Genomic DNA, 71,663 nt, shown 5'->3' with positions numbered 1-71,663 from the left:
AAGAATTATCAATGCAAAAGCTGTCCATTGGATTCGAAAACACAAACAAAGGATTAGTGGAATTTTGCAACGGTCATTTCAAAGGTGTTTGAAGGCTTGTGCTTGCATTTTGGACGAAAGCGTTGACATTGTACTTTGTACGAATTGTACAACCACGTTCTCCACTACTCTGTTTTGTGTCCACGCTTCAAGACAAGAAAACAGCTCCAGAATACGGTCTCGCCTGCATATATGTTCCTTTGGATAAGGAATGGATTTCAAATTGGTTCTTCATAGGACAACAACCAAATCAGGCAATAGATCATTGGTGAAAGATCAAGCTTCAACTAACGACTCTTTGGTGTGCTGGCAATTTCACAACGTCTCTTTCACACCTCTATATAAAGGAGTGAAGACCTAGAGTTTTGGTAATGCAAGAACGCTAAACGAAAGACTCACAAGATTTTCACAAGTACCAAACCTCTACTGAAATTGTTCTGCATTCACTTAGAATTTCTGTGTCTCAAAGTCATATCTTAGAAATTCTTAAGTCCATTGAGTCTGTATCTGATTTGTATTGTGAGCACCTCTGATTGTATATCAAGTGTTCAACCTTAAACAATTTTCTGTGTAATTTTGTTTAGTTAGGAAGTCTCTTGCAGTTGTGCTTGAGCAGGAAGTCTCTTGATTATGTTCTTGAGCAAAGGAAGTCTCTTGCTTGTGTGCTTGAGCATTGGAAGTCTCTTGCTTGTGTGCTTGAGCATTTGTAATCAGATATTACTCATAGTGAAATCTCCTTGGAAGTGCAAGGGGGACTGGACTACTTCCGGATTGTGCAAGGAACCAGTATAATTGCTTTGTGTCGTTCTTCTTCTCTCTCTCTGTTTTATTCCGCTGCATTTAGATTCTGATTATCACTTCAGAAGCTGTCTCACCTAGCTTCTGATCAGTGTGTTCAGTTTTTAAGAGAAACGAAGAATTTTTCAAAACACAATTCAACCCCCCCCCCTTCTTGTGTTTTTCTCACCTTCATTTGGTATCTAGAGCCTTGGTCTGTTGTGTAACACTTAACCGTGCAACAGTCAAAGATCTGAGAAAAACATGTCTACTCCTCCTCCTACTGGTTCTAGTGATACTAGCTATAAACATGTCTCACATGATTATAGTGATAGTAAGAAAACCAGTGTTGGAAAAGTTCCAAAGTTCAATGGAGATGCTGAAGAGTTCTCTTGGTGGAAGACCAACTTTTACAGTTACATCATGAGCCTGGATGAAGAATTATGGGATATTCTGGAAGATGGTGTTGGTGATTTAGTCCTTGATGAAGAAGGAGCTGCTGTGGATAGAAAGAAACATACTCCAGAACTGAGGAAACTTTACAAGAAGCATCATATTATCAGAGGAGCTCTTGTCACTGCCATACCCAAAGCAGAATACATGAAGATGAGTGACAAATCCACTGCTAAAGCTATGTTTGCTTCTCTCTGTTCAAATTATGAAGGAAGCAAGAAGGTCAAAGAAGCAAAGGCTCTCCTGCTTGTACATCAGTATGAGTTATTCAAGATGAAGGATGATGAAACTATTGAGGAGATGTACTCAAGGTTTCAAACCTTAGTTTCTGGGCTACAGATTCTAAAGAAGAGCTATGTTGCTTCTGATCATGTAAGCAAGATACTCAGAAGCTTACCTGCCAGATGGAGACCAAAAGTGACTGCCATTGAGGAAGCTAAAGATTTAAACACTTTAAGTGTCGAAGATCTTGTTAGTTCTCTCAAAGTTCATGAGTTAAGTCTTAATGAACATGAGTCTACTAAGAAGAGTAAATCAATAGCTCTTCCATCCAAAGGCAAGTCATCAAAAGCTCTCAAAGTGGTTGAATCTGAAGAGGAAGAACAGTCAAGTTCAGATTCTGAACCAGATGCTGCTGAAATGGCCATGCTCTCAAACAGACTTCAATATCTGGCCAAGAAGAACAGAAAGTTTCTCTCCAGAAGGGGTAACTCCAGAAGCTCAAAGAAAGAAGATCAGAAGGGATGCTTCAACTGTAAGAAGCCTGGACACTTCATTGCTGAATGCCCTGATCTTCAAAGAGAAAAGTCAAAGGACAAGTCAAAGAGGTCTACATACAAACCAAGCAAACTCAAGAAGCAGATTAAGCAGAGTTTAATGGCAACCTGGGATGATTTGGGTAGTGAATCTGGATCTGATAAAGAGGAAGCTGATGAAGATGCAAAGGTAGCTGTTGGGTTGGTAGCAACAGCAACTTCAGAAGCTGGATCAGATTCAGACTCAGAAGATGAAAACGAGGTATATTCCAAAATTCCCAGAGATGAACTTGTTGAGTCACTTAAAGAACTTCTTACACATTTTGAAGTAAGAACCAATGAGTTGAAGGATTTAAAAGAAAAATATGCTGATTTGGTACAACAGCAAAAATCAACTCTATTGGATCTGAAAGCTTCTGAACAAGGACTTAGGGGCTTTGACTTCATGTGTAAAACATATGAAGATCAGCTCAGGTTCTTATGTCAGAAGCTACAAGAAAAGTGTAATGAAAAACCTTTAAGTAACCATGAAATTGCTCTTGAAGATTTTATTATATCTGGCATTGACAGAAGCAGAGTAGCTTCTATGATTTATAGCATTTACAAGAACAATGGCAGAGGAATTGGTTTTCCAGAAGTGAAACTTGAGAAAACCAATCTAAAATCTTGTTGTGAATGCATCAAGGAAGGTCTGAAAACATTCTTTGTACCAGAAGGGGCTGAGTTGGAAACTGTTGTTCAATCAGAACCTGAAGCTTCTAGTCCTAAGGCTAAGATTACTTCAACGCCAAAGAACTCTAAGTCAAAGGCTATGATCAAATCTGATTCCAAGACTTCAAAGGTCAGGATCCTGAAAAGATCAGAACCTATTCCTCAGAGTCTGGTGAAACCAAAATCTGGGGTTCTGAAGTCTAAGTTTCAGAAGAAGATAGTTACTGCTTCTGAAGTACCAAAACCTAAGGTGATGGTTAATCAGAAGCAACCCAACTCACAGCACAAGGTACAAGAAGTGAAGAGTAAAGCCTTAAGTACTAACCTTCCAGGACCCATAGAACAATGGGTACCTAAATCAAAAAATGTCAATGATGCAGGTATGTCTAAGAGCAGTGCCAAAGCAAAGATCATGGTACCTAGACAGCGGTTGCTCAAGACACATGACAGGAGACAAGTCCATGTTCCTCAGCCTAACAATGAAAGAGGGAGGAAATGTGAAATTTGGAGGCAACCAGTCAGGCAAGATCATAGGTACAGGAACTATTGGTAACTCCTCTACCTCAATTAATAATGTATGGTTGGTAGATGGTCTTGAACATAACCTTTTGAGCATCAGTCAATTTTGTGATAATGGTTATGATGTGCTTTTTGAAAAACCCAACTGTACAGTAATCAACAAGAAAGACAAATCCATTGTGTTCAAGGGAAAGAGAGTTGACAATGTCTATAAAATCAATTTTTCTGAACTGGCTGATCAGAAGGTGGTTTGCCTACTATCAGTGAATGATAAGAAATGGATGTGGCACAGAAGGTTGGGACATGCTAACTGGAGGTTAATCTCTAAGCTTAGTAAGTTACAACTTGTGAAAGGGCTACCAGACATTGACTATCATTCAGATGCACTCTGTGGTGCATGTCAGCAGGGAAAATTGTGAAATCATCTTTTAAAACCAAAGACATTGTTTCAACCTCAAGACCTTTAGAATTACTCCATATTGATTTATTTGGACCAGTGAGTACTGCATCCCTATATGGAAGTAGATATGGATTAGTCATTGTTGATGATTACAGCAGATGGACTTGGGTGAAATTCATAAAGAGTAAAGATGTTGCGTGTGATGTATTCAGTAGCTTCTGCACTCAAATTCAATCTGAAAAAGAATCAAAAATTTTGAAAGTCAGAAGTGATCATGGTGGAGAATTTGAAAATGAGCCATTTGAAGCTTTTTGTGAAAAACATGGAATTTTCCATGAGTTCTCTTCTCCTAGAACACCACAACAAAATGGGGTTGTAGAGAGAAAGAATAGAACTTTACAAGAAATGGCCAGAACCATGATTCATGAAAACAATTTACCAAAACATTTTTGGGCAGAAGCAGTGAATACAGCATGCTATGTTCAAAACAGGATCTATATTAGACCTATTTTGGAGAAAACAGCATATGAACTCTTTAAAGGAAGAAAACCCAATATCTCTTACTTTCATCAATTTGGATGTACATGTTACATTCTGAACAACAAGCTCTACCTAAAGAAATTTGATGCCAAGGCCCAAAGAGGAATCTTTTTAGGTTACTCTGAAAGGTCAAAGGCATACAGAGTGTATAATTCAGAAACACTCTGTGTTGAAGAATCTATGCACGTTAAATTTGATGACAAGGAGCTTGAAGATAAAACTTCAAAGCAAGGTGAAAGTTTTGCAGAGATACAGGTTCCTGAAGCTACTCCAGAACCTGATCAGATAGCTGAGTCTGAAGATAGTCCAGAAGCTGATCCCACATCAGAAGCACAAGATGAAGCTGCTTCTGATGAAGCACAAGATGGCTCACATCAAGCAGATCCTCCCAGAAACACATTCAAACACAAGTCTTCACATCCTGAGGAGCTAATCATTGGAAACAAAGATAGTCCAAGAAGAACAAGATCACATTTCAGACAAGAGGAGTCAATGATTGGACTAATCTCAATGATTGAACCTACAACAGTTGATGAAGCACTTTCAGATGATGGATGGATCCTAGCTATGCAAGAAGAGTTGAATCAATTTCAAAGAAATGATGTGTGGGATCTGGTACCCAAACCTCAGCACAAGAACATTATTGGAACAAAATGGGTATTCAGAAACAAGCTGAATGAGCAAGGTGAAGTAACAAGAAACAAAGCCAGGCTTGTTGCACAAGGGTATAGTCAACAAGAAGGCATTGATTACACTGAAACGTTTGCTCCAGTTGCAAGATTGGAAGCAATCAGGTTACTTCTTTCCTATGCAGTTAATCATGGCATAATATTATATCAAATGGATGTCAAGAGTGCTTTTCTAAATGGTGTCATAGAAGAAGAAGTGTATGTCAAGCAACCTCCTGGATTTGAGGATATTAAATATCCTGACCATGTTTTTAAACTGAAGAAATCACTATATGGCTTGAAACAAGCTCCCAGAGCTTGGTATGATAGACTAAGTAATTTCTTAATCAAAAATGACTTTAAAAGAGGACAGGTTGATACTACACTCTTCAGAAGGACCCTTGGGAAAGATATTCTTGTTGTGCAAATATATGTTGATGATATAATATTTGGTTCTACTAATGCATCTCTTTGCAAGGAATTTTCTGAGTTGATGCAGGATGAATTTGAAATGAGCATGATGAGAGAGCTGAAGTTCTTCCTTGGCATTCAAATCAATCAATGCAAAGATGGAGTCTATGTTCATCAATCAAAGTACACAAAGGAGCTTCTGAAGAAGTTCAAACTTGAAGATTGTAAAGTGATGAACACTCCAATGCACCCCACGTGCAACTTAAGCAAAGAAGATGAAGGAGCTAAAGTAGATCAGAAGCTGTATAGAGGTATGATTGGTTCTTTGTTATACCTCACTGCATCTAGGCCAGATATTTTATTCAGTGTATGCTTGTGTGCAAGATTCCAATCAGATCCTAAAGAATCTCAGATGACTGCTGTCAAGAGAATCTTCAGGTATTTGAAAGGAACAACTAATCTTGGACTCCTGTATAGGAAATCCTTAGATTATAAGCTAATTGGATTCTGTGATGCTGATTATGCTGGTGATAGGATTGAAAGAAAGTCAACCAGTGGCAACTGTCAATTTCTGGGTGATAATCTTATATCCTGGGCTAGCAAAAGACAAACAACTATTGCTATGTCTACAGCAGAAGCAGAATACATTTCAGCTGCAAGTTGTTGTACACAACTACTCTGGATGAAACATCAGTTGGAAGATTATCAGATAACTGCTAACAGTATTCCCATTTATTGTGATAATACTGCTGCTATTTGTTTGTCTAAAAATCCAATTTTGCATTCAAGAGCGAAGCACATTGAAATCAAACACCATTTTATCAGAGATTATGTTCAAAAAGGAATTTTAGATATACAATTCATTGATACTGAAAATCAATGGGCTGATATATTTACTAAGCCTTTAACTGTTGAAAGATTTGATTTTATAAAGAAAAATTTGAACATGCACTTTGTATCTGATTAAATGCTTGCTTGCTCCTGAATAGGAATTTAGGTTCTGAAGTTAGTTCAGAAGCGGTAGTCCATCAGAAGCTCTTTATTGAGGTTCTGAGGAAAACTCGCTTCTGATGATGACGTCAGCATCTGAAGTCCAGAAGCTGAATTTGTTGCTTCTGAATAGTTGAATTAGTGGAAACGTTGGAAGTTACCTTTTAAAAAGTAACTTCTGGCCCACTAACTTGGTAGTCACTCTGTGAACTTCTTACGTGGCCTGTATGTGTTGGTGTATAACTAAAAGGGCAATGATGATTTAATAGCTTTGAAAGTACTTTTCACGCGCCCCCAATTTTGTCATTAATGTTATGTTTGTTTGTCTCTTTTGAATTGCAATCGTTTTACTTTTAACACTTTGACAATTCACACACTACTCACTCACAACAAACACATTTGCTCTCAAACCTCTTGCGAAGTAAGCGCATTCTCTCAAACTTAGAACCCTAAAATCTTCATCTTCTTCAAATCTTCGTCAATCATCAAATGGCATCATCAAGCTCAAAAGTTTCAGAATCTACATCAAACAAGCAAAGCGTATCAGAATCTGGGTCCATCTACAAAGAGAAGACTATGGATATTCCATGGAAATCCTTAATCGTCCAAATAGAATCACCAGTGGACTTCACTTCACTCAAGAAGTACGAAGTGGACATGGAAGGCTACGTAGAAACTCAGAAACTGTCTGGCTACTTCAACATGCTAAATGGGCCAACATTTGTGAACTTGGTCAAAGATTTCTGGTTAAGGGCTGAAATTGTCAATAGAAAGCCTGTGAAGGCAGCAGATAAACCAGCTGGGTCGAAGAAAGGAAAGAAGGAGATTGAGTTGAATCCCACTTCCTTCAGTAGCCTTGAGATAAGGTCTGAAGTGATGGGTATTCCCATAATCATCACAGAGGAGATAGTTGCTAAAGCTTGTAGAATGGATGCAGAAGGAAGGTTTCAAGAAATTGTTAAGAAGGATGATGTCCTTCTGCAAAACTACTACAACACTCTTCTGGGTGGAAACAAAGATGCTAAGCCTTCTGAAATGGAGATTCACAATAGAATGTTGGTGAAATTCAGCAATGATTGCTTCTTTCAAAGAGCAGGTGGGTCTGATCAACCCAACAACCAACAGAAGCTAGCAATCTATTTCATGACCAATCTGGAAAAGATAAACTTTCCAAGATATGTATTGGATCATCTCTGCTGGGCTATTAATGAAAGCACAGTCAAAGGAAGGAAACAAGTGCCCTATGGAAGATTGCTCTCTGAGATCTTTTATCAAGGGAAAGTGCTGGATTTGTTGAGAAGAACAAGGGATGCTTCTGATAAATGCTTCGAAGTTTCTACTGCAGAGAAGACTATCAGTAGCAAGACTTTGCATTCAATGCACTTTTTCAAGACAGCTCCTAAAGATGAGAAATGGTTGGAGTTGACCACAGAAGAATCTGAGATTATCAGGGACTTTCCTTCCATAGTTAAGGAAAGTAATCCTGAACACTTAGCTAGATTAGTAGCTGAGTACGTCTTGGAGGAAGATGCGAGGTCTCAGGAGGAAGCTGCTCTTGCTAAAGGGAAAGGCAAGAAGGCCAAAGCAGTTGCTGTGTCAGAAGCTGCTGTTTCTGATGCACCTAAAGGGAAAAGGGCCAGAACTAGTTCTGAATCTGATGCTGCTCCTTCTAAAGGAAAGAAAGCCAGAACCAGTACTGAGTCAGAAGCTGCTATTGCTAAAGTTGCTAAGTCTGAAGCTAAACCTGTTTCTATCAAGGATAAAGGAAAGATGCAGAAGATTGGTGCTGCTTCTATTCCTCAGAAGAGAAGAAAAGGTAAGGCAGACTTGGTAATCACTCAAGAGCAGCTGGAGGAAGCTCTTGAAGAAATGGAGAAAGAAGAGGCTGATCCCAAGCTGAAGAAGAAGAAGGCTCCCCTTCAACTTGTGAGTCCTATGGTTGAGATGACTCCAATAAGGAAAAGGATGGCAGATGAACGTGCTTCTGAACTTATTTCAGACAAAAAGGATCTAAAAGCACAATACACTCATCAAAGAGATGAAAAGCTCAAGGCTTTGGGATTGGAAGACTGTGATAGGTTCTACAAAGATAAATTGGCTGAAGTAAGAGCCATTGCTGGTAAGCCCACTGAAGACAATGAGGAAGACGATATGATGCTCATTTTTGAAAATGCTCCAGAAGAGGGAACTTCAGAAGTAGTTCCTCAAGCTGCTGATCCACAGAAGATCACTTCTGAAGCTGGCCCTGCAGATCAGGTAATTCAGATTCCAGTCACCTCTATCCCCATTTCACCTTCTTCACCATATGTACCTGAACCAATAGAAGACACTTCTGTCTTAGACAATCTTGCTCTCCACTACTCAGGTGAGTTACCCATAGCAAATCTACTTCAGAAAAGGCCTCTGAAGCAACTCCAGAAGCAGCTGCTTCTGAAAATGTTGTTTCAGAAAACCCCCATCAACAAACACCTGAACCACATAAACCCACAACACCCCCACAATCACCAACAGCTACCATTGACCCCCAACTCAACACTCAAACATCAACTTCACCACAACAACCACCAACTGAAATTGAACACTCCCCACAACCAACTCCCATGGATGTTGACATCTCTCTAGTCAATGTTCAAGCCTCAACCTCTACCACTCACATTGCCTCTGACCAGCCTTCATCTTCAAACACACAAACACACTTTACCATTCCAATTCCTAACCCTTTTCAAGATTTGGAAATCAGTGATTCTGATCTTGAAATCCTTGAACAACCACCCACAAACATCTTGGAATCTGGATATATTAATTCTGAGCTTCTGACAATCCTTAGTAAATTGCATAATCTGGTGGATCAAAGAAGGACAATTGATCTCACAAGTGCATATGAAGACTCCTGGGCATCTCTTCAGAACCGGGCAGCTGAGCTTATTGAAGAGATCAAGGCTAAATGCATCAGAGTCAAGCAAGCATCAGTCAGAAGGCTAATGGAAAATCTGAATCAGCGTCTTAGAGTAAGAAGTTCTACACTGCTCCTGGCAAACCAGCCTTTCTTCTCAGAAACGGACTACTTGACCAGAGAAGCCAGGTTGTGTAAGCTTCTGAAGAAACAGATGGCACAGCAGCAGCAAGAAGCTAAGGAAAGGGAACAGGCTCTTCTCCAGAGGCAACAACAGCTTGAAGAACTGTTGCAGAAGAAGATTGAAGAAATGGAGGAGATGAAGAAACAACATCAAACCAACACTTAGTTGCACACCCTTGTGTTTTTCTTTTTGTTTGTTGTTTGTTTTGAATTCCTAGTCCTTGCTTCTGAAACCATTCTGTTTTAATTCTCTTTGCTTCTGAATGCTTACTGATTCTGACTGTTTAGCTGCTTCTGATATTTTAGATATTCATGTTCATATATTTTTGATCTGATTAATTTCTTGTATACTCTCTTTTGTTTGAGTTTTTCTCAAATCTTTTTGTCTTTTATGTTTTTTTATCTTTTTTTGATAATGACAAAAGGGGGAGTATATGTGACAAGTATTTAAAGGCTCTGAGCCCCATTAATGGCATTTGAAATTTTTTGAAAAACTTCTATCATTTTTTTTACCTTATTGGTATAAGCTATGAACGAACGAAGGAGTATCAAAATTCAAGTAAAATTAATTGAACCATTCTTCTTATCTATAAGTTAATTCTTTCAATGATTCAATTTTGTTTTTAAGCTCTGATATTTTTTATTGTGCGAAAAATGAATTTAATTAACCTGGATAGAACTTAGGGGGAGCTTACAAACCTCACCTTAAATACTATCAGACTCAGGGGGAGTTTGAGCTTACAAACCTCAGAACCCCAAAGTCAACTTGTTAATTAGATTAACAACAATTGATCAATTTTAAATACTTTTGTTTGTCATCATCAAAAAGGGGGAGATTGTTGGAACAAAATGTGTTTAACAATGAACCTTAAAGAGTTTTGATGATAACAAGGTATTAAAAATTGTAAATTGGACTAGCTAATATTTGTTCAAGTGTACAGGACCATAATTATAAAGTTACATCATCATTGGTTCTGAATGAGCAAATAAAGAGCAAAAGAAAATGAAGCTTAGATGATTCTGAAGGCAAAGCGCTCCTGAAGTCAAGCTGCTCCTGAAGAAATAGCGCTCCTGAAGTAAAGCTGCTCCTGAAGAATAGTGCTTCTGAAGACAAGAGGTCCAGAAGCCACATCATCAGAAGCTGCGTCATCAGAAGCTGCAGAAGTTATATCATCAGAAGCTGCATCATCAGAAGCTGCCTCATCAGAAGCTATTTCACCAGAAGCTGAATCTCAACTGGATTTGCAAAAGATTCAAGAATTGAAGAATTATCAATGCAAAAGCTGTCCATTGGATTCGAAAACACAAACAAAGGATTAGTGGAATTTTGCAACGGTCATTTCAAAGGTGTTTGAAGGCTTGTGCTTGCATTTTGGACGAAAGCGTTGACATTGTACTTTGTACGAATTGTACAACCACGTTCTCCACTACTCTGTTTTGTGTCCACGCTTCAAGACAAGAAAACAGCTCCAGAATACGGTCTCGCCTGCATATATGTTCCTTTGGATAAGGAATGGATTTCAAATTGGTTCTTCATAGGACAACAACCAAATCAGGCAATAGATCATTGGTGAAAGATCAAGCTTCAACTAACGACTCTTTGGTGTGCTGGCAATTTCACAACGTCTCTTTCACACCTCTATATAAAGGAGTGAAGACTTAGAGTTTTGGTAATGCAAGAACGCTAAACGAAAGACTCACAAGATTTTCACAAGTACCAAACCTCTACTGAAATTGTTCTGCATTCACTTAGAATTTCTGTGTCTCAAAGTCATATCTTAGAAATTCTTAAGTCCATTGAGTCTGTATCTGATTTGTATTGTGAGCACCTCTGATTGTATATCAAGTGTTCAACCTTAAACAATTTTCTGTGTAATTTTGTTTAGTTAGGAAGTCTCTTGCAGTTGTGCTTGAGCAGGAAGTCTCTTGATTGTGTTATTGAGCAAAGGAAGTCTCTTGCTTGTGTGCTTGAGCATTGGAAGTCTCTTGCTTGTGTGCTTGAGCATTTGTAATCAGATATTACTCATAGTGAAATCTCCTTGGAAGTGCAAGGGGGACTGGACTACTTCCGGATTGTGGAAGGAACCAGTATAATTGCTTTGTGTCGTTCTTCTTCTCTCTCTCTGTTTTATTCCGCTGCATTTAGATTCTGATTATCACTTCAGAAGCTGTCTCACCTAGCTTCTGATCAGTGTGTTCAGTTTTTAAGAGAAACGAAGAATTTTTCAAAACACAATTCAACCCCCCCTTCTTGTGTTTTTCTCACCTTCAAAAACAACTTATTACAATCTCTTTGAAAACAACTTATACAAAACAACTTAATTTATGCAAAACAACTTATTACGAACTTATACAAAACAACTTATTGCATTCAAAACAACTTATTACGATCTCTTTTTAAAAAAAAGTTATACAAAACAACTTATTTTATACAAAACAGCTTATTTAAGTAAAACAACTTATTTAACAACTCTTCAAAAGAATGCATGCATTTAAGATAACTTTGTCATGATAGGCCAACATAATTACTTATCATAGAGTGTACTGCAAGAAGAGTATGGATTTCAGACTCTCAATTAACATAAAGACTTCATGTCAAAATCTACTTAATCCTACATAAAATCTTGATCACACGACATTCAATTCAAAACAATAATACAAGGACAAAACAACATAAGCCCCAACATAAGTTAATATTTAATCTTCAAATACTAAATACTAATAAAATTCAAACATTTCAAACATCAAAATGGATGACATCTTCAATCTGAACATCTTCAAAGTTATGGTAATGTCATCTTCAAACTGAACATTTTAAAGTTATGGTGATGACATCTTCATACTGAACATCTTCAATCTATAGAAGAGAAGGTTGAAAGGTCCTCAACAAATTCACGACCATCAAGATTTATTCCAGCTGCAAAAGAGAACCAGAAGTAGAAAACAATTAAACATACGCTTAATTAAAAAAAAAACCATGTTAAATGAAAAGAGATAACCACATTATGTGGAGAATATTTAGATAAAGTGAACACACTGCTACAACTATCTCAAATACAATTAAAGCAATATCTGTCATGATTTAGAAAAAAGAAGGGGTATTCCAGATAACTTATTCATGGACTATGACCAAGTAGACATCCTTGCATTAACCTATGCAAACCCACACACACAAAAGCTACCCTGTTTCTAGGTTCAAATATTCTAGATCCATTCACACTCCAAAAGCCAAGCAACACTCCAAAGGAAAACAAAAACAAACACACACCAGACCACAACAATCAGACCCATCAAAATAAGAAAACTAGCACCCCTGACAAATAACAACCACTTCAAAACCAAAACCAAAATCATGTTGTCACTGATGATTAATAGAAGACAACATATATATGGAAGTAGACAGAAAAATCTAACAATAACTAAAATTGCACAATTTGGTCCATAATAATAAAAAAGGATACAATGGATACATGTAAAATATAATCAAACAGTGGATATTTGTAACACAGGCTGCATCTCTTCTCAAATTACTTTAACAGACATATTTCGGGTGAAAATAATCATATGTCCATTTTAAGCCTTAAAACTTTAGAGAATATATAAGATAAACAAAAAACAAAGATTGAGTTCATAAGTCACATTCATCAAGAGTCACATAATCTGAGCAGGGATAATGAAATTATAGAAAACATGACAAGCTTTTCCAGGATAATCAGAGTATAAGAAAATTAAAGGGAAACAGAAGGAACTTTATCAGGCAAAAGAGAAACTAACCTAGGGTTCCACAAAGCCAATCGTGAGTGCACAATAATGCTTCAACATTATCATGCAAAAGAGTACTTCTATACTTGTCGAGTATACGTCCACCTATACTGAACGATGACTCTGATGCAACAGTGGTAATTGGAATGCTCAAAACATCACGTGCCATCATAGCTACTTCAGGATATTTCCCTTCATTTGCTTTCCAATATTCAAGGATATCTAAGTCTTCATATTTCTTATGGTCAAGTTTTGGTTCATCCAAATAACTTTGCAAATCAGACTGGTGTCAGCCTTAACAGACTCCTTATCTTGTAAGACATCCTTCTTTTCTTTTTACATTGGCAATATGTGTATGCACATCTCTCTGTCTACGAGTTCGAGTACTTTTTTCTTGTTTTATGTCTTGATAAGGGCTTGTTCAACAACATGTTGGAGATCTATTAAAAGCATATTGACAAGAGCAGTTTTTTTAACACACTTCTCTACAATACTGCCTCTGACATCATTTGATAATACCTAAGCACTTGGCGACTCTCCCTTGAAGACTAGTTGTTAAGAGAGAAAAACGAAACCACCTAAGGACTCACCAAACATGATACTTATGATATATCTATAAGCTATTTTCCATAAGCTTTCGAGAAGAGCTTATGAAAACAACTTATAGCTAACATAAAAAATTCTCAAGTTAACTATGAGATTGTTAAACAATAGCTTTTTAATTTGTTTATCCAAACAGATCCATTTTCTATGCTTTCTAAGCCCAAATTTCACTTCAAAATCAACATCAGAATGATTAAACATTATATCCCAGCTGAATAAATCAAGTGTAAATCATAGAACAAAACAAGAATCAAACAACCATCACAAACAACAACAATCTCAAAAAACCCAATCTCAGAAAACCCAATTCAGAAAATCACATTACAATATAATAGACTTACAAAAGCACGGAAGAATCAATTTCGGATTTGAAGAGGAAGAATCGAATCGTTGGAATCTCAGAAAACCCAATAGGAAGTAGGAAAACGAACGCTACGTCGGAAGAGCATAAACTAGGAAGAATCGAAATTTGAATCAATAGGAAGTAGGAAAACGAACGCTGACGATTGCTACATAGGTGCACGAATTTCAGATTTGGGGAAGAAATTAATTTGGGGAAAAAAAATTAGGGTTGGGTTTTTAATTGGGGAAGAAATAAGCTATTCACTATTTAGCTTTTAATTTTTTTAATTGTTTTTTTTGTTTTAATTTGTTATTTTTTTTCTATTCAAAGTGATCCATCAGATAAAATATAAACAATAAAAAGTGATCCATTGGATCTTTAAACTCAATTGGATGGACTGGATCCATCCATATTTTTAAATGGATGGATTGGATACAATCCATTAAAAAAGAAATTTGTTATGGATGGATTGGATGGATTTTGTTGTGGATGGATCAGATGGATATGGATTTCATGGATCCAATTGCCACCCCTAAGTAAAACTATATCAAGTAAAGAGAAGAAAGAGGTGATAGCTAGTACAATTTACTACTAAAAAGATACGGTGAAAAATACACAAGCAATGGATAGAATAAAATAATAGATAGCAAAGCAAAAAGAAAAAGAAAAAGAAAGCAAGAGCAAGTGAAGATCAAACTGCAAATATAAAACTCACAGTTTCATTATCCTATTTTCCAATTCCAACCATGCCCAAGGCAACTCCACAATAGTGTCACCGAGCCTCCCTCGACGATCATAGCACACCTTGAACGGCGTTGTGTTCTCTGCCCAATCACGAGGCTCCTCGATTCTTGATTGCTTCCTTCTGTCTCCTCCGCCTTCTCCTACTGCACGGATAAAAAAAGCATGTTTAATAATATGGCAAATCGCAACTTTGTGGGAGTGTTTAGGTAGATTAAAATAAAAAGTTGTCTTATTGGAACACACTATTGGGAGTTGGGACACAAAAACAAACAGTGTGGAGAAATAGATACAAGAAATTGAAACTAGTTTCACTCTACAGTAATAATGAGTCATAATAGCTATCGTCACTAAAATTAGTAATGTAAACACATCTCAACTGCCTCCAAGAAATGTTCTAACATGATTGCATAACTAATCATGTTTTTATAGGTCCCATGCCCGTGGGGGGCCCAATTTTTTTTAATAAGGGGGTGTATCTATCAATACGTTTTCTAAAGGGGGTTTATAGAGCAAAATTTCCAATGAGGGTCCAACCCTTTATCAGACTTCAACCAAGTATCCATTCATCCTTGTTATTTTATAATCCGACAGTATTTCATTTTCACACCCCCAGCCTAGTGCTTTCATTTTCACACTCCCCCTCATTTCGTTGGCCAAAACGCAAAACTTAAAAGTAAAACGTAAAATGCAGAAGCAACACGTAAAACGCCAAATCTATGCTCCTCCCTAGAGACTAAATTTGTTGTTTATTTTGAGGATGTTTTTTGTGTTTCAAATTGAAGCAAACTCGAATTTGTATTTAGATGTTATAATATAATAATATGACTTTCATCATTAAAGTTTCATGTTAAAGACATCAAATTTAGTCTTTTGTGGTTTTTTATAAGTAACATCAAATGATAAAAGGTTTTCATGTTAATGGGTGTGAGGGAAGTGTAGTTTACTTAGCTTTCTTGGATTTGGTTCGGCCCCCAAACTTTTTTTTGTTATTTTTTATTAATAATATATAAGACGATGTGTATTTGATACATAATATTTTGGGGTGTCAACATAGTTGAGATTTCAAAACGTTGTATTATGGTATTTTGGTGAATTAGAGTAACAAAAGATGTCAATTGCCATGATTATTGCATGTCTTATTCATCTTTTATTAAAATAAAAAATTGATATATTATATAAGGGGTCCTTTTCTCAAACTTGGCTTAAGACCCATAAAGTGCTAAGGCTCTGGACTAAGTCTTACGCTTTGCCGAATCATTATATATGACATTTGCTAATGAGTCTTTAATTTATTACGGACCCTTAGGGTATGAGGGCTAGACATCTTCATGGAGTGTAAATCCTTTAGATGACAATTTAGGATAGGCACACGAGATGTTGAAGTCAACTGATATGTCCATGGCTTTCATAATTTAGCTATGGAGGTTACAGAGCAATCTAACATTTATAGGGACAAGAGTATTCTTCCTACGAATGAACTGTTGTTTATATAATCCTAAGGTCTTAATCAATGTGCACTTTGAATTGATCCAAAAAAGAAGGTAGAGGGGATTCGAAGAATCTTAATCACTGTTAAACATCTGAATAAAACAAACCTAATCTCGCATTGTGTAGGACAATTCATAAGGATTATCTTTTTAGATTAGGATTAGTTTTTTTTTATTAGAAGGAAAACAAAACAAAACAAAAAATACTAAGCAACTTGGTACCTAAATAATCCAGAGGAGTCGACAAACAAGATAGAGTCTAGCTGCGGAGGATGAGCAGTCCATATCTTCAGAGTGTCAATGTTTCCAGCCTGATATTTAACTAGCCAATCAGCACGTCCATTATCTTCCCTCAAGGTGTGGGAAAAAGAGACCAACCAAGGAATAGTGGAGAGCTTTCTAATGAGAACAAGATAAATCAAACCTAAAACATTAGATACATCAGACCTAAAATTAACTGCAGGCAATTGGTCTCTTGAGATTAAGTGTAATTAGTTAGTTAGGTATCTATTGTAGATAATTGGCCTGATTTATCTATATTAGATACTTAACTAATTACACTTAATCCCAACACTTACAAATTTCAGCTACACATAATATATAACTTACAAGACATAGGAGATGATGGTGAGATGTTGCATATGTCAGCTTGATCTACAAGCCTTTGACGTTGCTACCTTGTATCTTCCCGTTTTCTATCTCTTAAGCTCTCTCTTTCTCTAAACTTTTTCTAATGAATGAATGAATTTGAGTGAGGCTGCAAGCCTCTATTTATATGTTCTAGACTTGGTCCTTCGTCGGTCAAGAGTCATCTTGTTTGCTAGATGAACAATAGTTTTTGCTCCAATGGGATTCTACCACTTCAGCCAAGTAGGGCTTTTCAGACCGCCTTTTCTCATTGGGCGAGTCCTCTCATTTGTTAGGGGAAATTCCAGTTCATCTCACTAATAAATACACTTTGTGGCTGGTGTTTCACTCAAAGCAGGAAATGCATATACATCAATTATATTTTGAAATACATTTTAAGTACAATAATCAAATATACACGCAGTCATAGATCACTAAGGTCATTCTTAGGGTTGTAACGTGGTTAGGCTAAAAGAAATGATTGATTTTCTGGAATTCTAAGCCATATTCTCTTGTAACGTGGCTAGTATACTCTTATCATTCTTTACCACCATCCTTTTTATTCTCTTGGTGATAATGTTAGCTAGACAACTTTTCTCTTTGGAGAGTTCTTTTCCGTTTGAATTTCTTTCGTATTTGTGTTGACAAACAAATATTCAACTATTTTGTTGATATTGTTGATATTTACGGTCACCAAGTTTCATGTTACTTTTCTTAGTGGATCTTTTTATCAAATCTTCTCCAATATATTATATTCTCTGTGATCTTTCTAATTCGAATTCAAATTCAAACTCATTATGAATGGAACACTTCTTGGCATGACTTTACTTTTCTCTCTTAGAAAAATTCTCATTATGGATTGAAATTTTTTTTGGCCTAACTTCGGATTATTAGGGGCCATTCTCCCAAAAAAACTGGAGAATAACACCAAAAAAATCAAACTCATTAATATATAAAATTTAAAAATTTATAATATAGAAGATACTAATATATAAAATATATATAATTTGATACACTCCAAGCAATAAAACTATGCATAGGTGTAGGATGCTAATCCAAATATTCTCAATTTCTAAACATTAGAGATCAATAGATGCGACGGCATAGGGTAATTCCATCACCTATCGAGAGCTGACAAATTTCAATCCTTAAATCCTGAGCTAAATACTTGTTGAACTCAATCACATAACCACGCAAATTCATAATAAAACTATGCATAGGTGCATCAGGTGGAGCTGCCACTGATCCAACCCATAAGGTATTATCATATCCAATCAATCCCCCAACTTTAACAAGATCAAGCACCCTCTTGTGATAGTTTATGTAGTTATTCTTGTCGGCATCCACAAAAATAAAGTCAAATGCCCCCTTGTTATTTTCCTGCAAAATTAATAGAGTATTTTTTATTCTAAGTTTGTAAAACGTGCATGGATAAAATCAAATTAATCATGTTGGTGAGAAATTATGTACGCACATCTTGAAGAAGTTGGTCAAGAAGAGGGAGAGCAGGTCCTTGTCTGAAGTCAATCTTGTGAGCCACTCCAGCCTTTTCAATCATGGGCAATCCCAGCTCATAATATTCACGACTCATGTCAACAGCCAACACCTAATAAATAAATCAACCATGAGTTACACATGAAACAAAAAGATAAGTTTGAAATGAACTCCACTAAAAAACATAGAGGAGTGATTACAATTTACAACACCATTTTTTAAATATTTTCTCCTGTCATTTTTATAACAGGCAAATGGATCAACAAAAGTTGATGTATTGTATCTATATTATGAACCAAATACATTAAATTTTGTTGATCGGTTTGTCTCTTATAAAAAGAACTGGATGAAGTAATTATTCGAAATCACAACTACGTACAATAACACTCAACAAAATACAATTAAAAACTTTATCCATAAAATAATATAAGTTGGAGCCTCACCTTTCCATCCTTGGGAAGAGCAAGAGCAGTGGTGAGTAGAGAGTAACCGGTGTACACACCAATTTCCATAGTATTTTTAGCATTGATGAGCTTGATTAACATGCTTATAAGTTGTCCTTCATCAGCGGGTATAGCCATAATTTTTCTGTTTTACAACATTGATAGTTTATATTATATATAAATAAAACAATTTTTTCTTTTCAAAGAATATTTATAAATGTATTTACATTTACTTCCCTCTAATAAAATGATTAAGAATAGTATGAAAATAAAATCATATCAAAACTAATAACAAAATATAAAAAACTAAAACTATAATTTTTTTTTTTGTCTTGGAGGTAGTATAATCTTACTGTGAGTGGTTTTCTGTTAACTCACGAAGCTCCTTCAAGCAAGGGTGCTCTCTTGGAAACACACTGGTCTCGAGTATATACTGCACAATATATGAAATTTGATGTGTCAAATTTTTTTATTAAATCAAAAATTCAAAATTGTAGTGAGTGAATATATACTTGATATAGTGCATCACTCTGAAGGAGAGACTTGTGAACTAAATATGTATGTGGAATGAGTTGCGGTATCTCTTCATTATTGACAGCCATCTCTTGTGTACTAATCTTAATTAATGTTTTTTTGGACTATGATCAAATGATATCTCAATGATGAAGAATTAAAGCTCCAAAAGCTGTCCAATTTATAGAGGTGAGTGTTGTGCCATAGACAATCCTTTCATTTTCATTAGATTAATCAAATTAATATATAATACTAGTATTTTAAGAAATTCGTTACAGTTTTCTTTGACTAAGAAAGTTCTTACATTATAGGAGGACAATTAAACTCCCAGATAATAGGATAGTCCTTCTTGTCAAAAAAATAATAATATTATTTTCTCTATAGTCCTATTGGCATCGTTATAAAGGGAGTTGTTTGACATTAATTTTGTAGGCTTGTGCTGTTCTCGACCAAATAGTCAGGTGACATGATTCAAAATAATGTTTTTTGACTACTATAAAGTAGTAAATAAGAAAAAAAAGATCACAATGACATCCATTAAAATATTGTAAATTATATCAATAGTCCAGCTTATATGTTATGTATGTCTCTATCGGGAAACTTTGCACATATTGAAATTCATTCACAATCGTCGTTACAAACAACTCACATTTATTTTGTCATTGATCTTTATGTTCATACCAGAGTGAACAACATTAGTGTTTAGTGCCTTCTTGAAATTCTCTCAATTCTTGCAAAATGTGTGCTCATTTCCTATTTTAATAAAGCATATTTTGATTTTGAGGAAGCTTAAACATTGAATGCTTTAACTTTTGATATATAATGTTGTGTTTCAGTTGTGGTTTTAGTTTTTGCTCTTGTTTTTGAGGAAGGGTTGAATTTTATTATCACTTTATTTAAGTACTTCTTGTACTCAAATTTTTATATATGTTTGAAATCTTGTAGGAGATTTCTCCTTTTTGTTTTTAATATATATAGTATATATTTTCCATTAAAAAAACATTTAAGAAAGATAAAAAAACTAAAACGAAGAAAATGAAATAAAAAATTCAAATAAATATATTTGATAAAAGATAAATGACGAAATATATATTTAAGTAAAAAATAAAATAAATAAAGCATGATTCATATTTCATAAAAACCTTCAAAAAGATAGAGCATGATTTTAGCCCATACGTGAAAGAAGGAATGAATACGTAACTAGTCTTGATGAAATTAGGTGGTAAAGAACGAGACTAGATGTGGTAAGTAGGTTAGTCCGTTTACTTTTTTTTAAATATTTTCAGTATCATTTTTTTAAAATTTAAAGTAGATGAAATGAAAGATTATTAAGTGAACAGTTATAACTGATAGTTATAATAATTAAGTTTGTGACCAAACATGTGTGTCTCATGGTAGATCTAAACAATTGTAAAAGAAAATGTGAAGAAAATATTAGATCCTAATCTATAAGCATACAATCTTTTATGATGTTTCACCCCTTTTCTCGCTTTCTCATATACTTATATTCTTTCAAGATGTTGTATTGGGAGACAGGTTATAAAAAACTTATGTGTTACTCTGACTCTCTTCATATGATGCAGTTAGTGATAAATAACATATCACGGTTTTATCATTATGCAAATATCTTGGAACTCATTGAAATTATATTGGTAATTTTTATTCATCATATCCTTCTACAGGGTAATTTGTATGCAGACATCCTCGCTAAACGGGTTTCTAGTTCGGATCATCTTGTCATCTTTTAAGAACCCCATCATGTTTATAATCTGCTCTATTGGATGATGTTTTAGATGTATCTTTTCCAATGACTTAATTTTCCTTGTTTTCTCATGTAACAAGAAAAAAGAAATCTCTCCAGATATTCTAACCAAGATCGATCCATAGCAAGGGCATCCAATCCCGCAACACAAGGCCTCAAAATTTGGAAGGTTTTTATTTTTTATTTTTTATGTTACTCTCTTTCGTCTATTCATACCTCCCCTCAATTGTTTTTTGTACCATCTGATTTGAATGTACAATGCAATTTACTATGCACAATTGAAGAAAAAACGCAAACCACACACCACTCCCACCGGTAAGGCCACCACACACCACCGCAGCCTCCGACCACAGTGCTCGCTTCCACCACCACTGCTAGCCTTCCTGCTTCTCCATTTGCTAATTCCTAATCTTCAAAAACTAAAATTTATTCTTTTCCCGCCTTGCAATCCTATTTATTCACTTGTTGTTGAAGAAACTATTATTGTGGTTGCTGAAATTTTCAATTTCTTTTGAATTTAATAATTTGTGAATTTTTCAATTTACCGTGGTTGTTGAATTAACATATTCACAATGTTTCATGAACCTAATTTTTAGTTCTAATTTGTGAATTTGATTTACTAATTTAATTGGTTAAAAAAATAGGGATAATTACGGCTGAATCTTCTTGAATTTAATTGGTTTTACTAATTTATGATTAGGTTTATTTACTTGAACAGAGTACAAATACATCCATATTCAACTCAAATTTACATTAGAATTACGTACAACTTAAAGAATAAGCTTCTTATTTGTAAAAAATTATTTATTTTCTATCAAAAAAAATAAAATGCAGTCAGATTATAAGTTTGAATAAATCTATGACAGGTTAAGATATTTCAGAAACAAGACAAATATTGATTTTGAGTGCAAGTGTTGAACGGAACGGTTGATGGTTATACATGTCTCGTATGAATGAGAATTAAATAACTTGATGTGTTAGCACTGACTTATATGTGTTTGACAAATTTTGTTTTGAATACCTCTAAATGCAGAGAATGGATTTCTTGTAAGAAGGAAAATGAAGATGATATTTCTAGGTAAGCTAAGCTGAGATGGAATTCATGGATTTTGAATAGGGTAAGAGATACAAAAAAGTATGATGATGTATTGGACTTGTATGGAGGACTATGCCACGTGGACACTACTATACTTTGACTATTCAACATGTTTAGGTCAACTTAATCGTTCAGGTCATATGAGTTCGACCTTCAACATGTTCAGCTCAACTTGATCGGACAGGTCACACGAGCTTCACCTACAACATATGTAGCTCAGCTTGATCGTTTAGGTCACACGAGCTCAACCTTCAATATGTGTATTTCAGCTTGATCATTTATCGCATGAGCTCAACCTTCATAATGCTTAGCTCAGCGAGATCGTTCAGCTCACATGAGCTCCACCTTCAACATGTGTAGCTCAGCTTGATCGTTCAGGTCACATGAGTTCCACCTTCAACAATGTCAATATCTCTTTTTCTAGTTATTGTCCAAGTAACATTGTGGTCCTCCTTGTAAAGGTATCAAATAACGTGTCACGCGTCCTGCATGAACAAGTGACGTGAGCTGCATGCCCTTGACTCCACGCGCCTTGTACAAACGAGCTGTGCAAAGGAAAAATGATCAGCTTCACGCGCTACAATACATGTACGAACGAGCTATGTGGATCTCAGAGGGTTATTGGGTCTGAACATCCAAAGAGAGGTCCGTTATGTCAAAGAATTGAGACCTATAAAATGAGACACTTAGAAAGCATAAAGGGGATTGATTCATCTTGAATTGTGTATTTTCTTCTAAGTTTATTTAAGAGTGTTCTTGGAATTCCTCATAGGGCATTTCTTAATCAAACATATTGTAACTATATTCTGATTTACATTCGTGAACATATACACATGTTCAAATATCTAAAGACACAATCGAGTATATGTTGTTTTAGACATTGTTGTCAAAATCCCGACTTAAATCTTAAAATCTAGGATTTCACAACTTTATTCACCTTCAATGACTCAAATCCATAGCAGAATTTCAACATAGGAAAAATCTAGTAAAATCGTACAAAATCGTGAAATCCATACAAAATCGCAGGATTTTAAAGGGTTTTGAAGGATTTTGTCCATTTTTTAGTCATTTATCTATACGTATTTTGTGGACTTTAAACTGAGTCATTTATGATTATATACAATTTATAATATATATCTAACATTATTTTTCTTTTGGTAAAATCAATCGATTTTGATTGCGATTTTACAATTTCTTATATGGATTCTACAAAAATAGTTGAGTAAATTCCTTCGATTTTGATTGGGATTTTACAATTTTGATCTTCCCTTTTGACCTGAAGCAAAATCTTATTTTTGACAACCTTGGTTTCAGATGCATAAACCATCATGGATGAAAGGTGGTTTTTCACTTTATCATTAATACCTTTTCTTTGGTCCCTTGCTTTCATTTTCTGATATCTCTCTTTCTTCTACTAAGCGGAAAATCGGAGAGAAAATTTATATACTACATCAAGGACTAAAATATCTAAACATCATATTTATTGTTTTTAAAGTAAAAAGTTAACAGATTTTGAAGGTAACTATGAGCTGATAATTTCCTTTTATTAGGAATTCGAACGTATTAGTTAGCATGTATTTTACAAATCAGTTTGACTCCGCTATTTTTCAGATCTTCTTAATCTTGGTTTTTGTTCTTTACTTGCAATCTTTGGAATTCATATGTGCTACAGATGAGATGAAGGATTATGTTATTGATATTGATTCTTTTGTTGTCAATTTTGGTAGGTTTAGTCTATAGAGAACTTTGTTCTTGTTTAAATGGAGCCGTCGCATGTAGACAGTAGAATTTGACCCCTCATAGTAGTGGGTTTTTAGACCGAATACCAATTTTATTTTATTTTTAAAAAAAGAAAAAGGAAAAATGATGTGAGTGTTTGATGAATCTAACACCTCTGGTATGATAAATTTATTGAGAATAAGGATGTCGGGAAAATGTAGATATAATAAATTTATGCCAAATCTAATATCCAATTTATTCCAAACACAGTCACTAAATCACCTAGACATTTTATTTCTTAATTAAATAAACATTAAATTTTTGTTTTTATAGTAAAAAAGTTAATAGTTTGAGAGTAAAACTATATCAAGTAAAGAGAAGAAAGAGGTGATAGCTAGTACAATTTACTACTAAAAAGATACGGTGAAAAATACACAAGCAATGGATAGAATAAAATAATAGATAGCAAAGCAAAAAGAAAAAGAAAAAGAAAGCAAGAGCAAGTGAAGATCAAACTGCAAATATAAAACTCACAGTTTCATTATCCTATTTTCCAATTCCACCCATGCCCAAGGCAACTCCACAATCGTGTCACCGAGCCTCCCTCGACGATCATAGCACACCTTGAACGGCGTTGTGTTCTCTGCCCAATCACGAGGCTCCTCGATTCTTGATTGCTTCCGTCTGTTTCCTCCGCCGTCTCCTACTGCACGGATAAAAAAAGCATGTTTAAGAATATGGCAAATCGCAACTTTGTGGGAGTGTTTAGGTAGATTAAAATAAAAGGCTTAATTACTCTTTTGGTCCCTTAAGTTATTTGTTGGTTACATTTTGGTCCCATAAGTTATTAACGTTACAATTTGGTCCCTTAAGTTACTTTTTGGTTTCGTTTTGGTCCCTTAACTATTAAAAGTTTCGTTTTGGTCCCTTAACTTATTTTTTTGTTTCGTTTTGGTCTCTTAACTTATTTTTTGGTTTCGTTTTGGTCCCTTAACTAATTTTTTGGTTTCGTTTTGGTCCCTTAACTCTAATACATTCATTCTAACGTAAAGGACCAAAGTGGTTGACGGAGGAAGAGTTAAGGGACCAAAACGAAACCAAAAAATAAGTTAAGGGACCAAAACGAAACCAAAAATAGTTAAGGGACCAAAACGAAACCAAAAAGTAACTTAAGGGACCAAATTCTAATGTTAATAACTTATGGGACCAAAATGTAACCAACAAATAACTTGAAGGACCAAATCATTAATTAAGCCAAAATAAAAAGTTGTCTTATTGGAACACACTATTGGGAGTTGGGACACAAAAACAAACAGTGTGGAGAAATAGATACAAGAAATTGAAACTAGTTTCACTCTACAGTAATAATGAGTCATAATAGCTATCGTCACTAAAATTAGTAATGTAAACACATCTCAACTGCCTCCAAGAAATGTTCTAACATGATTACATAACTAATCATGTTTTTATAGTCCCTTAAGATATCACTCAGTTGGAGTACTATTTTGCTAAAAATCTCGTATATAAATTTTTAGGTCTTGTTAACCAGTGCCTGGGGCACTGGTTAAAGAATTCAAAAGTAGAAAAATTGTATTGGAAATATAAACTGTTACTTTTGATTAACTAATTATTACACAACTTTTTAATAAAATCTTACCTCTTTTAGCTCCTTAACCAATGCCCTAGGGACACTGGTTAACATTCTCCATAAATTAAAAAGATAAATGCATTCTCAACCATATTGTTTGTGTTGTGTTATAAATTAGGATATTATGTGGATTGAGGATGAGTCACTGATGGCATAGTATTCATGGAATTGTGTACACATAAAGGAGGTCTTAAAGAAAGTATGGAAATAATTTTCCTCAGTTTCATCATTGATGTTTATTGAACCGCAAGAAAATTGTTTCAAAAATGGAACTTCGAAAAAGATTGTGATATGAGCTTGCGAGACAAATCAAGTTGCCGATTTTGACTGCTCTTCTATCTTTATTGCTATTGCAAATTTATACTAGAAAGTTACAATTAAAACCAACTATTGAAAAATGTTATACTTGAAAATCATGATTGATAAATATGTGTTCAGCTCAAAAAATTAGTGGTCGAATAAGTTGATGAGTATGAAAGGACATTAACAAATATTTTAGTCAATATTTTTTTTCTTAATTTAAATAAAAAATGCTAAAGCTATAGAACACTTAAAGTAGATAGACGAAATGATAGTTATCAGTTTACAAAAGAATCCACACTTATCAGTGGAAGAGTCGAGGTTCAAACCTTGATTACGGCTCCGGCCTAACAATTTTGATATTTTTTTCATCGGTTGAGCTATAAATAATAGCCAATATACATTAATATTTTGCCCTAACATTAAATTGTAACATTAATATTACAATCTAATGTCGGACGGATTATGATTGATGCGTAAAGTCTTGGTGAAAACTTAAAAGTACGTTTTAATCTTACAAATTCATTTGAATCCAATTGTGAAAATAACTCTTCTTACTCTCTCGAGACTCTTCTCTCAATAGATATAGATATGCATAAATGCAAAGACTAATCTTTCTCTCAATAGATATAGATATGCATAAATGCAAAGACTAATCTCTCGACTGAACTGAGATTCATTTAATGAGTTGACATCTTATAACATGCATTCCTTAAAAAAAAAAATTCTAACGTACATTTTAATCTCACGAGGTAATTGAGATTCATTTAAAGCACAAATTGTTCACAAATGATGAGAGAATGCATAAAAATATGTGTGTCGATGTTACTTGCCCGCATTGTAACACATATATGCAAGGGTTTGGGATTTATGTGCAACCGAAAATGTAATAATGAAGATATAAATGGATGAATACTATAAGATTTTTCAATGACATTTGGAATTACAATCAATAATGTTGAATCAATTTGTAAAGTGAATAGAAATACTAGAGATAGAAGAACCTAATTAAACACAAATGTTTAAGGTCATTACTCTACAAGAGAGAGAAGGGAGACTTCATCAATTTTCTTCATACCATTATTTATGCACAACCTAACTTCCCTTTTTTTTTTTAAATCACTAACAACATGTCAATTTATTTCAACCAATTAATTATCTTAAATGTATTTTCTCGTATGCTATTTTGAATCATAACAATGTATTAAAAGTGTAGGGCATGTCCTTTGTAATTGTGGAGATGTGCATAACTATTGGGACGCTTTCATTATTGAGGACCACTAGAGCAGATTCTTTAGCTTTGGTCTCAATTATTGGCTTTATTGGAATCTCACCACCTACTGACATTCATTGGCAAGGTTCTTTAGGGCCAATATTTGGTGTCTTTAAAAAGATATTAACTCTCTCATTTTCGATGATAAAACAATTTTGGAAGTTGGTCTAAGTCACCTTGTTCGTCTCAGCCACTTAAATACCATTGTTTGTGATACTTTTAATTACCCTATTCCCTTCTAATTCGGAAATATGGAAAAATCCATTGGAAGGATGAATATCATAGCTCATATGATCTATCCTCCTTCTATGGTAGCCTTATTAGAATCTCTCATGGCTACTTTATTAAAGAATTTTGTTGCACATTAAAACATCTACAACCTTATCCACTTAATTTGAGGGTATATGTGCTACCCGACCTATAGTCTCGCTAAAAGTCTTCAAATCATATAGGCTTAATTACTCTTTTGGTACCTTAACTTATTTTTTGGTTTCGTTTTGGTCTCTTAAGTTATTAACGTTACAATTTGGTCCCTTAACTTACTTTTTGGTTTCGTTTTGGTCCCTTAACTATTAAAAGTTTCGTTTTGGTCCCTTAACTTATTTTTTTGTTTCGATTTGGTCCCTTAACTTATTTTTTGGTTTCGTTTTGGTCCCTTAACTTATTTTTTGGTTTCGTTTTGGTCCCTTAACTCTAATACATTCATCCTAATGTAAAGGACCAAAGTGGTTGACGGAGGAAGAGTTAAGGGACCAAAACGAAACCAAAAAATAAGTTAAGGGACCAAAACGAAACTTTTAATAGTTAAGGGACCAAAACGAAACCAAAAAGTAACTTAAGGGACCAAATTGTAACGTTAATTACTTATGGGACCAAAATGTAACCAACAAATAACTTAAGGGACCAAATCATTAATTAAGCCAATCATATATCTCCTAGTGGAAACAAATTTGCTCATACCATCCACCATCATTAAGAAAAGTTTCACTCCCACGATCCCTCTTCACACCATCCTATCATAAAATATTTCCCTAATTCATAACAACTGACATGTTATCAAAAAAACGACTAACATGTCATTGTTAACCACATTTATCGTGAATCAATAATTGCATTGATGTCTTAACTAGATTGGAACACCTTGATTGTTTTTCTTGTATTGTTCTTGATTCCCCTCCCATCCATCTAAAATATTTGGTTCTTGCTATTTCCTTCTTCATCAAAGATATAAAATAAAATAAATATATATTATTAGGTAAAAAGAAAACCACTTTCTCTCCATGAGTTTAGCTTAGGTGGTTAGGGACAATCAGGGGCGAACCTGGCCTTAAAAAATATCAGTGAGGCACAATTTTTTGCAGGTCGGGAATGTTCTGTTTTCAATATTTCAAAGTCAATAAATGTGTTACTCTCACTACTACTAACTTTGTCTCCAGCAATGGCGGAGCCCAGAGTAATTTTTCGAGGGGGCAATTTCTTTTGTGTATATATCATTTATCAAAATAATTATTCATAAAATTTTGTGGGTATAGTGATACATACTATTGGATTTTACGTCAGTAACTCTAGTTCAACACTTGCAGCGAACCAAAGTTCATTACCTAAATGACATGTGTCTTTACCACTAAACTACATCATACACAAGTGATTTATTTACAAAGATTGATTTATATAATATAACATTTAGCTATAAAAAAAATGGGCCAAGGCTGGTGTGGCGCTTGCCACACCAGACCTAGTTCAGGTCCGTCCTTATGGACAATGCATAATATATGCATGAGCCATAGTTCGAACCCCAAATATCAACTTCTCACTTATCCACGTTTAAAATGTGTGACCTCCAAACACTAGACAACTTGACAAAAAAAAATCACTTTATTCAACAAATTCTAACTCAATCGAAAAAAATATAAAAATTGTTTTTTTAAGGGAAAATATAAAAATTGTTAAGTCAAACATTGTGTCTGACATTCAAACACGAACCCTTCCATTTATGTGAATTTCAATAATTATTTATTATTTCGCCTATTTTAAAAGAAAAAATCACTACTCAACAAAGTACAAGAAAATCAAAGCTCGTTGCCGGCGGCTAGAGACAGAGGACAAACATTAATCATTAACTAATAATCTGATTATGCTGGAAAATCTCGAAACCCAATTTTTTAACACCCTTCCTTCAATCAAGTTCAACAATCCAACTCCCATTTTGCCTACCTAGTACTAGAAAACAGTCCATAAACAACAAGCATCACCAACCCACAACCACAAAGCTGGATCTGACTATGATTATTAATATTATTTTTTTACAAGAGAACTATGACTATTTATATTAAAAAGAATAGTTTTGATTCCCTATTAAATTACAATCTTGGTTCCCTTATTTTTAATTGCATAATTTTTGTCTCCACTTCACAAATTTTGATCAATCCATGATTTAAACCATCTTATTTGATTTGATGACGTGACAATATATTAGACAACATCGCATTGAAACGAATGATCTAATTGTTCAGGGACAAGTGATTCAAAATAGACAATTCATTGCCTCGTCACCAAATTGTATAACCAAAATCATGAATCGGTGTCCTCGTGAGTTTATGTCAATTGGTAAGGACAATGCATTATATATGCAAGGTTCGGGGTTCAAATCTCGGCCACCACAAAAAAAAAATCATGAATTGGTCAATTGCAATTTTACCAAAATAGATATTGAAACTGATTTTTTTGTTTAAGTAGCCTCATCGTTAGAATTTTACATCTTAATATGGGTGGCATTTAGCATGGGAAAGGAGAATTGTTTCCCACCATGGGAAAGTATTTTTTGGCCGTCAGATTAAAGAGGATCACTGATCTTATTATATAGTATGCATACACTATATCTTTTCCAACTTTGTCTTCAACCTCACTATCATCTCTCTCATTTCACCACCACCAAACTCAAGTCAACAACCCACCTCATTAAACAACCCCTCCAACCTCACGGATCCTTCCCCACTGGTTTTCATTTCGAATTTCGCTGTTTGACATGAAATTGGTCTCTCAATCCCTTTCCTTTCCTGTGCATAAAAATCCCTTTCCATTATAGGTTTATAATAGGTTCCAAAATGAAAACCAATTTTAAATAATAAGACATGGAAAAAGTAAAATTCATCATTAATATTGAAAAGCATAGTTTTTGTAACAACAACCATGGCATTGATAACATATACGTGCTTTCAAAAAATCTTTCATTCATTCTCAAATATAAAAGAAAAACCACCATGTGTTTCTTTCATTCATTCTCCAATATGACTCAGTTTCATGAATTTCTTAAAATAAACACAATGAGATGGGTATTCTGAAAAACAATAAAAGATGAAATTGTGTATGAACTACCCCTTTATTCCCATGGTGCTGTTACGCTTGTGTATGATCTCCAATTCCTTCAACAATATCAGAATCGAAATAAGAATCAATTAGAATGGAAAATGGTACATAACAATGTAACATAGCAGTGGTAATGGCAAGAAAAGAAGAACAAACTTTGCATTCATGAGGGGAGAGGAGGTTAAAGATGAAGAGGCGTGGGTGTTGTTGGGTTTGAGGTTACTATTACACAAGTTGATTTTGATTCATTTAGCACCGTGGGAATAAAAGGGTAGTTCATACACAATTTCATCTTTTATTTTTTTGATTGTTTTTTATTTTTATTTTTCATGTTTCCATTTTGCTTGCCTATGAATCTGAATACTAGATTTTGTTATGTTTTTTTCCTTTTTCTGAAATGATCATATATGAAGTTGTTGTTGATTGAGTTTAATGGGTATCTTTGCCATGGATTGAATGTTGTTAAATGGGTTAAGTAAGGTTGCTGCAAGTGGTGAGAGAGACATGGAAGAGAGTGAAAAAATATTGTGGTGAGTGTCTATGATAATATCATGGTCTATATTTGATCCAATGGTAAAAAAAAACTTTCCCATGATGGGAAACAATTCTCCTTTCCCATACTAAACCTCACCCTTAATATGACTAGATCAAAAATTTTAGACTCAAACTTTGACCCTTAGCATGTTTCAATATCCCTACCAACCGAACTATAATACATGAAAATCATAAACTGGATTTAAGAAAAAAAATAGTATTTGATGAATTCATAGTTGAAAGAATAAGCAACTAAGTCATAGTCTTGGTCTTATAGTCTTGTGTTATTTTTCTTGGAAAATACCTTATGGTATCTTTGTCCAGCCCTGATTATTAAGCGTCACGCTCACGCTTGTGACTCAATCCTTATAAATAAAAGCGCCAACAACAACTTGAAACTATCACCAACACAAAAACACCAAAACACACACGATGGAAGCAGCGATGAACAACAACAACAACGAACGAACTTCGAATGGTTCCATTCATGGACCTACGAATCCTATGGTCACACCTCTTCTCAATGATCTCTATCAATTCACCATGGCTTATGCTTATTGGAAAGCTAATAAGCATCAAGAACGTGCTGTGTTAGTATTCCTTTCTTCATTTTTACCGAATTTTGAAATTGAATTTATATTTTTTGTGGTTTTCTTTGTTGTTTGATGTTTAGTTTTAGAGTTTTTATGGTTTTGATTTTTGCTGAATTGAGTGATTTTTTTTTTTTTTTGTGTTTTTCGCTGGTTTTGTTTCATTTAGGATTTTAGGGACCCACGTCTGTTGCCCTTGACTGTGTAAGCTTCAGACCTTGGAGTGTACTCCTTTTACGGTCTCAAGTTTGAATTCTCTCGGATGCCAATTTATGTGGGCTAATCCATATAAAGCTCGCTGTGACTTTAGGCTCATTAATAACGGATGAACTTATAATGGATAGTTGATAAGTTAGCTTATAACTTATAATAAGCTAGCTGATTGAATTTGTAGTGTTCGGTAAAATTAGTGGTTGAACTAGCATAAAAATATGAAATGACATTAAAAAATATATATATTTAATTATACTTAATTTTTTTCAATTAAGATTATAGGGGTAAAATTGAGATAAAAGATGATAAGTTTTAAGCTATATGCTTCTTGAATTAACTTGTAAAAAACGCTATACACTAGTAAAAAAATAAGCTATAAGCTTGTGAGAAAGTGACGGTTACCTAACGGGTCTTTTCTAGTCAAAGGAGCTTATAAGACATGAGATATAAGCTTAAGCTCAAAAAAGTGCCTTGCCAAACCGACTTTTAATGGCCCCACTACTGGACGGTGGGATTGGTGCCGATATTAGTCGGTCCTTGGACTGGATATGGATTTTTTTTTTTTAAAAGGATTTTAGGGCTAGTGTTGATACGATTTGTTGTGGTTCAATCATGGCTCTACATGTTGATATGTTTGTGATTGTGAGAAGATTGAGTTGTGAATTTGTAATTTGCTTTTCAGATTTGATTTGTATTTTCGGAAGAATCCTTTTGGTGGAGAGTATACTGTGTTTTCTGGATTGGAAGAATGCATAAGGTTCATAGCTAATTTCAAACTCACCGAGGATGAGATTGATTTTGTTAGGCAAAGTTTGTCTCCTTCCTGTGAGGTAAACTAAATTGTGTTCCTCGTCGCCCTTGCTATTGCATCATTGTTTAGTTATGGTCATGATTATTTATGCTGATTGAAATTTGGGGGAAGGATTGGAGTTTTTTAGTATTATGAATTCAGGTGTGACACTGACAAATTTTCAATAATAGGAAATTATTGGGGTGCCTATTATGGATTATAAACAAAGTGATTTTGATACTCAATGATTTTGGATGTAGATATTTTACCCTTGCTCACTTTTTGAATGAGATACGTGCATCCATAACTATTTCAAGTATAAAAATCATTTTTTTAACAATGACTTTTGAGAAAAGCTTTGACACAAACAATAACTAAACATCAAAAACCATTTTCTTATAATCTTAAACAAACAGACCGTGTGTGACAATAAAGAAAGCTGAAATTAGATAACTGTAAATGAGATGGGGGATAGAAACTAGCGATACATGGATCAGTTTTTTTTAATAGCGGTGCTACAACGCTATAGCGTAGTGGAATTTGAACAAACCTCTATTGCTCCATGATAAGGTATTTGGTTCAAAATGTTGTCGAATAATGGCTACAGGGGCGCTGTAGCACCATTGCGCAGCAGAATTTCAACAAACTGTTATTTTCCGCAATCTGTGACTGACAACACTTACATGGATTACAAATGTTTACTGTCGGGAAACCTTGCCAAGATACACGTCCTTATTAAAACTGCAGTTTGTTTCCTGTTCTTGAGACAAAGATATGCTTGTTAAGTTGTAAACAACCTCAGATGTAGAAGTTGCTTTATATTTATTTTTATACTTCTTCAAAAAAACAAAATTTATTATACTGTGTTAGCATGTTCAACTAGGCGTCCCTGAAAACTTTAAAAATTTAAGCGACGGATATAAAGAGTCAAGAAACTTTGTTCAAAGGGAATTGTCTTCTTTATACATTTTTGTTGCCTATTTCCTTTTAAATAACTTTGTACCAAGTGGAGACATGAGATAGTGTGGTTGATAACTTGCTTTGCTGTGATTATGTGGAAAGAATCATGCTGCTGACATTATTTGAAGATTCTCCTTTCAAAATATTTTTACTTATCAATAATGATCAATTAAATTTAGGATGCATTCTTTGACTATCTTAGAGGACTTGACTGCTCTGATGTTGAGGTGTATGCTATTCCCGAGGGGACAGTTGTTTTTCCTAAGATACCCTTGCTTAGAGTTGAAGGTCCGGTTGCTGTGAGTACTTTCCGCCATTAATACCCTCTTTTAATGTTGATTTGTTTCAAAGATTACCTACTTCATTCATTAATACAACTGTGATATTGTTCAGGCTGTTCAATTGCTGGAGACTCCCTTTGTGAATCTAATTAATTTTGCATCATTAGTTTCTACAAATGCTGCAAGGCATCGCAAAGTTGCTGGAAAATCCAAAACTTTACTTGAGTTTGGACTACGAAGGGCTCAGGTTACAGTCTTTTAAAATATTTTTTTATGGGTAAATTAGGTACCGACCTTTAATATTCATCAAAAGAAACTCTCATGTTGAATGTAGGGGCCTGATGGTGGAGTTTCAGCGTCAAAGTATTGTTATATTGGTGGATTTGACGCAACAAGGTATTAGCAACTAAACTAACTTATTTACTGTTGATCTAGATGCAGGACATAGTTTGACGCTGAAAGTATTGTTACATTGATGAAATGGCATGTAATTCTACTTTTCACGACTCCAGTGTAACTCCTGTTAGCATGTACATTGTAACTGAATCTGGTAAAAATGACTCCCACACGCTAGACTTCTTGGCTTTGGTTCGAGTAATTGCGGTAAATCCGTGATCACCGATGAAAAGTTTGCAGTACAGACAGTAGAGCTAAGGGTGCATTTGTTTCAACTTTAAAAAAAAAAAAGATTGTGTTAAAAAAATCTAGAGATTTTTTTGTTGAGCTTTTTAAAAAATCTGAAGCTATTCCTGTTTGTTTACTACCCGTAAAAATCACTTGTTTTTAAAACCTTCAAATATGTTAACCTGCTTGTTTTTGAAGTAGATTTTTATCTTAAAAAAAGATAAAACAAATACACCCTAAATCAGTTCAAGTGGCATCTCTTACATAGTCCCATTTTTTGTCTAATAAATAGTGCTGTCCGTTTGCAAGAATAAATCAAAATTGATTTTGAGAAAGAAATGTGAAGTAGGAGGGTAATTGAATGTGGGAAAGGATTAGAAGTAAACAATAATTACCAAATTATAACGACATTATTCTTATTTTTCGGAGGGAGGGACTGATTGCATTGAATTTTGATTTATGAATTTTAAATTCTCACATTGCTTTTGTGTAGTTTCGATCTTTCTTAACTTGCCTTTTTCATGTCTGCCAATAGCAATGTTGCAGCGGGGAAGTTATTTGGAATCCCGCTTCGTGGTACACATTCCCATGCTTTCGTTAGCTCATATATGGTGTGTACCCTATTCACTGAAATTCATTACATGTTTGGTCAATTTTTATGAAGAGAATTTCGTTGTTAATATTATTGTACTTTTTATGACTTGAGGTACTTTTTGTTATGTTTCCTCTGTTATATGTATCCTTTACTTTGTCTATCTTATGATTTGCAGAGCCTTGATGAGATTACCGACAGGTCACTTCGTAGAAAAGATGGTTCAAGTACATGTGAAGATTTTGTTAGTCTGGTTCAAACATGGCTGAGCAAAATTCAGGTGCTAGGATATATAAGCATTTACATCTTTAAGCCATGTTTGAGTTGATGGAAATTGATAGGATGAAGTGATATGGAATGAATTTATAAAGTTTTCCTTGTTTGAGTTGTTTGAAATATGATAAAATGAAGTGGAATATAATAGAACATGTTCCATCTTATTCATCCAATACTCTTCCCTTTCTTTCCTTCCAATTTGGGCTTCTTGCCTTTCAAATTTGGCAGAATCAGAAGCCACTGGGGTTGGCCTGCTAGTGTCGGCTTGAGACCTTGGAGTGTGCTCCTCTATAGGTCTCAGGTTCGTTTCCCACCGGTGCCAATTTCGGTGGGCTAGTCCATATAGGGCTTTGCTCTAGCATTAAACGGGGCCCCACAAGTGAACGGTGGGATTGGACCCCAAATTAGTCAAGTCCGTGGGCCGGATACCGAGTTTTCAAACAAAAAAAAGGGCAGAATCGGATAGAACAAATTTTATCTATTCCATCACCTACATATCCAAACAATCATATGGGAAACTTTTTCCATTAAATTCCACCAAGCATTAGATATTCAAACACAGTCTTATTGTCACTTTTTTTTATGGCTCTTAACTGCCTCCTGTTTTTTTCTTTTTATGGTGTTTGTGTCAGGTGCCATCCTTATGCAAGAGCCCATTGATGTACATTAGAATATTAATTTAGGATAATTATTTTATTTTGTTATTTGAGATTGTGTTATCTTTTCTTACTTTTAAGAGTCTTAACAAGTTACTTTAATCTTGCTTTACTATGTGGATATTAGGACACTTTTATCTTTTAATGTTTTTTTACATAGGAAATGATTTTTAATTTAAGAAAACGTGAAGTTTTTTTAAGAATATGTTCTAATCAAGGTTTATGATAGGAACCTGAAAGGTTGAAGTGGGTTCAGGGGTGGAGAGTTAAAGTTAGTCAATAAGGTGGCACTAATTGTCATGTGAATGGGGAGATGAAAGGGGAATTAAATCATCCATTCAGAATTATTTAATAAGGTGACATTGATTGTCATGTTAATGGGATTATAAAAGAGAGGAAAGGGGGGAGTGAATCAGGCATTGAGAATTATTGTTAAGTATTTGTTAGGAGAGTTTCTCTCTGGTCTAGGAGCTTAGCTCTGGTAGGAGTTCTCTGAACTCTGGTTTGTCATTTCTTTTTCTGTTTTATCACCATTGTAGAGCCCTTAAGCTCATCCACTTACATTCAATAATACAATTTCCTTATATTGAATTTCGGGGTTCTATCAATGGTCCGACCTACCGGATTATCGAGAGGAGCTAGTGACGATCTGAAAATGTCCAAACGTCTCGATCTGTGGGAATTGGAGGCGCTGGAAAATGTTTGGAATCAAGCATTTGAGAAATTTAGCAAATCTGTGTTTACAGAGTTTGCTAAATTGCGAGAAGGTGTTCGCTCACTCTTTTCCATTGAAGATTCGGTTTCTGGGTCTCAGATGGTGATAAAGAAGAATGAAACAGATCACGATGGAATTGGGTTTGATGTTCAAACTCTCTGTACTGTTGTGGCAAGAACCGAAGGAATGGCCGTGTCTGGTTCGTACATCGCAACATCGATGCCAGAGAAGATAAAAGTCATGAACCACGTTTTACAGCCAGGAGCAGAAGTATTAACGAAGAATACAACAAAACAAGACGAAGGAGGTTCAGTTGTAACTTTGGGGATGAAGAAGGCATCACGAAATCCGACTCTGCTGAAGGAGGAGGAAAGATTGCGAAAGAGGCAAGTGATGCGTCTTTCTGTTACAATCACACCACCACCAAAACCACCAGATGTTGAACCGCCACCAACAGCGGCCGGGATGCCGTCAATAGTGATTGCCGTCAAAGACTCTCTTTGTGTGAAGAAATTTAAAGATCTGGTGTGGATGAGAAAGAAATCCAAAGGGGTAAAAGGGTCAATTTATGAGTCGAGTATCTTCCTTAACCTAGTGGGTCAGGCCCAAACTATTAATTTGTTGGAAGATGATTTTAGAATATGGGCTGAAATAGAGATAAAGGAGCTAGTCCAATGGGAGACATGGAAGAAGGTACACGTGCATAGTTTTTGCTTGAATGCTCATGCATTCAAAGTCCTTAGAAGAGGTTTTGAAATTGGGGACAATGTAGCTGCATTAATTTCAGAACCACTCCAAATTCTTGATAATGAAGAATTTGGTATAAAAGTTGGACATCATGGAAGCCCTGTTATGAGTAGTCACTTGGCCAGTACCATCGTAGTGACCAGTGGTGGGTTTGAAATCCCTTGGCATGTACCAAGTGGTGATGTTGGCAATGGAAATGGAAAATTGATAACATATGATTGGATTACCACATTACTACCAGTGTATATGAAGACATGTGACCAAGGATTGGTGAAAAGTACAAGTTTAGCTCTTGATATTCATAATATGGTGCAAAATGTTTCTATATTGGCATATCAAAATCATTCAGTAAAGATACACGCTATGGAGTTGTTAAGTTGTAACCGAGGTTTCAATTATTTTTATCTTGAGGGATTGTTTGATGTAGTCAATGTGAAAATGATGTCATTGTATTCATCAGTTCTGATCAAACCACGGCAACCAAGGAAATTCAATACTCCTTTTGTAGTGGCTGATCATGGATGTTGCTGCAGAATTTTTACCACTTTCTACAGGTTGCTTAACTTTGTATATGATAGGGGAAAGATCTGGGTGCAGCTGCTGTCCAACTTTAGTGTGCAGAGCAAACCACTTCCTATTTGTCTCAACTAAATTAAAAGACCTCCTCGCATTAAGAAGAGTAATGGAAACAACTTCCAACCTTGAGGACAAGGTTATTATAAGAGGGTGGCATTGATAGGAACCTGAAAGGTTGAAGTGGGTTCAGGGGTGGAGAGTTAAAGTTAGTCAATAAGGTGGCACTAATTGTCATGTGAATGGGGAGATGAAAGGGGAATTAAATCATCCATTCAGAATTATTTAATAAGGTGACATTGATTGTCATGTTAATGGGATTATAAAAGAGAGGAAAGGGGGGAGTGAATCAGGCCTTGAGAATTATTGTTAAGTATTTGTTAGGAGAGTTTCTCTCTGGTCTAGGAGCTTAGCTCTGGTAGGAGTTCTCTGAACTCTGGTTTGTCATTTCTTTTTCTGTTTTATCACCATTGTAGAGCCCTTAAGCTCATCCACTTACATTCAATAATACAATTTCCTTATATTGAATTTCGGGGTTCTATCAGTTTATCTAGAATTTCAATATATTTGTGGGTATAAAATGCTCTTTAGGTTCATTTTGTAAATAGTCTTTTAATGATATATTATATATATATATTCTTTCTCCTGTTTAGAGTGTATTTGAATTGAGTCGGAGGAGTACTTCACACCCGAGAGAATATCTTAGATCTTTTTGGTATTAACTATGTTTTTGGACCTTTTATAAATAAGCAAATTTTGGTTTTAATTCTTGTAAACAAAATTTCTTTGGTTTCCATCCTTCCAAAATATTGAATTACTATTTTAATCCTTGTAAAATGATTGAACTTCGGTTTTGTTCCCTAAAAAAATATTCCTTGGATTTTACTCTATAAAAGGGGGAGCCTTGGCGCAACGGTAAAAGGTCACAGGTTCAAGTCCTGGAAACAGCCTCTTGTGTAAAAAACCATGGTAAGGCTGTGTGCAATACACCAAAATGGTGGGACCACCTCCCGGACTTCTGTGGTCCACTATGCGGGAGCTTTAGGCATGCCCTTTTTTTACCCTATAAAATCCGAAACTATTTTGGGTCTCTAACAAGCATTTTAGGTTTTAGGGGAGTCACACACTAACATCACACAATTATTATTGAATATCATTGGAGATGGATGCATGACCTTTTGTGGACTCATCAATGATGGATTTATCAGTGGAAATTCTAATCAGTGTGCCCACTTTGCAGTTGTTAAATGGTGTTTTTGGTGAGACCAATCAAAGTGAGTTGGCAGCATTCATATCTTATGCATTCGCATTTCCTGACAACTTTCTTGCCCTTGTAGACACATATGATGTAAGTACTTTCTTTACCAGCTTTCCATTTCTTAAATAGCCATCATTCATGCATAATCTTAAAATCATTTTAACTAGAAATGGAAAATGCTTGTGGGTAAATCTTAATTATGTCTCCTATATGACTTTTGTGAGCATGTTTTCGTTTTCTTAGAAAGATGTTATACTTCTGTCCCCCTTTCCGCAAGTGTGATCTCAATTTCAACCACTAACAATATAATTGATAAGTATTAGAAACTAAGAATGGATGGGATACATTATTGTGGCGTATACAAAAGATAGGGGAACGACGTATCTGGGAAGATGAGTGAATGGTTGTGCACTTAAATATGTGTGTTTAGGTATCGATAGGTACTCTCTGAATTCTGCCTGCCTGCCAATTGTTATATCTTACATCCTGATGCTGAAAATATTAATTATCCAATTGCAAAAACTGCTATTTCCATTTATTATGCCATCTGTCCAGTTTGTGGATAATTTGTTTGATGACGAGTGCCGAAGTTTCTACCCTTTTTTTGGGTTCATTGATTCATTCCTTCCCCTACTTTGGTTTTGCTATTTCATTAGATGATTGCATTTTGCATTTGTTGACAGGTAATGAGAAGTGGAATCCCCAACTTCTGTGCAGTTGCATTAGCTCTTGGTGATTTAGGGTATGTCAGAAAGTTCCTGTTATTATTATCAGTTGATTAGATGCTTTACATGACCATGGATTTTTGTTGTGTTCATTTTCCAGTTGATAACTGGGATACGAAGTGTTGGGTTCTTTTCTCTTTTTACAAATGGGTGAAAAGTGACAAGCTGTTGTAATATTGACATAGATCTGGTACAAGGGATTAATGTGATAGGAAGTTAGAAACTGCTAATGGTCTGGAATCTGGATTCAATAGCAAACCCCAATTATGATATTGATTAGGATCTACTTGATGTTGTTATCTGAACTCATTAGGTGCTAGTTGTTTGGTATTTGTAAGGATATAATTGATGTTGTCAATTGCTTCCTCAACTATCAGCTAAGACTCCAAAGAAAAATAAGGTTGCCTATCATAAAGGGCCGGCTTTTCTGTGGACCTTGTCATAGCAAGAGCTTTACAGCATCAAGTTGCACCATTTTTAGTCTATTTTTGCATTTTATTAGTTTTCTTTGTGTAGTCTGCCAGCATTTGTTGCACATTTTCTATATTGAAAAGTATTTATCCATGTTAGATCACGTGTTTTTTATGATGTTTGTTATTTTCAACTTAGTGATTGCTGGAGCCTGTTGTTAATTTACTAGCATGTTATAGCTGATAAGTTAGAAATCCTCGGAATGAAGCATTGTCCATTCACCCTTTTCAAAGAATCATGTCATTTTTTCTTAGCTAACCATAGATATGATGTCCTGTGCAGATACAAAGCAGGTGGCATTAGATTGGATTCTGGTGACCTTGCATATTTGTCTTGTGAAGCCAGGAAGTTCTTTCGCTCCATTGAGAACGAATTCGGGGTGCCTGGATTTGGGAAGTTGATAATCACTGCTAGTAATGATCTCAATGAGGAAACATTAGATGCTTTAAACAAACAGGTAATTCATTGCGAACTGAAACTTGTACATTTGTCTAGTGATTTGCATTATTTCGGCATAACAACTGAGCAATCTCTATGATGATACTTTACTTATGTGTATGCGTGCACTTGTGATTTCAGCACGTCATAAAAATTCCTATAGAGAAGTTATTGCACATGTTTTTGTTGGTTTTTATACTTGGTATAAATTTTAATTGTTGATTTCTTGCATATTCATTTGCATTTATAAATAAACTCCATAAATATATATATATATATATATATATATATATACACACACACACACACACACACATATATATATACATATATATATATACATATATATATAGACATATATATACATATATATAGACATATATATATATACATATATATATAATCTCAAAACCTTGATTTGGTATTAGACGATCTCTTTCCTGCTTTGTAAATTTGTTGGATCTTAAAATGTAAATTACTAGAACTGCTAGGATTGTTATCAAAATATTTTCTTCATCTAAATAAACTAAGTTTATATAGAAGCGGGTAGTTATTAGAGATTTTAAATTTTACTAAATTGACAAACTTTACATGCACGTCAAGATACTAGTGTATAAAAGGAATACAAAACTAACTAAATGCTTATTTTAGTGCACAGGTTTGCGTACAGCTGAAATCTGTCATATCTTTAATGTGTATAACTGCAGTTTTGTGACATACATATATCGTTATTGTTCTCAATGATAGTGAGCAAGTTATTTTCCATGTACGTGTAACATGGTTTCTTACCATGATTGCAATGACAACAATCATTACACTTGAGGAGTCTTGGTTATATCAAATGAGTTTTGGTGCTAAACATGGAAATATTAACATAATTTTACTGGGTGTAGTCACATGTAGTCACAGCACAGCCTTAGTTTCCAATAATAATGTTCTAAGTTACTAATAGAATATATATTAAATCAGGTTATTTTAAATAATCCCATTTCAGTGATTTTTGCTGAAAAATATCTCACCACATCATTATTATAATAAATTGAATGCTGCAATGTCGTATTTTTCTCTTGTTATGTGTGTGTGTGTGGAGGTATAAATTATAATTTCTTGCCATTTCCTTTTGATTGGATTGAATTTTCTCTGCAGGGTCATGAGGTTGATGCCTTCGGAATTGGTACATACCTGGTCACATGTTATGCTCAAGCTGCCTTAGGTGTTGTTTTCAAGCTGGTTGACATCAATAATCAGCCTCGTATCAAACTTTCTGAAGATGTGTCAAAGGTTTGAACATTCTAAATTGGACTTGATAGTTTAATTTAATAATCTGTTTGGACTGGACTTTAATGATTATCTTTTCCTGTATTTAGGTCTCTATTCCATGTAAGAAGCGATCCTATAGGTTGTATGGGAAAGAAGGTTATCCCCTGGTAGACATAATGACTGGAGAAGATGAACCCCCTCCAAAGGTATTGTTTTGCACTATCTTTTTCTTTTTCTTTTTTCCAATGTTTTCTCTTTGTACCCCCTCCTGCGGATGGGGTTGGCAAGTGTCAGTGCTTGTTTTCATCAGCATGCCTGGTGAGGGAAATTTTAGGAAAAACAGTAACGCTTTGGTTAAAGCATGTATTCCTTTTTTTGCTTGGACTTAGCATTGGACTGAAGCAATTATCGTTTGGCATAATGATGATTTGATGAGCTACCTTCAACATTTGTATGAGTTTCTTTGAGGCGGGCTTAATGAAGAAAAACTAATGTGGCCCAGTAATGTATGCAGCTATTGACAGAACTCCAATATTACCGTTTTGAAAAGTTAGACCATGTTCAATTGCTATTCCATATTCTGTTTGATAATATAAACCCAATATTGCCTTGCTTCATTTTCTCATCTTGCACATTCTATTTAAGTTTTCCAGCCTATTGGCTAGCATAATCTTGTTATCAAATGAGTTCAACAGTAGTTTATGAATGTAGGCATAAAATTTACCTGATCCTATTTTATTCATATACAGGTAGGAGAAAGAATCCTATGCCGCCATCCCTTTCAAGAATCCAAGAGAGCGTATGTGGTACCACAGCGTGTTGAGGAGCTTCTAAGGTGTTACTGGCCTGGGAATTTAGGTGAGAACTAACTATAAAAGTAGTGGCAATCATGGAGACTAATAGTAGCTTATTGATAGTAACAACCGAGCTTTGCTTAGGGTAGAGGAAAGTGCTGCATCATTTATAAGGACATCCCATGATTCATCATTAAACAACTATTATAATTTTGCTGTAGCTTTCGAATCTTCTCACGCCCATAAAGAAGGAAAAAAAAATAGTCTCATCTGTAAAGACTACAGTCTCTAAATTTATCACTTCATGAATTCCTACATGAAATGGTTAAATGCTATTATTCACCGAATGATCAAAGTTGCACTTTGAAATGCTACAGTATTTAAAGCAGCTTACCAGAATTTATTGGTAATTCATATATTCAGGAGATGCAGATTATGTCTGTCAGTTTGTACATTTCGTTAGTAACTCACTTTTTTTTTTTGAAGATAAAAAGCTGGAACCTTTACCACCTCTGAAGGAAATTAGAGAGCGATGCATCAATCAACTTGAGCAAATGCGGCCTGACCACATGAGGAAACTTAACCCAACTCCATACAAGGTTAGGAAGTTATAACTTGCTTCAAATAGTACATTTGTTTTCATGTTGAAGTACATTTGTTTTCATGTTGAATGATGTTGAATATTTTCTGTATATGCAGGTTAGTGTGAGTGCAAAATTATATGACTTCATTCATTTCTTGTGGCTCAATGAGGCACCAGTTGGGGAGCTGCAGTAATAACAAGACAAATAAAATTGCATGCCTTGAGAACCCAGTGTACAGGGCAAAAAGGATTTGGATAGAAATTTCTTTTCATACAGTATAGATGTATTATTCGGTATGTTTTGACTGTATATTTAATTTGGAGGAACCAATATTCTTTCAAGGCCTATGGTGCAAATAATCCATCTTTTCCATTGATCGCATTGCTATGTAATAAATATTTGATTATATAATAAACATCACTTGAGATTGACTGTGTCAATGTTACAGTTTTCTTCTAGTTATTGATGCAAGCATTTTTGTACTGAATATAAGTACTTCTGGGCTCTGGCAACTTATGAATCATGTATAGTATCTTTAAAATTTCTAGCGTGAAAAGAAAATTATTTTAAACGCCAAGTACCATGCAAAATGCTCATGGATATATCATCTCTGGAACGTTTGGGTTCACCATGTTTTCTGCGATACAGATCATGGTTTTCGATGGTGTAGCCTATGTAAAATGCTATAATTAACATAGTATGCATTGATATATATACATATTATTTGCTAAGGAATTCTCTGCTTACAACTGAAAAAAAAATGTAACTCTTTCAAAAACTTAGAGCTCATTTAAAGATTATTTCTATCAAATCAAAATACGCAAAACAACCTTCGAGAAGTTAAAGTGCATTTAAGAATTGCTTCTCAAATGGTGATATATAAGTCATCATGAATTAATAAGTTGAGAACCGAAGGTTATAGAAGTTAAAGTGCATTTAAGAATTGCTTCTCAAATGGTGATATATAAGTCATCATGAATTAATAAGTTGAGAACCGAAGGTTATAGATTGTTCATACACTTGTATTATGTGCAAAAAACGACTCGAAATCCACTCGGCACATTTTTCTTGTTTGTGTTTGTAAGCATTTGCTTGTTGCAGGAAATCAAAATTACGGCATATTATGGAGCTTATTATGCTAGAAGCTAATGGTTTTGAAGACATTCTTAGTCATATCTAGGGTGTTTTAACAACGGACCAGTTGCATTACTTTTCTGTTATAGAGTGGAACATTGGGAAGAAAGGGAATCTAGCTCTAGGGGAGGAAACAAGGGACACAACTAATCGTGTGTTGGCTCGCGATCCACAACTTCCGGCTGAGTGGAGAACTGCTCATGGTCAAGACTGTCATGGAGTTTCGCAGCACCACCAGCAGTGTATGGCACAGTGGACTGCTCCAACAGATGAATATGTGAAATGCAATCATGAAGCATTAACTTTTAATGATGTGGGATGTGTTGGTATCGGTTTCTGCCACAAAATTTTGCTGGAGAAGTGCTGACAGCCATTACAAGGATTGGAAAAAAAAAATGGAACTTCAAACCAGTTGAAGGAGAGGCTTGGAGTCTCATCCAAGCAATCAGTGGATAGCTTCCTTCAGCCTCAATCTCACATGTTATTTTTTAGATGAATTGCAAGCAAGTAGTTAATGATGTACTTAATGCTAAGTTTAAGTTAAATTATACAGAATATTGACTTTTAGTAAATGCATGTGGATCCATATTAGATTTGTGCACGACTGGTAAATGTTCACTCTCTTCCTAGAGCATCATCTCTTTAATCATTATAAATAAAATTCTCCGAGTTCGTCTGAGTGAAAAAACTTAACAGATTCGAGTTGTTCACTGCTCAAACTTTTCTTTTTTTGACACATTTCACTGCTCAAACTTGATGACAAAAGACTTGCACTTAGACCGATGTAAAATTCTTGATTCAAGGAGTTATTTTCACGGGTTGCCATCTATGAATGCAAGTCAATTTATTGATTAGAAATGCATAAATTTGTTTGTTGCCGACAAGTACCACTAATAAATTTCTTTCTATATATATTCATTAAACTAAGTGTAAACTTATTATAGTAACAAATATCAAACAAAATTAATACGAAATCAATGAACATACAAAAATATTTTCTCTTTGCCAATTTTTTTTTTTATTTTCTCTATCCAAAATTGTAGATCGATTAGGGAAAAAATCTGTAGTAAATTATAAGTCGTTTTACAATACTAATGAAACACTGCCGTTATTTTTTATATTATATTCTCTATTATATTTTTTTTTTTTCAATTCATTGATTTATATTTCATATACCGTTAATGAAGGATAATTTTGTAAAATAACATAGTTTTCCATTTTAATATAAAATCAATTACTTTTTAAATTTATATGAAATTGTCGAATCGATTTATAATTTGAGACGGATGGTTAGGGTAATAATGACAATTCTAAAACTTAGTAATCAAATTATCATTATCAGTAAATATCCCTTAAAAAAAAAACTTAGTAATAAAATTGGTGTATCTGACAAAGTCCAAGTTCCTTTGGTAGTATTAATTACTCACCACGATCTAAAGCTTAGTAAACAGTAAACAAAGCTAAAAAAATGGAAAATTAATATATTCACCACTAGCTGTCCTTGCATGCCCCAACACTTACGCTATGCAGATTCTTCTGCATCCACTCACTCATCAAACATGATATTGATACACCAATTACACTAACAATAACTCTTCTCTTTCTCTCTTTTTCCAACCTCAAACTTCACATCAACAATGAAACCAGAAAACAACAACAACAACATTACAATGTTAGCCAAGACAGACTCCGAGGTAAGCAGCCTAACACAATCCTCACCGACAAGATCACGTGATGGGCTTCGTGCAGTTTACTACGTACAAAGCCCATCACGTGACTCTTCCAACGACGGTGAGAAAACAACAAACTCCTTTAACTCAAGCCCACTTCAAAGCCCGTTGGGATCTCCTCCTCATTCTCATTCCAACTCATCGTTGGGCCCACATTCACGTGAATCTTCCTCCACGAGATACTCTGCCTCACGTAAGAGCAGTCAAGCTTCCCATAACAGGAAAGGTAATTGGCGTCCTTGGAAGGATCAGTTTAATGCCATTGAAGAAGAAGGGCTTCTTGATGATGATGATGATGCAGATCGTGGATTCCCTAGGAGATGCTATTTTCCTGCTTTTGTTGTTTGTTTCTTTGTTCTCTTCACTGTTTTCTCTCTCATTCTTTGGGCTGCAAGTCGCCCTCAAAAACCTGCCATTTTTCTCAAGGTATTTCTCCATCATTTCTAATTTCAGTGTAGGTTTTAGTGCATCTTTAGATTCACAAAATGACATGGTAATTTTGTTATAATGTGTAGAGTTTCTGAAAATAGTAGTAATAACTCTGATTTTGTCAAATACACCATCAATCTCTTTGTCCCGGGGTGTCTATGTCAGATAATGACACTTCTGAGTACATTGAATTATGTTATTTTCTTAAAATTTTATTGGTGTTGATGTGTTAGTATTGTGTCCGATGTCCGTGCTTCATTACTGTCAATTCCAAATATGCATTCAAATAAAAGTTGTCACACTTGTTATTTGGATGTGACATCTAATTTTTTGATGTCAATATAGAACCACATTGTGACTATAATTAAAAGATAAATCTGTATTTGAAGTGGGCTTTTAAGATAGTAATGCATTTAATACCATGGTTTTCCATATAATGTTGATTTTTCAATTATTAGTTGATATTCATCCTTTTTATTTAATTTTTCTTTTGTTTTGTGTATGTATGTTTGGCAGAGTATAACATTTGATAGATTTATTATTCAAGCGGGTGCGGATTTGTCAGGAGTTGCCACTAGCATGGTGTCCATGAATTCCACTGTGAAAATGACATTTAGAAACACTGCAACATTTTTTGGGGTCCATGTTGCATCAACTCCATTAGATCTCAATTATTACCAACTTACACTAGCAACTGGAAATGTAAGTGTAACTCTACTATACACATGCAATTTATCAAATTAATTAATCATGTATTATATTATATGGTCATTATATTTGTGCAGATGCCTAAGTTTTATCAATCAAGAAAAAGTCAAAGATCTATTAAAGTGATGGTAAAAGGAAGTCATATTCCACTATATGGAGGGGGAGCAAGATTGAACACTATCAATGGTTCACCGGTTGAACCGGTACCATTGACATTGAATATTATGGTGAGGTCAAAAGCTTATGTATTAGGGGCATTGGTGAAGCCAAGATTCAACAAGAAAATTGAGTGTGCATTGATTATGGATCCGAAGAAAATGAGTAAGCCTATTCGACTTACCAACAAGTGTACGTATGAGTTATAGACTCGATCATACCATACGTGGAAGTAATAAATGAGAAACTATAGAGTAATAATTTATGTAGTAATTTAAAGGGGTTTGAGTATTTATTTACTTGACTAGATTCGCACATGAGTTTTCTTTGGCTTCACTCTGTCAGAAATGCTTTTGTTTTGTCTTGTTACACGAAATTTGAAGGAAATTGCCCAAAAGTGTAATTTTGATTTTGTCGGTGGTTCTATTTCAACTTTAAATAGGCAAATGCACTTGGTCTACAAATTTTTTCCCAAATTCACTTGTCGGTGTTATTTTTTATTTTTTTTTATTTTTAATGTAATGTTGGGACAAAATTTCCACCGCCGCATTTTAGTGACTAATCTCCGTTGAGGAACATATAGGGCACACAAAGTGTGTTCTCCTCTTTCGACCGGATCTTTTTCATACATAAGGAACTCAAGCCTTTACCACTTAAACCAATCCACATGCATAAGGAATTCAAGTCTTCACCACTTAAACCAATCCAACGTTTGTAATCGCACATATTTCTTTCTTAAATGTTAGTGAAATGGAATGAATAACATATTTCATCGATTAAACAATACAAGTAGGAAAAGACATGTTTTTCACCTAATTGTGAGTGAAATTGTCATGATCATCATGATTTAATTATTTTGGCTCAAATATTTGTACCGTGTTATTTTATTATTTATATATTTATCAAAGACAAATATTTATCTCCTATTTTTTTTATATATTAATGACAAATATTTATCCTGTATTTTTTATATTTAACAGTGACAATGTAATACTATCAACAAGAAATATGTGTCCATGTTATTTTATTTATTTATCAGTGAGAAATATTTTCCCATGTTTTTTTGTATTAGTGACAAATATTAATCTCGTTATATATATATATATATATATATATATATATATATATATATATATATATATACAATGTAATACTATCAACAAGAAATATGTGTCCATGTTATTTTATTTATTTATCAGTGAGAAATATTTTCCCATGTTTTTTTGTATTAGTGACAAATATTAATCTCGTTATATATATATATATATATATATATATATATATATATATATATATATATATATATATATATATATTTTAACTAGCGACAAATATTTGTCCGGTTTTTTTATCTATTAGTTACAGATATTTAGCCTTTTTTTTTTAATAATTATTGGTGATAAATATTTATCTCGTGTTTGTGTTTTTCTATACTTATTTGTGGCATGTTTTGATTCGATATAATTTGTAAGAAATTGATATACAAAATATCGTTTATAAAATTTATACGTGATAAATATTTATCTCATGTATATTTTTCTCGTTATACATTCATATTTTAACTAATTGTTCTGTGAGAGTCAAACTCTTAACTAATTGAACGACGACAAGCATTTGTATTGGTATAATTTGTAAGAAATCAATATGCCAAATAAGCTACTCATATATAAAACAATATTCAAAAGACACAATACTAATAATATACACGCTCATCTCTCTCTCTATATATATATAGACACACACACACACACACACACAAACTAATTGACCCGTGAGAGTCAATATCTTTACTAAATGATCAATGACGAATAGAATTACAAGTGAAACAAAAGTATGGATGATGTTCATACTCAATCTCAATGACAAAAGCAAATTTATCTCTTTCAACACAGAGAATCAGTGATAAACCCAACAGAATTGATATCTACTAGAACATGAGCATAATGACTAGAAGAGTGGTTTCTAGAATTCTCATCAACTATTATAGGGTACCAAAACCCCAGCAATCTCAAAAGTATTCTATCTTGCCAATATTCCAGAAGAAGATAATGAAAATGCACCCATACCTAACTATGAGTTTGAATCTGATTAGAGGGATTAAAATCTGGAGACCAGGACCATAAACGTAACAATCCCGACCTCAAGTTCCAAGCGCCATTCGACCAAACACTTCTAATATCATCAACACAAGAGAAGCGAAATTAATTAAAAAAAACTACCTAAGGAATCATCTTCCATCGATCAAGAGATTTATGCAATTACAAGAGTTTAGTGCATAAGTCATTAGAGGAAAAAGGCTTATCCCCTCGAGACAAAACTAATCTACCATGGAGGTAATTGTTGTCATAAGCTTGGCTAGATCGGTAAACATCCTCTTAAATTTTTGATTGAAAGGGAATTACCTTTCAAACTAGTCTAAAATTGTATTTTTGGTTGATTATCTTTTTAAATATTATAAAATTGTACCTTGTGTAACTAGCAAATTCTCTAACAAATTACATAACTGAGTCCTTATGCTCCAAATATATTCCTTTATTAAGATTAGTTATAACAAACGACACTGAATATTTATTACCTATACTACGATTAAAATAATGTGGCGATGATGTTTGTGTGGATGAAAATATTTAGTATAACATTTTTTTTTAAATATTGTATTCAAATATGGATCGTAGAACCATAACTAATAATGAGTTTAAATAAAATCATCTCATGATAATATAGTAAAACTATAATTGAACTTTGTGTGATACATTTGTAATTTACCATTAAATTTATATTTTATACGATATAAATCATATTTTTAATTTTTAAGTATATCGAATATCCCTTGTGTATTATTTAAGCATGTCAATATTATTTTCTTAAGCACTTTTATTAAACAACATTAATATTGATGTGTCCAAATGACATACTAAATAATTTTAGACTTATATTAAAATTTACTAATATAATTTATATGGTACTCCTTCAAAAAAAATTAATTATATGGTACTCGAACATTGAATTTTTTAAAATATACGTCCAATAAAAAGTTATGTATTAGCGGTGTATTGTTGGTGTAATTTGATCTACCTTCATATTTTATTTTGTGTATAGAAATTTGTGCTACACGTTAAAAATATAGAGGTTGAAAATAACCTACTAATCTAGATAAAAATATAGGCAATTTAATCATAGAAGAATTATGTAGTGATTAGAAGGAAACTTACTAACTAGTTTTTGCCTTTTATTCGCCAAAATATTTTATTATCTTGTTGTCTTCAATCAACATCAAGACATATAATTCTTCATAGAATGAAATCTATATATAATTATGTAAAATCCTAATTATAACACTCGATCTATACTTTGAAACAATGGGTTGACAATTGAATCTAGCGCCACAAGCTTATCACATCCCAACTTTTTATCTATCTCATGAAACCAACACCGAGTGCAATAAGTTAAATGAAAATTTATAACCCCAATTTTACTTCCAATCCGCATATTCTATTCAATCTACACGTAGTACGAGAGCATTATCTCTTTAATTAAATTACCCTTGTAAAATACTCCCTCCGTTTCAAAATGAGTGTCGCTTTAGCAAAAAAAAATTGTTTCAAAATGAATGTCACTTTCAGTTTCCAATGCAATAATAACTTTTTCTTTTCAATTGTACCCTCCAATTAATACTCAGCACACTACTTCCAAAATGTTATTTTTAAAACTACCCAATAGTTAATAAGGATAATTTGGTAAAATAACCATTCTCTTTCTTTTAATCATTGCATTTCTTAATATATGTGTAAACACCTAAAACGACACTCATTTTAAAACGGAGGGAGTAAGATACTAAAAAATAAGTGCCTAACTTTAAAGGTAAGGATAATTATGATACTACCTCTGTCCCTAATTATAAGACCCTTTTGAGAAAAAAATTGTCCCTTTTAATAAGACCCTTTTAGTATTTCCAAGTACATTAATTATTTCTTTACCAACATACCCTTATTTATTTTGCATCTTTTTCTTCAATCAACAATAAATATTATGTTGAAAACATAAATTAACTCTCTCTTAAGGATACAATTGTAAAAACAATAGTAATTATATACAAATTTAATACTACAACCAACTTTCTTAATCTCCGTAATTTTTGTAAAAGGCTCGTATATTTAGGGACAGAGGTAGTATAAAGAATTTTTTAATAGAAATAAAATGAGATTAAATTGAAATTACTTTTCATCATGTCCATGTCACATTGATATGTAAAATAAATTCACTTTTTAATAATAAACAAAGGGTCATGTTAACTTGTGCCCTAAAGGCACATGTTAAGGAATCCAAAAAAAGCAACTTTGCATTGGAAAACATGATATTTTAACTTTTTAGAAGTTGACTACACAGCTTTTAATGCATATATTTCTATAATAAGTTCTTTAACATGTGCCCTTGAGGGCACAAGTTAACATTTGCCATAAACAAAAACCTACAGAAGCTCGATAACATATTAAGCATGAAATACTACCTTCATCAACCATCACTTACATCATCAACAACAAATAATCCCCTTCCTTTTGCAAAGGGGGCATATGTTATTTACGGCTAGCCATTGTTTGATGCAATTGACATGAAAAAAGTGGGTGCAATCTAACTTTCCGATTTCTTCTCCATTTACATATGCCTCCTAAACATGGATCAAATTTGTTAGACAAAACAAGAACATATAATACTCATCTACAAATGTGTCCATCAATCTCCATTAAAGTGAGATACCATAATCTATTTTTGGAATAGCTTATGATTGACATAACAGTGGCAATAATATAAAGAAATAAACTATTTTCTACAACTATCACTATAAAATGTTTTATTGTTTAACTAACTACTAAAACATAGTCGAGCTCACCTGACAAATGCAACACAATTCTTTATCTTCCAAAGTGCCTTCAACTGTGTCTTTAAAATTTTCACAACTAATATGCTTCATTATTTCATCCTCTGTAAGCGATCTTTCGAACTGCCTATGTCTTCTTTGCAGCTGCAAATCAATATTTATAGTGCAAAATTCAACTCAAATTAAGTAATTTGTTCTAAGAATAATTTTTGCTTTTAATGGCAAGCAAAAAGTTGAAGATACGAAAACGATTTCAACACAAACATCATCATGTTTTTTAGACTTATCTTGAGCTTTTGTGATTGATTATGTGCTTAGATTTAAACAATTACCACTTGATGTGTTAGCTCAATGATAAGATCTTAGCTTACAATTTCGCTTTTTTTATAGTAACTATTCCATGAAGTATTTGTTTCAATACAAAAAATAATTATAATTATAAGCAAAATGATCCTTCTTAAAACTTTTTTTTTTCAAAGTATAAAATATTATCTTCATGAATGGACTACTGATATAATAATAAAAGATGAAAATAAAATGAGAATTTGAGAAGTATGATATATTATTGTAAAAGAAAGATAAAATAATATTCAGAAAAATTTCAAACAGTCATTTCTTAACTATATTAAATAAACGAACTCGTTTGTTATAGATAAATTAAAATTAATTTTAATATAAATAATTAAGATATTACTTTTTGAGTAATACTAGCAACAGTCACTCTAATAGTCATCTTGCTTTTTTTAGAGATTTATAAGAAAAATAAAACTATTTTGTGTTTGTGTAAAAAATTTAAATTGAGATTTTGTATTATTCTCTTTTATGTTAAAAATATTTTCTTTAAAATCTAATATAAATATGTATAGTTATAACATCCTGTAAGTCATATTTATAAATTATATATAGTTAGTGTATCCCTTATATAATCTCTATATGTACAAAATGATAACATAAAATTAATATAAGATATATAATTTGATTATAATAACATGTGCATATGTTTATGAAAAAAAGTATACCTGGAGTCTCAAAAGTAGACCAATACGTACTCGATCCATGATAGTTTCAGTCTGTTATACATGGAAATCAATATTAAAAAAATGTCTACCTAGATAATGGTTAAAGTAATTATATTTTTTTTTATGCTTTGTGATCGTTCTACAAAACTACCATTGCATGACTCTATTACAAAGTATGGCATAAATTTAACAATTAATGAATTCAAATATAAAATAGGAAATATGTAACCCTAGATTCATATATTAATAATGTCTCTCCACTACAAACAAAATAATTTGAATGATGAAGTTAACTATTAAATCCAACATATATATTACCCATTTATTTTTATTTGACATTATATCCCAAAAAGTTTCAGTGACTATGTATTTAGATTAAAATCTAAAAGCAATATTTTTTTCCATTAAAATTACATACTTAAATCATCCATCAATATATTACTCAAAAATCACGAAACCAATAAACTGACAAGTGATTAATTAATTTATAGAAAGGTAAGATAACTATTTGATCATATGCATACCTCAGTCTCCAACAATGCCCTCCTTAGTTCAGGATCATGCATTGACAGAAGATGGAATCGTTGTTCATCATTTCCAACAACTTGAATGGAAGTACTTGTTGAACCTAAAGTATGTTGGTTCTCTAATATAGAACTTATACTTGATGAAGAATAAGGGATATCAATTGTTGGACTACTTTGATGATATTCTTGTTGATGTAGATTGATTCGGGGGACCCATTCAAGGACGTTCATCTGATTAGTATTGGCACTAAAAGCACTTTCCTCATGATAATTGGGAAGACTTCCAAGGTAGAAGAATCCCCTTCTAACTTGAGGGACAAGTATAGTGTTTCCTTGATAAATATTGTTTCTTTGGTCCTGAAAATATGAGATGTGTTTCATTCCAATATGAGCATTATTGATCACTTTTTGTGCAATAGGATATCTAGAATATATGTAGTTAATTATTGAGAAATCATGCACATCTTGTTAAAAAAATTATTGATCATCTTGTTCGAATTTATGCAAGTATAAACTTTTTGTTAGACCGTTAAGATGTCTCTGAGGTGAGCATCAAGTATATATGAAACATCATTTCTCCTCATTTCATATGACTTAGAGAGAAACATCATCATTCATTTCATAATGACTATTTGTCATACTGAAAATTCTTCAAAGCTTATAGTACTCACCAAACTTGAGGTTGAAGAAGAGTGATTTGTTTGCTCCTCTCCATTTGAAATGGATGAGATAACTTCAATTTGATTGGTGTTGTAAGTTTGCCCATTTCTTCCTAACAACATCAATGTATATACAGTTAAGTAGTGGAAGCATAATAGGGGTGTGTGTGTGTGTGATGAGCTAAATAACCCAAATGTTAATGGAAAGAAATATAAGTAAACCGTCAATTTGGTCCCTGTTTTTGCAAGTGGTTCTCAAATTAGTCTCTGACTCTATTAATATTTCAAAACAGTCTTTGTCTTTGTCAAAATTTTCTCAATTAGACCCATGTTTCTATGATTTTTTCCACATGACGAAGACTTAATTGAGAAACTTTTAGCAAAGGCAAAGACTGTTTTGAAATATTAATAGAGTCAGAGACTAATTTGAGAAGAGACCAATTTGATGGGTTACTTAAAGAAATGTTATATCCAATATCCAAAAACATAAATACTATTCGATATATTTTTCTGTTCAATGACATGTATGTAATCACACCTTGATTGTTCATTGTAGTTAAGTTTTCAATAGAATTGTTGATCCTGTGTGAAATCAAAAGAGAAAATGATATTCAATATCATTATAATATTTAAAAATACTATCACTATTTCAAGATTAAATTCTAAGAAGTAGCACACCACATGCTCATAAAAAGGTATAAGTTACTCTACTAATCAAAAGAAAATGACATATAATAATTGATTATTGAAATTCTCTATATAAACTAAAAAAAATGGTTATAATACCAAACTGATTTTTTGAGATTATAATTTTAAACATTATTTGTATATATTGACATTAACTGATGTAAAGGACCCATATAAATAACCTTAAAAATGGAGAGGGACAACAGTTCGAGTGTAAAAAATATGGAGAGAAGATGAAAAAAATAAGAAATTGAGGCTAAAGTGATGCTGATACGTAAGTATAATTAAGACTAAAGTTATGCATACGATCCTTAGTCAAACTTCACTCCCCATTTTATGAAAGACTTTGACTCACTTTTCTCATATCTTATTTCTTCACAAACAACTAGGTTCTTTGATTTAAAATTGATGTTTTCTCAATCAAACAAAAGAAATTCGATTTCAACCTGTACATTACCTTCTAATTAGATTACACCATAATAGTTGGGGGAAAAATTAATATTTATCAAATAATTTCTTAACATTTGCGCATTTCATGTTTAATGCATTTGTTTATTTTTTTTTCTTTCAAACATACATAATTTTATTGTAAGTAGGAAATATATATATATATATATATATATATGTGTGTGTGTGTGTGTGTGTGTGTGTGTGTGTGTGTGTGTGTGTGTGTGTGTGTGTGTGTGTGTGTGTGTGTGTGATATATAATATTAAAATGTACATGTATTTAAAAAAGAAAAGGGATGAATATTTTTATAATAATAAAAATAAAAGAAGATGTTTGTAGGCAAATAAGAGTATAATATTATCTTACGTTTATTTTTTACAAATGAAAACAACAAACCAGAACTCATAGTACATTAAATAATAGAAAATATAAATCACAAAAAATTAAGAGAATTTTTTATTCTATTCGATGTAAATCGCACAAACTAATTGTCAAGAGTTTTTTTAGACAGATCTGACACTGATACTTCCTTGAAAATCAAAATTTAAGGGTGTGAATCTAATACAAAAATGTTCTAACTTGATTGAGAAGAGTGAAAATAAGCTACAAATTACTCAAATTGTTAAAGAAGCCGTTGATCCAAATCATAAAATCTCATTTTAAAAAAATCAACAAAATAAATTTCAAGTATAGAATAGGCATCCACTATATACAAACTATAGATAGATAAAGAATAGTACACCTGCTAGATCTTTAAATATAAGACTTGGCATGCGTTGATAAATAACCTTAAAAATGAAGTGGGGCATCAGTGCGAGTATAAAAATATGATGACATGATGGAGAGAAGAAGATGAAATAAAAGAAGAAATTGAGACTAAAGTGTAGCCGGTATGTGAGAGTAAGACTAAAATTATACATATGATCTTTAGTCACATTTTACCTCCCCTTTTATTTAATTTTTTATGAAATATTTTGACCCACTTTTCCCATGTTTTATTTTAAGGAGTCTAAGTTTACAAACAACTAGGTTGTTTTATTTAAAATTAATGTGTTCTAAATCAAACAAAGGAAATTCAATTTCAACATGTACTTTACCATCTAATTATATTATACCATAATAGTGGGAAAAAAATTTAATCTTTAGCAAATAATTTCCTAACATTTGTTTTTTTAGGGAATTTTCCTAACATTTGTGTATTTCATGTTTAATGCATTTATTACCATTTATATTTACATAATTTTTTTTGTAAACTATGGAGAGATAAGAAAGAGTACACTTGTTAGATCTTTAATTATAAGACTTGGCAGACGTTGGACGACAAAAGTAGTTGACTTCTGCTTTGCTCACTCTATCTTTATCTCTTTCTATATCTCTAGTATATTTTTTAACTATTGAAGAAACTATACAAGTCTCAATGTGAGTAAAATAAGAGTAAATTATGTAACTCAAAAACTCTTAAATATTAAAAATTTAAGGCGAATGTAACATATGTATTGAATGAAATGCTTTACTTTTTAATATTATTTTTTTTTACATATTTTCTAGCTTTTAGTGCATCCTTTGACTTAAAAAAAAAAAAAAAAGTAAAAAAGTCACACTATCTTGTTTCCATTCAAGTCTGTTCTTTTCCGAAGGGTCATTCAAGTTTATTGTCTTCATGTATTTTATTTCTGTTTGACTAAATGTCTTTATATTTTCTAAACATAAATACCATTATAACCTTTTTAAGACAACATAAATGTTTGATATAATTATCATCAAATGAAAATAATGTTTACTTAAAAAATCATGTTAATACAATCTCAAAATTATTATTTTCAATTAATAAAATATTAGGTGAAAATCGTTGTATAATACATAAAATATTAGTTCTTTACATTTATATTATTAATGTTATTATATTCATTTAATTTTTTAAAAAAAAGAGAAAGGGGAAAATTACTACTAATTAAAGTGAAAATAATGACCATTCTATCACATGCTTGAAGTATACTCTCTCTTTTTCGGTAAGATTTAGCTCAACTAGCAATGTTGATATTGCTATATTGGATACCTTCATTCTGGTTTAAATATAGGATCCCACAATTGTGTATGTGAGTTCCAAGCAATGCTTACCACTTTGTTTCATACCTAAATGAAAAAGAAATACACTCTCTCTTTATAGATTATTTTTGTTAATATATATTTTTTGAAATAAGCCTTTCCCTTTATTTGAAAACATCATTTAAAATACCACAAGAAAGTTTATTTAACTATTTGCTTTAGATTTATATTGATAATCTTTTTTCATTCTTTTAAATATTTTTGTTCAAAATAATAAAAAAATAAAGTAATTAGTGAAATTTTTATGTTCAAAAAGATACAACCGCTATTTATTTTTAATAGGTGTTATAAATACAGTCTCTTTGTAATTAAAAAACTCTTTGTAAGGATTCTTTGTTTTTTGTAAGGATTCTCTTTCTATTATTATATTTTTATGAAAGCGTTTTTTCCATTTTATTTGAAAGTGCACTTTAAAATACTACAGTGCTTGATTTAAACATTATTCTTTTTTCAAAATCAATCTTACTTTTATAAAAAAAAATAGTCAAAATAATAAAAATTAAAGTGATTAGTGAAGTGTTTTGGTAAAAAAACAGGATTTATTGGGACATTTTTTTTGACAAGATGATTTATTGGGACATATTATTCTTAAAAATGATTATAAATATTATTTTAAAAAAACATGATTTATTGTAATATGTATCTAATGAATTTTTAAATATATATACATATGTCTTCAAAATAGGCTTGTAGAAACACAATGAATTTTGTACCAAAAGAAAAAAAAAAAGAAACACAATGAATTAATTAACGACGGTAAAAACTTCACAAACATAACATGAAAGAAATATAATGAATAATAGTCATTCATAAAATAATACATAGAATTCAAAACCGAGATTTGAAGCATGTTTTGTGAAAAGCATTAACACACAAGCAACCTTAATTGATTTTGTTATTTCTATGTAGAGTGATATGCAAGAGTGGAGAGTGTCATATGATTTGGATAATAATTCCATTTCCTGCTCTTGTCGTATGTTTGATAGTTTTGGTATACATTGTTGTCATTGTTTATGATTATTTATTCATATGAATGTTAGATCAGTTCTAGAGCAATATATCTTAAAAAGGAGAACAAAGTTAGCAAGAAGTGAGAGTTTATCTAATATTTGTGTTAGTAATGTGGTAGAAGATGTTGATCTATCCCCAGTGCAACACTACAATGAGATTTGCCCCCACCTTATTAGGATAGCTGCTGAAGCATGTAGAAATCTAGAAACATTCGCTCTCCTTTGCAAAGTTGCTAATGAATTGAATAGGCACTTGGTATAGTTTCAACACAATCCAACAAGTATTTGCAAAGTGAATGAGTTTGTTGCTAAAGTTAAAGAGATTGGAAGTAGCAGTGATGGTTCGTCAAAAGCAAAAGGCTTCAACAAAAAAAAAGGCACAAGACGTACAAAGCGTTTTAAAGGTTGGGTGGAGCGCAAACTTCCAAAAAACAAGAAAAATGATGGCTCGAAAGCTTCAAAAGTTCAGGTAGTATTAAATTACTGAATATTCATATTGTCCTTTTCCAACTACATGTAGTATTAAATTGTTCTTCTTGTGTGGCATGTAGAACTTTAAAAAACAAACACAAGACCATGTCCAATATGAGGTATACAATGTTGCATACAATGGTGAGAGAGGTGATTCACAAAGTCAAGTCCAATATGAGTTATACAATGTTGCATACAATGGTTACAAAGGTGATTCACAAAGCCAAATCCACTATGAGTTATACAATGTTACATACAATGGTGATTCACAAAGCAAGGTCAATGTGGTAAGCCAATAATAGCATGAGTATGTGAAAGTACACAAATAAATTTAGTGATTAAATGGTTTTATCTTTTATGCAGGATAATAATGACACTCTAAGTTTATTCAAAAAAAAAAATAATGACACTCTAAGTCAATTTGGTGTTACTAGTTTTACTAGACTATTGATGGTAAGTTTTAGCAACTATATAATTTCCAATTTCTAATGAGGTAATTTATTTTCATATCTACATTTAAATTAAATTATTAACTTATGTCACTGCAATTGTAGGATGAGGATTTCACAACATTGGCCAACTCATAAGGACGTGAATCAAATATTTTGGATACAGTGTCACAACATTGACCAATTCATAACTTATGTCCAACTCTTTTGGCTTATGTTATTTTGAGATTCTACTTATTTTTTGATATAGTGACCCTAACTTTGTTGGTACATGCTATTCTGGAATTGTACTTAATTTAGATAAAGGAAATCCAACTCTTTAGAGAAGTACTATGAGAACAATTATTTAGCAAGTAGTTCTAGTTTCCCATGTTCTTTTTTGGGTTTTTATGTGAGCTGAAGCAACTAGTTTATGAAATTGTTGTGATAACAAGTTTATGCAGATGAACAAGTTTGTTGAATTGATTATTTTTCTTTCATGATACACATAAAGTTTAGAAAAACAAGTCTTTTAAATGTTTCCTAGAATGTGGAAAGTGATATAGTAAACAGTTTGCAGCAACAATGAAACATTCTTTCATTGATTCAATTTGATATTATATTACATAACAGTGGTTCAACTAAACTCATAAACCCTTTTTACAAGTACAACCGTTGACCCAATTTTACAATAACAATGATCAATATAGGTATGAGTTGTGTTATATATGGTTCAGAACAAGTTCTAACAATCATTCCTCTATTACAATATTCACTTGAAAGGAACACCATCCTTCTTCAAGAACAAGTTATGCAGCATTCATTGCATTTGGAAGATCTTGTTTGTTGGCAAAAACAAGCAACACAACATCTCTAAATTATCGCCTCCTTCTTCACGAGTAACCTACTGAACACCTTCGTGAACGTTATAACCCTATCTTCACCTACACAAATTGCTCTTTTATTCTTTGATTTGAGAGGGAAAGAAATCCCCGCCCTCAGCCTCTTGCTGTTGAAGTCGTACAACTTTGATTGAATTGCCGATGTTATTAAACAAATTTTTGTATTTGCAGAGTCGTTCTCAGCAATAGGTTTGGAGATGGTGCGTGATCCTTGAAGATACCTTTGAATTTATGTCACTCACTTAGATTAACATTTAAAAATCTGCACAAGTATTATATGTTGTGTTTGTTGAAAAGTAATTAGTATAGTACGTTTAAGCTACTTGTTTAACAATGACATATTCAAACTCAACTTTAAATGGACAATTCCCTGCAAATCTTTCAATATTCAAAGGTGACAAGATGGTGTTCCTTGGTTGGCTAAAAATACAACCGATGCGCAGAGAATTCTTAATTGTGAGCGGAGAGAGAAAGAAAGATGGGAAAAGTTTGTTCCTAATATATCAATTTGCTGATCCAAATATCTTTGAGAAAATCATTGAGGAAGAAACAACAAAAGGGGTTGCAGATACTCTCAAGAAAATTTATGATGGTGAACACAAATTAAATAAGGTAAAGTTACAAGCTTTACATCGTTAGTATAAGATGTTGCAAATATTGTTGAATTCTTCACAAAGTTGATGGTGTAAATGAATAAGATGAAGTCTTGTGGAGAAACCAATAGTGAAGTGATGAAGATATATAAGGTTTTGATAACCTTGAATTCCTATTTTGATCACATTGTGGGTGTGATTTAAGAGTCTAAAGATCTTGAAAAAATAAGATTAGAGTATCTTCAAGGATCGTTGAGACATAAATTGAGAATCAATCAAATAAGGTCAGAGAAAGTGTGCCAATCTTGCTAATAATATTTGCTGATTCAAAAAAAAAAACAAAAAAAAAATTGTTGTATTAGAGATTTCTCTCCTCTAGAAGTAAGTCATTGTTTGGTCGAACTAGATAACGAAATATCGATGTTTGTTTCTCTAATCTCTTTATCTTTGTTCTTACTTTGCTTGTGGATTTGCTTTGCTTAGTTGTTAGGTCAGTTATTGTTATTGTTGCTTGAGACTAACTTTATATTTGATCGCTACCGAATCTTGTTTCACACATCTAAGTTTATTGATGTAATTTGAGTCTGAATTCACATCACTCTGTCTATTCTCATACTCACGCACGCATATCCTTCTAGGAAGAAGAAAAAATATGTCGAATACTCTAAAAGCATTATATAAATATTTTTCTAATTACCGAAATGAAAATATCTCTACATTTTCCCCATCTTTTCTAGCCAATTAGGGTTTCCCCCACCTTTTAGTTTCAGTTTTGTAATTGTGATCTCATACCTATGGCTATGCCCTCTCCCATAATTGGAAAACTAGAATACTTTGATCTCACTCCTACGTTGCCAAAATTCCACAATGCTTTGTTTGAGTATGTTTGGTAATGGTCGATCGATTCTTTTCTTTCCATCTTTCTATTCTTATATGTGATCACTAATTATATTCATAAGAACTAAAACAAATTAAGATGATGTTCCACTAGGAATTGTTCATGATTCTTTTCACACGAAATTTCTAGTACAACTTTGCACTCGGTTTTCTATTTTTTAATAGACACCAAAAATTCTTTGTTCCCAAGACTCTTGAAAGAGCTGTTTCCTAGCTGGCACATAACACCGTCAAGGCCCAGGTGCTCCCAATGACTTTACACTTTCACACTTGAAATTTGAGAATTGTTACCAACGCTGTCAAAGGAATCCATAATTAAAAGGAAAAAAAGTAATGTTAACCTAAACCAAGTGATTCATTTTTACAACAGAGTTAATGCAAAAGGAATAAGCTTTCGATATTTGACACTGAACTAACCAACAGAAAAGTTCATAAACCTCATTATTTCTATCTTTGTGCCAACAATCATGTGTTGAATGATCATGTTCCCACACTTTTTTGGGCAAACCATGTTCATGTCCACACTTTCAGTTTACCTCATTTATACATTAGACTCTTAAAACTTCTCATCTCTTAGTATAAAGTATAAACATAAAACATTATTATTTTAAGCTTATTATTAGTGCAGCAGGAGCGTTTAGATAACATAATACACATCTCTTCTAGTTAAACCAATGTCTCAACTTCGAATCTGAGTTTGATGCAATCGTCCTAAAACTCTTAAAGAGAATTTGCTGTCTATTTGAACCCCACAAGACGCTATAGGTTAGTGTCTCCAGTCGGGCATAGAAGATATCCGCTAAAAATCATATTATTAATGAAAACATAATTATCCACTGATGCTATCTTTAATAGGGTCCTATGATCTACGTGTTATTCAGCAACAAAGGCATAAACTCAACTTTATTTACATGATGATCAGAGACCGAGTCTAATTCTAATCAAAGTTCGAAGTAAATCAAAGGCCAATTAAGAGAAGGCAAAAACATAGTATTGTATTTGTTAAATCAGCCTCTATACAAAAGGGCCACAAGCATGGCCAGTTAAAACTCTTCCATCAACTAATTTGAATAAACGAATTTACATTCCAAAGATTGGAATAAACGAATTTGAATAATCAAAATCGAACCATCACGTAATTAATCACAATGATCCATCTTCTACTTCTAATTACACTGCCAAAACAAAACTCCAATTTCACCTAACACTGATCCAACTATCTGATTCCGACCAACTACTCATCGGCCCTTGATCAGTCACAAGTTGCCGGAGCCGGTCCACCGCGGAACCAAAACTAGAATCAAAATCCCATGGACTTAATTCTTCTGATTCCGGTGAATTCGGAACCGAATCACTCACACTAGAAACCCAATCATTGAAATCAAAGTGATTTCTTGGTGACGACTCATCAACATTCTTCAATTCTTCAACAAAAGGATGATTCAAAAGCATCTCAGCCGTCCATCTTTTTCTTGGATCTTTCACAAAACACTTCTCTACAAAATCTTTTCCTTCTTTTGATAATTCTTCGGGTATTAACGGCGATTCTTCTCCGGCACCAATTCGAAGCAACAACGACCATATATTTGAATCTTTCTCCAACTTCCAAGCTGGTTTTCCTGTTACCATTTCCACCACTGCACACCCAAGTGCCCATATATCCGCCGGAGATTCATACTCGCCGTGGTTTACCGATTCCGGTGACATAAAAAGTGGAGTTCCTCTGCATTCAAAACTCTGTTTTTCCCCTGTTTTCTTCGCAAGGCCAAAATCAGCAATTTTGATATCACCATCATTGAATACCAAAATATTTTGAAGCTTTATATCACAATGAACGAATCCATTGCGATGAATATGATCAAGTCCCTCGACGATTGACCTCGTGTAACGACCAATTTGTTGCTCCGGTATCCGGCCACCATTGAGTTTCAGTTGATCGGAGAGCGTTCCCGCAGAGGCGTATTCGAGAAATAAATTGTAATACTCTTTGCCATTCTCGAAAGTATAATCATCTCCGAAACAAGGAATGATTCTTTGACAAGAACCTAGTTGATGAAGAACATGTTTCTCGTTTTTGAGGGAAGAAGAGGTTGAAACCTCGGATGTTTTGACGGCTGTCGGAGTGGAATATGAATTGCCAATGGGTATAACTAAATTAACAGTTGCAAAGCTTCCTCTTCCAACAGTTTCTCCTCGTACCCAATCCATCTTACAATTGTTGTTTTTGTTTCTAAGGTTTTGGTTTTTTTGCTTTGTGTAGAAGAAAGAAAACTCAACTAACTGTGGATGGCTTCCAAGAATCAAGAAACCCTTTCCTTTATATATGGGAAAAAAATATACTAGTTGATATTTTGTGACTTAAGAAATAAGGTTGAATTGTTTCCGTAAAAGAATGTGAAATTATTAAAATAAAAAAATACAAAAAATAAAATTGGCGTGGATGAATAATTAAAACACGTGATAGGCAAGGGTATTTTAGAGGGAAGGAGTGATTTAGTTTCCTATTTTGGCTGAACTGAAAGTGGTTGATCATCTGAAAGATCTTTGTGAAAGATTACACTGTTTGGACAGTAGTGACTTCTATATATGAACGTGTGATATTTAAACATGAATATGGTAAATTAAAATTGTGTGTGTAAATTGGTGGTGGTTCGTATGAACCCTTATGATATTTAAACATGAATATGGTAAATTAAAATTGTGTGTGTAAATTGGTGGTGGTTCGTATGAACCCTTATTTGAGTAATAAAATTGTTTTTATGATGCACCTTTTCAAAAGAGATTTGTCATTTTATGCATCCCTTGGATTTGGGTTGCGTATCTTAGCAATAAAAACAGTTTTGATAGTTGTTGAACTTTCACGTGCACTTGTGTGCATAATGTCCTCGCTAATGAATGAATGTATTTGCTCGGATCTTAGTTATAAAAGATATTTGGATCAACAAAAGTTGATATATTTTTAGTAAAAAAAAAAATAGATGTCTTTTATCAACAAATAAAATTACGATACATCAACTTTTGTTTATTTAAATATTTTTTCTATAAATCCTTATAGAAAAATATTTTTTTTGAAGGAAGAAAAATATTTTTTATAAATTAAACCGAGAGAGTATTTACATATGTGAAGTGTGTTAAGCATTTATCATCAGTTTATTTTGGGGATAAATTTTGAGCATAATCTTCACGCCATTCATTGCTTCCGACTCAATCTCATCAATACAACGATTTGCTAGGTTGTTGCCAACAATTAACAAATTGGTATCTATTTTAATATTTCTATACCATAGTCTCGAATATACTTCTTCTTTTTTTTTTTTTTTAAGTGAAGGAGTATAGTTTCTATAGTTATACTAAAACTGGGGGGTATTTTTCGGTCAAAAAAAAAAACTGGTGGTATTTTAGCAAATTAAGGTTCAATATAAAAAATAAATAAAAAGATATTAGATTTTTTTTTGAGGGAATAAAAAGATATTAGATTTTCTCTGTAATAAAAAAACAAGATTTTTTTGATGAAAATAAAATAAAAATAAGTAATCCATTTTTTTTAACAAATATTCAAAACATATTTTGAAAAAAATTATTTATATTCAAGTGGTAAATCTTTGGGGAAAGCATCCACAAGTCCTAGCTCAACCGGCAAAAATGCCGAAATTGTTAGGCCGGATGTCATGACCGGGGTTCGAACCCTGGTACCTCCACTTGTGTGTGTGAGTTTATAATGGTTTTGTCATTTCGTCTATGTACCAAAAAAAAAATCTTTGGGGAAAGCTAGAGCCACACATGACATCAAGTAGTAGTTTTGCATCAATTATGTTTACCATTCTTGCAACTCTTGATGTGGAAGACCGTTCACGATTTGTGGCTATTCTGTGGAGTATTTGGCGCGCTCGTAATGCATGCTTATGGGAACAAAAATCTGTTAATGCTAAAGTATATTGACTTTTAGCTTTAGATATGGTTCGAGACTATAGGTGGTGCAACCGTCTTAATGCTGATACGCAAACTGTTGATCGAACTTGGGCTAAACTGTCGACGGAATGGATCAAATGCAACGTGGATTGTGCTCTTTTTGAAGTTGGAGGTCAGTTTGGTGTCGGTATTTGTTTTCGTGATAACCTTGGACACCTTCTCCAAGATCACTCCATGACTTTTCCATATGTTGCAACAACAGCCAAATGTGTCGCTACCGCTCTGCAACAAGCCATTCAAATTGCTTTTGACAAAGGCCTTAATCGAGTTGCTTTTGAAACTGATTGTCAGGTAGTTGCGAATGTTGTCCTCAGCAACAATTTATATGTGAATGAACTTGGAAGTTTACTGTCTACTTGTAGGACTCTACTCGCATCTAATGCTAGTTATACTCTAGCTTTTATTAGGAGACAAGCTAATAGAGTCGCTCATAGTCTTGCTAGAGCGTCTATATTACATGCTAGTCTTAATATTTTCTATCATCCACCTTATTGTCTCTTATTATGGATGAAATGAAATGAGATATCCTTTCCTAAAAAGAAAATATATTATTTATATTCAAGTATACTCTTTTCTTTTTATCATTAATTCAAGTATACTCTTCTTCAAGGGTATATGATTTTAATTCAAGGGTGTATGATTTTTCTTTTAAAAAAAAAGATAGTACATGATTTTGTGCTTATTTTTTATCGTATAAGTATACTCTTCATTTAAATTATTCTAATTGCAATTTTATTTTTTGTAAAATATTAATTATATCTTTGACTAAAAAAAATATGTTAAATCTCTTTATAGTAATGAAGAGTTCTGCTACAGTAGAAGTAAAATATAAGTCGAAGTTTTAACGATAAAGGATGAGACTAACATGCTCGTCTTAATTCCGTCTCTTTACCTAAAGATCTATTGAACAAAGTATATATGGATAAGATAATAGGATAATTAAATGGTTTATTGTGCAAAACTCATAAAATAAGATAATTTTTTTAAAAAAATAATGAATATTATGTCCCCTTAAAAAAGAATATTATGAGATCCTTTATTTATTTATTTTGGTGGAGTTACAAAGTAACAAAACAAAAAGGAAAAATCAAAATAAAAATTAGGCTTTCAGTTTATCTTTCACGATGAGACACTCAATGACAGACGGGGGTGGTCCCATTAAGTAGAGCATCTCGAATGTGATTCCTTCATAGCCATAAAATATAAAATATGGACATATCCTAAGAACATGCACTAATGTGGTGTTATCACTTCTTGCAAACATCTCTTGAGTACTCCTATCACTAATATATAGACACTAAAGAGAGACAGTATACGTTCAGGGGTATTGTAATTTGAATGGTAGTACTATATATATTGTTTGTAACAGTGAAACCCTAATTTATCACAGAAATAAACGAAACTATAGCTTGTTATAGGCATAGAGGTATGCCCCATTGACCGAGCTGCGTGACAAAGATATTTTCGTTTCTATAATCTTTTGTTACTAGTTGTTGTTCCAACAAGGCTAAATACCTCTCTGGGTCCTTTAAGTTTCACATTTGTTTCAGATAGGTCCTTTAAGTTTCTAAGGTTTCAGATAGGTTCTTTAAGTTTTGAGTTTGTTTCGAGTTTGGCTTAACGGACAGATCAACTTTGACTTAACGGAGGTTGATAGAAAGGACCTATCTGAAACAAACTCGAAACTTAAAGGACCTATGTGAAACCTTAGAAACTTAAAGGACCTATCCGAAACAAACTTGAAACTTAAAGGACCTATCTTAAACCTTAGAAACTTAAAGGATCTATCTGAAACAAACATGAAACTTAAAAGATGTCAGTAACATAAGCGTGCAATGTATGATCACGACCATCAATAAATAGCTTAACAAATCCTTTATAAATAAAAGTATGTTATTTGAAAATACTTTATTAATAAAAGTTTGTTATTTTTGTGACAACTTATCTGATAACCAAATATATACCAAAAATATATATAGCTGTTGACAAAAAAAAACAAAGCAATATAGTTATTGTTCTAAAAGTTGTCACAAAATAGTTGTACAAATATCATTTCTCCATTGATATACACATAAATATTTGTTTATAAAATAATACATACATTTCGATATCTTGTGTATATATTAGTGTTTAAACGTTATTCGATCTCCTATTGTTGATAAAAAGAAATGTGATCAAAGATATCAATTAAAAATTCACTTGAGTTGGTCTGGTAGTGTTGGCATGTGATCTTGAAATGTGTTCCTCCTAAGATCTCAGGTTTGATTCATCCTTGTGTTAATTTTTGTGGATTCGTTCATACAAAGTTTTGCTTTGACTTTAAATGTGGTCCTCTGCAAGCGGACAATGGGATGGACCTCTCAGATTAGTCGGTCTTTGGGTAGGATACCGAGCTTTAAAAAAATCGAGATGAAAGACAATCTCTTCAGCTCCAAGCATGAAAAGAGAAAAAGGTGAAATGGTTCTGAGAACACGAACTCAACCTAATCAGGATGACACATATCCTCTAAGCTCCAAGCCTAAATTTCCTTTGAGGTTGATTAGTATAACAAGTCTGAGGGTGTGCATTAGTGCAGTGCACATCCTCAGCCATACTCGCCATGCACTTCATCATCAACCGATTTCTCTATTTAAGATCAATAATTTCGAATACTTATCTACTCCATCACTTAATTTTTTTTTCCTTCAACAACTCTATGCTTAATTTTTTTAACTTTAGTTCAAATGTTTCAACCCCTCCATTTTAAATTCCTACCAGCTATCTTCTTCAAAGGCCATAAAGCCTTCATAATCCACCTATGGTTTCGACCCCAATATTTTATGGAGCTTTCCAACCAAATACTTCAATGATCTAACACATCCCTCTCACTAATGTATTGAGATGTAACCTGCAATCTATCAATTATTCCATCCAAAAGAAGAAATCTATCGAGCTTGTTCATTACCCGACATTTGGACTAAACAATGTGAATTGTTTCCCTGTAACATAAACATCAATTAACCCCGTCTACTCAATGAACTCGTTGGTTCCATCCAGTTATTATGCACCATTCCCCTTGACCCATTAACTATACATTTTAGATTCAACAAATCTGGCCATAATTTCCATTTACCAACAAAATAAATACTATATGATGAAAAAATAAAGATTAAATTTTCATATTATGAAGCTTACGATTATTTTAGGTTTTAAGCTCATCAACCACGTTTAAAAAGTCTTAAGTTGGTCCTTTACCTTACTAATGTCATTGTAAGTTTATCTTTTTCATCAAATTCTCTGAATTAACTCTGTTTGAAATGTCCACATGGCACCTCTCAACCCCCCATCCATTTATCTAAATGTGCGCCTTTAATAGGCACGTGGATGCTCTAAATGAAAATTTGACTAATAAACCTAACAATTTAAATGTAGGGGATTAACTTAGAACCTAAAATAAATATTAAAGACCAAACATTCAATTTAGCCGAAAATAAATCAATTTCCCCTTTTAAGGATTATTTAGAAAAAAAAAATGCTAATTGCTAACAAATATAAGATTATTATCAAAAAAAAAAAATTAATTTATTTAATGAGATCCGTTATTTAGAGATAAAGGTATTACTATGTTTTGGGAGAAGAAGGAAACTTGATCACATTAATTTCATTAAGGCAACTACATGAAGGTAAGAAGAATCTCTAACATCTAGTTGAAGGCATATCCAACTTCCCTGCTATAAAGTCATACGAAAATTCAAGTATTGCAACTTGCAAGCATCGAAGGAACGATATAGAAGTAAGGCTAGCACCTAATATCTTCCCACTCATTACAAAGAAAGGCATGGGAGACCATAAAAATAAAGAAAATTACAATAATGCTCTCCTAAATAAGAGTCAATCAAGTTGATTTTTATTGTTAGTTTGAAATTATTATCTAATGTTAAATCACTTCAGTAAAATATATTAAATATATGAAATAAATCTATTAGAAAAAACATGTTAAAATATATGGTGACTATGTGTTTATTTTGTTGTTAATAATTCTTTTTTACTTATATTTATATTTATTTTTATTTTTTCTTCTCTCTCTTTATTTTCACGTTTCTTATATATCAAAACCATTACTCCATCTGTCTCATAATAACCTAACTTTTTGCTCATTTCATGTATATTAGGAAAAAATGTAAGTAAAAGAGAGAGATAAATAGTTTTGAGTATCTTTTTAAATACAAAATATAAAATTGGTAATTATGAAAGTAATATTAGTTATAATTATAATTAAAACTTTGGTTTAATTCCACCGAAATTCTAATTGACCTTATAATGCGCGGACATTGTCATGCCTTCATTTTTTTTCTTTTGCTGTTAAAAGGGAACATTATCATGCTTGGACAGCTTGGTTTACTACATAGGCCAAATCAAGAATAATTTAACTGCAGATAAATTAAAGGAATATTACAAATTAATGGTGCCTTGGAAGTTGGAAGAAGATTTAGATTTGCGGCGCTAGCTAGTTGCACGAAACAGAAGAGTATAGTCAAATTGCATGTTGATAAAAGTCATTGGACGACATGCTATGGTTATTCAGATACCAAACTTGCTTGCACATCAAGCACCACATAACATGCTCAGCCCATGCTCTGGAATTTAACCAATAGAAAGTTATACTTTTACTCTTCTTTATATATTGGTATAGATAAAAAAGTTTAATTTCACGGTAAAAAAAGTTTAATTTTAAAATTTATTGAATAATTGACTAAACTACGTCTCGATCCAGTTTCATTGGTTCCGAATCTCTTTTACTATAAACATATTTCCTTGAAGGTGTTGGTGTTTGCGTGACAGCTCTTCCATAATATATTGGCAATTAAAGATAATTTAATTCGACGTGGTATTATACATAATAATTATCTGTTTTGCGTGAGTGGTTGTGGTGATCCGGAAATGGCTTCTCATTTGTTTTTAGATTCCCACTATTTTGGGTACCGCTGGTATCTTGTTCGCAACTGGTTAGAAATTTTTGGGGTTGATCCTGCTGATATCTCAGATCACTTTATTCAATTCGGCAATATAGCATGTGGTTCTAAAGCGTGACGCTCCATTATGCAAATGATTTGGCTTTCTTGCGCGTGAGAAATTTGGAAAGTAAGAAATAACAAGATTTTTAATAATAAGGAATGTCCAACTGGCTTCCTTGCGCGTGAGAAATTTGGAAAATAATAAATAACAAGATTTTTAATAATAAGGAATGTCCAACTGCTCGGTTCTTGGAGAAGATTAAGTCTCATTATTTTTTATGGCTGAAAGCAAATAACGCTACTTTTGCTTTTAGTTATC

At 33.1% G+C, this 71,663-nt stretch overlaps 4 protein-coding genes, 2 long non-coding RNA genes and 1 pseudogene across 7 annotated transcripts; 3 read left to right on the top strand and 4 right to left on the bottom strand.

The window, feature by feature from the left end:
* Window positions 1-11,881: 11,881 nt before the first annotated feature.
* On the bottom strand, window positions 11,882-14,289 carry LOC146901060 (uncharacterized). Its single transcript, XR_015022011.1, has 3 exons — window positions 14,046-14,289; window positions 13,114-13,541; window positions 11,882-12,256 (listed from the first exon to the last, which is right to left on the bottom strand). It is a non-coding gene; the product is annotated as an uncharacterized LOC146901060 (long non-coding RNA).
* A 311-nt stretch (window positions 14,290-14,600) lies between these two features.
* LOC146901059 (uncharacterized) lies at window positions 14,601-16,677 on the bottom strand. The gene is made up of 2 exons (XR_015022012.1): window positions 16,501-16,677; window positions 14,601-14,934 (listed from the first exon to the last, which is right to left on the bottom strand). It is a non-coding gene; the product is annotated as an uncharacterized LOC146901059 (long non-coding RNA).
* Window positions 16,678-17,871: 1,194 nt separating this feature from the next.
* On the bottom strand, window positions 17,872-19,506 carry LOC146901058 (caffeoyl-CoA O-methyltransferase 5-like). Its single transcript, XM_085733850.1, has 5 exons — window positions 19,355-19,506; window positions 19,196-19,275; window positions 18,843-18,987; window positions 18,380-18,511; window positions 17,872-18,285 (listed from the first exon to the last, which is right to left on the bottom strand). Exons 1-5 carry the CDS (start codon window positions 19,442-19,444, stop codon window positions 17,992-17,994), a joined length of 741 nt encoding a protein of 246 aa, XP_085589976.1. The 5' UTR covers window positions 19,445-19,506; the 3' UTR covers window positions 17,872-17,991.
* Window positions 19,507-31,453: 11,947 nt separating this feature from the next.
* LOC146901057 (nicotinate phosphoribosyltransferase 2-like) lies at window positions 31,454-44,040 on the top strand. Its single transcript, XM_085736573.1, has 15 exons — window positions 31,454-31,643; window positions 32,539-32,686; window positions 33,786-33,905; window positions 34,000-34,134; window positions 34,222-34,283; window positions 35,047-35,122; window positions 35,282-35,383; window positions 39,311-39,418; window positions 40,012-40,070; window positions 40,807-40,981; window positions 42,109-42,243; window positions 42,330-42,428; window positions 42,972-43,080; window positions 43,503-43,615; window positions 43,716-44,040. Exons 1-15 carry the CDS (start codon window positions 31,486-31,488, stop codon window positions 43,791-43,793), a joined length of 1,677 nt encoding a protein of 558 aa, XP_085592699.1. The 5' UTR covers window positions 31,454-31,485; the 3' UTR covers window positions 43,794-44,040.
* Window positions 44,041-46,176: 2,136 nt separating this feature from the next.
* Window positions 46,177-48,169, top strand: LOC146901056 (uncharacterized). The gene is made up of 3 exons (XM_085735538.1): window positions 46,177-46,890; window positions 47,410-47,595; window positions 47,679-48,169. Exons 1-3 carry the CDS (start codon window positions 46,372-46,374, stop codon window positions 47,964-47,966), a joined length of 993 nt encoding a protein of 330 aa, XP_085591664.1. The 5' UTR covers window positions 46,177-46,371; the 3' UTR covers window positions 47,967-48,169.
* A 15,180-nt stretch (window positions 48,170-63,349) lies between these two features.
* On the bottom strand, window positions 63,350-64,668 carry LOC146901055 (mitogen-activated protein kinase kinase kinase 20 pseudogene; annotated as a pseudogene). The gene has a single exon (XR_015023163.1). The product of XR_015023163.1 is annotated as a mitogen-activated protein kinase kinase kinase 20 pseudogene (transcript).
* Window positions 64,669-66,334: 1,666 nt separating this feature from the next.
* LOC146901054 (uncharacterized) lies at window positions 66,335-66,865 on the top strand. Its single transcript, XM_085737014.1, has one exon. It carries the CDS (start codon window positions 66,335-66,337, stop codon window positions 66,863-66,865), a length of 531 nt encoding a protein of 176 aa, XP_085593140.1.
* The last annotated feature ends 4,798 nt before the right edge of the window (window positions 66,866-71,663 follow it).

This window comes from Medicago sativa, chromosome 8 (assembly GCF_051527215.1).
Source record: "Medicago sativa cultivar Bolivia chromosome 8, Bolivia_mono, whole genome shotgun sequence".
In the NCBI taxonomy this organism is placed as follows: Eukaryota; Viridiplantae; Streptophyta; class Magnoliopsida; order Fabales; family Fabaceae; genus Medicago; species Medicago sativa.
This window is presented reverse-complemented; position numbering and strand designations above follow the sequence as displayed.

Bases quoted from the DNA above. Each gene is read 5' to 3' on its own strand.
- LOC146901054 (XM_085737014.1), top strand. From the start codon at position 66,335: ATGGTTCGAGACTATAGGTGGTGCAACCGTCTTAATGCTGATACGCAA.
- LOC146901058 (XM_085733850.1), bottom strand. From the start codon at position 19,444: ATGGCTGTCAATAATGAAGAGATACCGCAACTCATTCCACATACATAT. The intron at 19,276-19,354 runs GTATATATTCAC...TATATTGTGCAG, and splicing joins AGAGTGATGCACTATATCAA to TATATACTCGAGACCAGTGT. The intron at 18,286-18,379 runs GTGCGTACATAA...TTAATTTTGCAG, and splicing joins TTGACCAACTTCTTCAAGAT to GAAAATAACAAGGGGGCATT.
- LOC146901057 (XM_085736573.1), top strand. From the start codon at position 31,486: ATGGAAGCAGCGATGAACAACAACAACAACGAACGAACTTCGAATGGT. The intron at 42,244-42,329 runs GTTTGAACATTC...TCCTGTATTTAG, and splicing joins TTTCTGAAGATGTGTCAAAG to GTCTCTATTCCATGTAAGAA. The intron at 43,616-43,715 runs GTTAGGAAGTTA...CTGTATATGCAG, and splicing joins TTAACCCAACTCCATACAAG to GTTAGTGTGAGTGCAAAATT.
- LOC146901056 (XM_085735538.1), top strand. From the start codon at position 46,372: ATGAAACCAGAAAACAACAACAACAACATTACAATGTTAGCCAAGACA. The intron at 46,891-47,409 runs GTATTTCTCCAT...TATGTTTGGCAG, and splicing joins AACCTGCCATTTTTCTCAAG to AGTATAACATTTGATAGATT. The intron at 47,596-47,678 runs GTAAGTGTAACT...ATATTTGTGCAG, and splicing joins TTACACTAGCAACTGGAAAT to ATGCCTAAGTTTTATCAATC.